The sequence below is a fragment of the Typha latifolia genome, chromosome 4 (genome assembly GCF_019914945.1).
Source record: "Typha latifolia isolate L0001 chromosome 4, TyphaL0001v2, whole genome shotgun sequence".
Classification (NCBI taxonomy): Eukaryota; Viridiplantae; Streptophyta; class Magnoliopsida; order Poales; family Typhaceae; genus Typha; species Typha latifolia.
Window position 1 is genome coordinate 5,851,370 of NC_133089.1, and position 52,402 is coordinate 5,903,771.

Consider the following 52,402-nt stretch of genomic DNA (forward strand, 5'->3'; position numbering starts at 1 on the left):
AATTATTTTGATGCCGACCATATTTTTCACATCTTTGGGCTTTGATCGATATATAGGCAGGGATACGCAATAGACACCTTATAAATTATAATATAAAATTGTGATGGACTTCAACGTAGCCAATATAAACAAGTTGGTTTCCTTCTTGGACCGGGTTCTGTAAACCAACAAATTAACTATATATATATATATATATATAGATTATTAATCACTTGACCCGGTTCTTATTTTTGACTTTTATACATGTCATAACTTCCAGGAAACTTTAGCCTAGCAAAGAAACACTCAAAATAAATGCAGCTGACAAATTTGATGATGACCACTCTCTTCTTATGGATAAGTAACATCACTCGTTTATTAAAAAAAATATTAAATACAAATATGACCTTCCTATTGTGCTGAATGCTAAAATGGATGATGGAAGCGGAATCAAAACATTTATCCCCAATAAAATAATAATGGCAAAATTCAACAAATTTGGGGGAAAACTCAAATATAGTGCTAATAGTAGAGTAATAGTAATCAACAACTTCTAATCACATATTAGACACCCTAATGCAAGTAACCTCAAACAATAAAAGCAATAGAGACAATAAAGAGAGAGAGAGAGATAAGATTTACGTGGTTTGACAATGTCGCTACATTTACGAGCAAAGCAATCTAATTCGAACCGAGTCAAATCGAATCGCATCATGAGGACATTAGGCTCGATGGAACAAGCTTATTTATTTTTTAATTTATTCATACATTAAATAATCTTTTAAGACAAGTCTAATATTAAGTCATGTAAGCCACTAAGATAAGTTCAATTAAATTATATAAGCTACTAAGGTAAATTTAATTAAGTCATGTAAGCCTTTAAGGCAAGTCCTAGTTCGAGTCATATAAGCTTTCAGAGTTAAGTCCGAGTATGACTCATTATACCCGACATCTATATATAGAAGGGATGATCATTTTTGTCCAATAATCTAAGTATCTAAGTATTAAGACTTAATTGAGTTTGATTATTTTCTTATTATCGCATTTATTATTTTTATCATAGTCGTTAAATTGTATTTATCTTCATAAGAATATATATCGTAATCATAGAACCCTTTTAAGTATTCAAATCCTAGCCACCATCTTCGTCACGCAGTCACCCTACTTTATGACCATCCACCACCACCCTTGGCCGTTTTCCACCATTCGATGACTACTGCAATGTCGGATATTTACTGTTCTACCCTATTTTAACCTTGCTTCACTATTTTAATTATATATTTTTCATTTAGATATCCGATAACGTGAAACTAGAGTCATTAAAACCCTATCTCGTGATGTTACCAGCACCTAAATCTTCATAATCCAAATCAGTCGAGATCTGATTCGTAACACAATCTTTCTTCACTATGCAAATCTCTAATTACAAAGAGTTTCTCAACTCTAATATCCCTCAATACAATGGTGGCTAACTATTTTGATTTTTCTCTTAAGCATAAAAGTTCTAAAATCTCAGTTTTATTATTGATAAGGTTGACTTAAGCTGAAAAATCTTGTGGGGCGTTCAAATACCCGCAGGCCTGTTCAAACGCTCCTGAAATTCAAATCCAAAACATAAAATGGCGATCAAATGCTTGTAGAGTGCACATCTAGTTAGATTTTTGCATTCGAACGCCTCCACGGTTGAACACATCTGGCACAACAAGATGTAATGTTTGATTTGAGCCAAACTTTAACATTTCTATCTTTTAGCACATTGAAGAGAGTCTATGTATGTGCATTAGGGTCATATGCTAGAGATTCTTATCAGTAGTGTCAGCAATTTTACTAACTTAATAAGAAGGATGCTTCAAATAACTAGCTATAAAATGTGAGAGATTCTTGTTGTTAGAGTTTGTAATTAGCAATTCATATACAAAATCTTAATTGATGGATATTATTATGTATGGGCATGATATAAGAAAAATCAAGGAATTTATTCTTGGCACAATTTAGTCAGGGTTAACATTCTAATAATACTGTTTGAATATTTCTAGAACAATTTCAGCAGTAAGTAAATGATTCTTGAACCGTTGGACACACATACATCATTCTGGAAGTGCCTGAACAGTTTTCAGAAGTGAAGGCTGCTAAAGTTTCTAAAAAAATCTAGAGCGTTCCAAAGCTCGAGGATCAATTCTAATGCTCCGAGAAATTCATGAATAGTTACATCACCATTTCAGATGGACTTCTAGTTTCTATGGAAACACACAGACAAACCATATTTATTAAAGAATTTTGGGTGGTCAAAGAAGCAACGAGTGGCAAAATTATTCATCGGAAATCTTTGATCGCCATTTCTCTGAGGTCGCTGAGATCGCTTGATTAACAATTAAAGTTTAGAAATGGTTGTGAGATTTATTGGTCAATATGTAAATAGTTCTTGTATTTAGAGTATTATTAGTGGTTGATTTGATGTTAGGAAAATGATCTATGGGGGTTTAAATTACTTGTGGGTTTAATGAGGTTTTCCGCGTTATAATTTATGTGTGTTTGCTTTGCTTATTTTTATTCTCTAGGATTAATTCTATTGAATTACAGATTCTTGATTATTCCAGGAAGGTGACTTGTCATAATAAATTTTTCGGGATTTTTATGAAAAACATCCTACATTTTATCTATTTTGTTATTTACAGATTTTTATGTCTCTGAGGATTTTGTTATTTAACTCCTCATTTTTTTCTAATAATTTGTATTTAACACTCTGGATCAATTTAGACGGTAGTACAAAAATAGTATTCCATTATAATATATAAAATAATTTATAAATACCTAAATTACTCATGTATTCTTTATCATTTTTTCTCTTCCCAAAGAAGAAGAAGAAAAAAAAGAAAAAAAGAGAAGGACGAAGAAGAGAGAGGCGGCAACGGCAGCGACGATGGTGGAGGAAGTAGGTGCCGAAGATGGTTGAGAGATTATAAAATATGAGATAAAACAGTAGAGGTATTTTAGTAACTTAGTTGATATTAATTAGTCAAAATAATGTCAAAGTGTTAAACGAGAGGAAAAAAAATTAGGGGAGGGATCGGATTATAAAATTTGCAAAGAGGAAATGTAAATCATAAAATAAATTAAATACAGTAAAAATCTCCGAATTTTCAATCGGTACTACGACTGTGACAAGTAGCATGAAGTCTATCCAAGTGAGAAAATTCACAAACCGGAGAAAAGATACTTTGTATAAGCAAAACAAGAAAGCAAATAGGATAGTTAGCTTGAGTGCTTGGCTTTGTTCTATATAGAATAGCATTTAATTATTAAGCTACTCTTATTCCTATTGTACGGTTTCATGGCTTTGGTTTCTAGCACTGTAAATTACTCGTAACATCATTATGGATCCGACTAAAGGATTCTAGGCACCAAAAGCCACCTAACAATCAAGAAAGGAACTCTTACCTGCAATTCAAGGATTAAGCTTTCAGCTGTGTACCGTAACAATCTTAATCTAACAAGTACTCCTTTGACGAGCAGTCATCATCCTTGTGCGTGCGCGTGCGTATATATACATATTATGTGCGTAATGGTGGCTAGTTCGTTGCATTTTAAGTAATAATATAGGTTCGTGTTGTTCTTTAAGATCATGCTGTGCTTGAGAAACTTACTCATTGCTGATATTAATATTCTCTTATTGTATGTAACCCAGATTGATTTGAAGAGATGGAAAGAGCAAAATCTATCAGTCAGATCCAGGCACCAACTTATGGAAATCTAATCACTATTCTAAGTATAGATGGGGGAGGAATCAAAGGAATCATTCCTGCAATTGTTCTCACCTTTCTGGAATCAGAATTGCAGGTAATAAACTCTATATGGCTGCGGTAGTTGTTTCTTTTTTACTTTTTACTTCTTTCTTTTCAAAATTATCTCTCTATCTTGTAAGCATATGCATTCTGTTTTCCTTGATAGAAATTGGGGGTGAGACGCCAGCTCCCACAGTTAATTATTGCATTTAACTATGTTAGTTTAATTATGATCATTCATGGAAGGTCTCCGCTATTATTGTTTTTCTCTTCAATAATTGCCACAGAATACTGATCAAAGAAAATAGGTAAAAAATGCCCGAGAACAAATTGTAAGTATGATCTGACCACTGTAGCCGGTTTTACTTATCCGGTTCCAACCCGTGAAAAAGGGCATATTAGTCCTTTTAGCATATCTCCATCTCGCTTTACTCTTCCCCTCCTTCACCGACCTCCGATCTATTCTCGCTCTTTCCTTTTCTCCTCCCATTGATCTTGATCCATGCTCCGGGGAGGAAGCTGATCTAGGCATCGCGATCTCGGCTCCAGCGAGGAAGCCGATCTAGGTATCCGCGTGCTTGATTTGGAGAGAAAATTGAAAACAGAGCATGAGGTAAAGAATACATAGCATGACATCTAAACAACTATCTCTCCTTATCAGATTTACCATGTGAAAGCCAACGAGATGATGGCTAACACAGAATCAAAAGTTCTAATCTCAAATAATCGTCGGTGATTTTCAGAAGTCTAAAAACACAAAAAAAAGAAGTAAACTTACCATAATATTGTGGGATCCGCTTCGACGACGCACCGACGGCATGGCTTCAGTTGAGATCGAAAGAAAATGGGAGAGAAAACGACGTGGGAAGAGAGGATTTCGAAAGCAGAGAGAGCGAAGAGAGAGAGATACCTATTGAATCGGTCATCCTTTTTAATTCTTCTATATTCCCATTATACCCTCATAAATTCTAACAGCTGGATCTCCAATTAAGTTACCTACTCCTGGGGGCATGGAAGAAATGCTCAAGAAAATAATATTTGGAACCAGCTAGTGATTACATGTCTTACAAGTACGATGTTCTCCAATTGCATTTGTAAAAAGATTTCCCTCTGTTTTATTGAATAAGTGTCCCATTTATGTTGTCATTCTTAAGCTCGCTCGTGTTGAGCTTTTTGAGCTGATCGGGTTTAAATATTTATTCACGGTCCGACTCACCAATCAGTTGTATCGAATTGGACTAGAATACTATAGCTCATTACAGCTCACTAACCCATGAGATATTATATCTTATCGGGCTGAGCATAATGAGCCTCCACAAATATATTTTAGTTCTTTTTCATTAGAATATATTATTTTATTAATATACAGATTACTAAATATTAGATGTGAGACTAAAAAATAATGAAAATAGATATGTATAATGAGCTGAGATATGGGGGGGCATAGTAGGGTGGAGCTTTAGGGCTAGACTGTGTGGGCAAAGGCCTAGCCTATGTCACTCATTACGATCTCAAACTCAAAATTGGGTTTAACTTAGCCTAGTTAAAATCAGACGAGCTCGAGCTGAACTTAGGCGGCTCGAGCCCAATGATTACCATTTACCAAATGTCACCCTCAACTTGACTCAAGTTTCTCGGGCCAAAGTTTGGGTCGAATTTGAGCCGAGTCTAACCTGATCTCAACCCAACTATTATTTAAGCAAGATAATAACCCATATTTCTTTCTTGTCATCTTAGTCTCACGGACTAAGTCTTTGCGGTAGACAAAGACCGCGCGGCACTCAACTTTCAAGTAGCAAAGTTAAGTCAGCCGTTCGCTTCACAAGCGATGCACCTGTTTTGGATTGCGACAAAGCAAAGACAAGCAAAATACAATGTATGGCAAACAAGTTTGCGATTCTCTATTAATTGGAAAAAAAGTTACAAGACATGCCAACAACAAGAATTTAAAGGGGCAGGATAGCCATCGAGGGCAAAATGAACACCATTGAACTAGTGGCACTTCGGTTACGAAGCTGGCTCACTTAATGCTTCTCGATAGGTCTTTCGTTCTTCTCCATCCTCTTTTACGCTCACAAAAATCTATGCAACAATTCTCTAATACCCCACCCCCCTTGTCAAGCCACCAAATTAGTTGCACCAAAGTGCTTCATATAAATTTTCCAAAATTATCGATCCATTGACTCGTGATACTAATTATTGAGAGTGAAAAGGACCTGGCAGAAACTTTTAATTGAGTTTGGATTCAAAATTTTAGTTATTTTCAATTTTTTTATACTTTGAATAAGGTACCTTAAAAGAATTAAAAAAATTAAATATCCACAGCAGTGATATTATTATTACTTTTAATATGATATTAAAAAATAGTAGATTTTTAGTTATTTTATATTAAATAACTAAAATAATTTCTATAGTGGACGAAGGAGAGAGATGAGCGAGGAGAGGGAAAATGACGGGATAATAGAAATAATAGTTGACTTAAACAATGTGAGAAAATCGGAAATGAACTTTGATTAATAATTGGATGAACTACGAGGTAGAGCAAAATGAGTTGAAGTAGATTGTTTCTAAAACCATTTTATCTTAATCTAATGATTGGATGACCTTTAATTTATGTATAAGATGTATTTATTTATAAATTAAGTCTCTTTTAAATATATTTTATAATTAACTATTTACTTATGTCAAATCTTATATAAGGAAGTCAAGTAAAATTTCTAAAATAGTTAGCATACTTATTTACATTTTAATAAGACTTATTCAAACTAATTATTATACTTTATAACTAAATAATAAAATATAAGTAAAATTAAGAGTTAAATATAAAATTATTCTTAAAAAATCTTTTCCACTAATCAAACAAGGCTTTAGTTACTACACTAGTTTAGTATCCAATAAATTAATTTAAGAAAAAATTTCCCCAATTCAATTGCCATCTTTTTCAACTCAATAGGGTCCAGAAAAAATCAAAAAAAAAAAATTCAATAGGGTCTATAAAATTATTTTATTTTTAAGTAAATTTATAAATTATACCCTACATTTTACTTATATTGTGATTCACACCTCATATTTGAGGATTTTATAAACCGACCTCTCATTTTCTCCTATAATTCTCATTTAATACTTTGAATTAATTTAGACGGTACTAGAAAAAAAAATTCTATTATAATATATAAAATAATTTATAAATACTTAAATTACTCCCATCTTCTTCTTCCTTTTTTTGTTTTCAAAGAAAGAATAAGAAGAAGGAGAAGAAGAAGAAGGAGAAGAAGAAGAAAAAGGGGGAGAGGAGAAGATGAGGAAAGGTAGAGGTGGTGGCGACGACGACGATGATGACGGTGGAGGAGGTAGGTGGGAAAGATGGTGGGGGATATAAAAAATGAGAGAGAATAGTGGGGGTATTTTAATAATTTAGTTAATATTAGTTATTCAAAATAACATCATGATGTTTAATGAGAATTATAGGAAAAAAATGAGAGGCCGAGTTATAAAATCCTCGTGTGAATCACAAAACAAATAAAATGTAAGATGTGATATATAAAAATCGTTATTTTTAATTCACATGTAACACTCAATAGGGTCTATTAAAATCTTGTTATTTAATTCCTAATTATTAGTGTCAGCAGAAAGTAACAACATAATATTATATCTAATTAATTTATTATAGATTAATTATAAATTCTTTAATTGTGGTTTTGCCTAAATGCTTTCATTTATATGATTTCACCTCTTAAACTTAACAGAAAAGTACAAAATGAATTAAAAATTTTATTACTAGGAATTTTCTCACCACAAAGAATTACTAAAATATCAGCATTATTACTATTCTCCTTCTATCAAACTTACTCACTAATCATATTTTTTAAATCTAAAATAAAATATATGCTCAGTTCTTTCTATTTTATCTTATCTAAAAACTATAAGCATTAAATCTGAGTTATTATTGCACTATCACAATATTAATTCCTTTAAATATATAATCAAAAACTTTAATCATCTTAAAAATATGGGCAGTTGATTAATATTTACTTAAACAAGGAGTTTATTAATATTATAACGGCACTACGGCAATTTATACATTCTTTGCTAATTGTAAGCCTAACAACATGGAAGTAATTTGAAATTCTTTTAACTTCTACGCGAAAGAAACTTGACGGGGAGGATGCTCGACTTGCCGACTACTTCGACGTCATCGCCGGAACAAGCACCGGTGGTCTGGTGACGGCCATGTTAGCCGCGCCGGACGAAGAAAACCGGCCGCTATTCGCTGCTGCGGACATCAAGACCTTCTACCTGGAGAACTCTCCAAAGATATTTCCGCAATTCAGGTTGGTATAGTTAGCAAACTTTGAAGGTATAGATCGAGATGAAGAAAAGAAAAAGAAGGTTAATTTAAAATTGTTTGGATATATCTCAGGGGGGCGTTAGGGAGGGTTGCAAAGATACTGCGAGCAATATGGGGGCCGAGGTACGATGGGAAGTACCTGCATGAGCTTGTGAGGAGATATTTGGGGAAGACGAAGCTTCATCAGACGCTAACTAAGGTGGTCATACCGACGTTTGATATCAAGCGTCTACAACCAATCATCTTCTCTTCTTATGAGGTCTCTCTATCTCTTATTTCTAGCTACATGACTTCTTTTTTCTTTTTTTTATTTTGAAGAAATATTAACACATTTTTTTGTCATTGGGGTGAATTTTAGTGCATCCCTGTGCTTTAGCTTGAATTTTAACTTATATCGACCTATTTGGTAGAGTGGAATAATAAAAATAACTCGTCTTCTTTTTTTTTAATTTTTTATTATTAGTTTACATGAGCATTTGCAGTTTTTGAGAGACTTAATTAAAATGGATTTTCAAATAGGTGTTTGAACAGTACGTAAGTATATGATGCATAATATAATTAAGACAGGACAGATTATTACGTACGTATTTCTGAGCCTTTGAGATTTGTGATCATGACAGCAAAATATACTATCCATAGTGTAGATAAGTAATTGCCTGTTAAATCACACAACCAGCAAAATTTACTATTATTTACTATCCAAGTGTAGATAAGTAGATTGTATATTAACCCAAGACAACTCAAAATATTAGAAAATAATATTTATTTTATATTTTAATATTTTTTTCACTTTGATGACTCAAGAAATGGGCTTGAATTAAATAGATAGATATTTTATAATTTTAAATAATGGATGGGACTAGCATGTTTTGAATTTAGGTATATACTCAAATATCATCAACTACTCTAAAAACTAAACTCTAATAATATATATTATATAGTAAATATGCCCTTTCATCTGCGGCTTTTATATTGTATTAGATAAATAACATCTCGGAGGTTCAATAAGTGGACCTAAATTAAATGAATAGATTATTATATTTTAAACTTAGAATATCTGTTCTGATATTATATTAACTTATCAACTACTCTAAAAATTTAAGCCGATCTAACAGTATAATTTTTCATTTTATATTCTAATATTGTCATTGATTTAATTTACTAATTTGACATTGGCAAGCATTGAAGTTTTTTCTTTCGTTACAGGTAACGAAAAATAGCACCAGGGATGCTCTACTCTCAGATATCTGCATTGGCACGTCAGCAGCTCCAACTTACCTCCCAGCATATTACTTCCAAACAGAAGACATTCATGGAAATGTGAAGGAATTCAATCTCATCGATGGAGGCGTAGCTGCCAATAATCCGGTATAAAAACATAATACTCATAACTTTTGAGTTGTTTGATCTAAAAATTAAGCTATTAGTAATATTGAACTAATCTTAGTTGCTCCTGATGCACTGCGTGTTAGTTTTGAGAGAGTAATCTCTAAGATAAATATGCTCCTATTAGTTGACTAAAAGATTTGAGTTGTTAGGCAATAAAATATAAAAATATTTATTCTAGTGTATTTTAAATATAAACACTTTATCTCTTGTGGTTCAGACTAAATTATAATAGTTAATCTTAATAGAGAATGTGAAAAAACTTAAACTAACTGATGATAGAGGTAGTTTGGCCAATTGTAAACGGTACTTTTGGATTAAAAATATAACTCTTTAGATTAGTTCAGGTCCTTTTTCCAATAAGCCTACAAATTTTTAGGTGGTGAACTGCAAATTAAAAATTAAAAAAGGAGAAGAAATCATGAAAAAGTAGCGTTGAGGTAAGAAAAATCCAGTTCTCTTTGATCTTTTGTCATTTTCAGGCATTGGTTGCCATGGGAGAAGTAACAAAGGAGGTGTTCAAAGAGAACCCGGACTTCTTCCCCATAAAACCCATGGATTACCATCGCTTCTTGGTCATCTCCCTCGGCACTGGATCATCCAAGGGCGAGGAGAGGTACAACGCACGTCTCGCTAAACGATGGGGAATTTTGGATTGGCTTCTCAATCAAGGATCAACTCCTCTCGTGGATGTCTTCACCCAAGCCAGTGCTGATATGGTGGATATCCACATTTCTGTTGCTTTCCAAGCTCTGCGTTCTGGACGTAATTACCTTCGAATACAGGTACAGGCGATCTAGAGATACTATATATCTGTGCGAGTAATTAAGTAATTTGTTGACAAAAGATTGCAAATTTTTGCTGGTTTAAATCTTGTCCCCTTGATGGATTGACTGGAAGAGTAGGATGATATGCTAAGTGGGACGAAAGCGTCGGTCGACATCGCTACTGAGGGAAACTTGGAAGAACTCGTCAAGGTCGGCGAGATGCTGCTGAAGAAGCCAGTCTCAAGGGTGAACCTGGATACTGGCCATGTCGATCCTGTGGGCGGAGGAGAAGGAACTAATGAAGAAGCTCTCATAAGGTCATTAATTTAAAGGAAATCTTCTCTTTTATAATGACTCTTTTGCTCTATCATTTAATTCTCTTGATATAATTCTATGTCTGCATTTTTTATTTTTTTTATTTTTTGTGTGGAATTGTTGATGAATTCAGATACATTAAATTTCAGGTTCGCTAAGATACTATCAGAGGAAAGACGATTGCGTGAGATGAGATCACGGCACACTAAAACAGGCCGGCGGCGCAATCTATGTTAGATTAACTGTCTTAAGAAACTAAGCCGTCTTTTAATTTGTAGTTATGTCTGCTAATGAATAAATTTGGTACTAATTAATACTGATTGATAATAATATTTTCAGGTATTAGATGACAATCTGTGTGTCTTTTATGTCATTTTGTCTTACAAAATATTTGTACTTATTATCTATCTTAAAAAAAAAAGTAAAAAAAATATCTCTTCCTCCCTCTCTTCTTTTCTATTCCTCTAATTGTTAGTTTGAAGTATCTATTCTCTTCGGCATTTTTTCTTTCTTTCTATCTTTTTCTTTCTCTCTCTGTTTTTTTATCTTTCCCTCTCTTTTCCTTTTTCTCTCTCTCTCCCTTTCTCTCTCTCTCACTCTCTCTTCCTCTTTTCTTCTCTCTCTAGTTGTTGATAGCAGTAGTTGCTTGATGTAGCCGCCTGTACGGCCGATCTTACTCGAGATCGATCGAAACTGGAAACTATGATCATCACACTGTTCTTTTCCATTCTTCTTCGTTCAAAAATCTGCACAGAGTTTTCCTAAATTGAGAAGAAGATCCTCTTTCTTTTATTTTTGGTGTGAATTAATATGAAGTTCTAATTGCTCATGGAATACTCTCTCTCTCTCTCTCTCTCTCTCTCTCTCTCTTGTTCTTCACTATATTATAAGAGTATGAAACTAAATACTTTATAGACAAAGAGATACACTAAAAAGAACCAGAATTTTTTGTAATTAACTGCTTGGTCATTAGAGTGTGAATCTGAAAAAAAAAAAAGGATGTATAGTTTATGGGTTGAACTTTAAGTGCCAACCCTATCCATTGTTACTAGGAATTGGCATAGATGAAAAAAATAGTTTCATTGTGAAGACATTGTACCAGCGTGGCATAATTAGGACTGTTCTTATTCATTTCTATGGAAAAATTGGCCCAGTTGTCCACTGTCTAAACCTAATTCTAAATAAAAATTCAATTGATTTCATTTTGGAGAGAATTCAATTGAGTTTATTTGGAAACAATGAAATTGAAACGAAATTTATCTTTATCATTTTTTCTAATTTAATCATAAGCTTCAATAAAAGATGTAACTGATTAATAGTTAGTTTTAATATTTGAAAAAGTTTACTAAGTGACAAATGAATTTCTTCCAAACCCAACATTAAATCATTGGATTTCACTATAACACCGAAATCCATCATAATCCTTTCAAGAAAGCGAAAAATGAAAAATAAATAAAGGGTCTATATAAAAAAAATTTATTGATAGATGTAAAAAAGAACCCAATTATATTATAAAACGAAACCCTAGCAAATTCTTAACAGGCTCGACCGCTTAGGACGAAGAGCTGGGTCCCAAACGTGGATTCGGTCATCCTCATTACTCCAGAGCCTCAAACCATCCATCAGCCACCGTCAAATCCTCCAATCTATCAAACCAACGGTATGCGTTCCACCTCCTTCTCGAGCCGCCTCCCTATTAAATCTCCATCTCGACCTATTCCACTCCCTCCTCTCTTCGCCCATCTCAGCGTACTTATCTCATTCAGCACGAATCTCAATGCAGCAGGCAACGGCTCCTACGACGGCTGGCGGAGCTGATTCCCATCCGCCGCCCCCGCCGCAGTGGGTGGCGATGCAGTACCCGGCGGCGGCGATGGTGATGCCACATCAGATGGTGGCGGCGCCGCCGCCGCCACATTTTCCGCAGCAATTCGTGCCCTTCCACCACCGGCCGCCACCTCCGCAGCCACAGCAGGCTGCGGGCGGAGGCGGCAGCGGTGGGGAGGAGAACAAGACGATCTGGGTGGGGGATCTCCAGTACTGGATGGATGAGAGCTACCTCCACAGCTGCTTCGCCCAAACCGGCGAGGTTAGGATTTCCCCTATTTTTCGCAATGCTCTTGAATAGATCTCGGGGAAGGTTCGTATTTCGTAAATTTAACTGAGGAATATATTAGAAGGTTTTTGTTTATGGATGATTGTGAAAGAATTAGTGAAAAATGATGGATCCTTTTTCATTCGCTGTGGTAAGGGAGAAAAGGTCGCAATTATTGCATTCGGAGATGGAAGGTCACAACTTTAACTGGTAGGTCAGGAAAGTAGCAACATTGCTAGTTGCTAATAGAGTGTAAAGAAAAAAAAAATTGTTGCTTGTATGGACCAATGGCTGTTATGGCTTGGTTGTTGGCAAAGATCTAGGGAATCAGCTTTAACTTACCGAATGAAACTTGTGATTGCAAACAATAGATGGATCTAAACCATGTAGAGTGAAAAGAAGGAAATAATTATTGTATTCTTACTTCCAATGCTTTGATAAGAGAAACATTGAGGGAAAGAGAAATAAGAATATAGAAGAGATTGTGTCTGTTTCTATGTTTCTACCTATATGTTTTTTTTTTCCAAAGAGTTGTCGTACTTGTGTACAATGTTCAGAACCATCATGAAGAGATTATGTCTGTTTCTTTCACATGGATTATCCTGTTTCTCTAATACTGTGATATATTAATCCAAATTAAAGTTGTTTTTCCACACGAAGATGTGCATTTTTTGTTACCAACACAAGTCTCCGTTAGTTCCAGATAAAAAAGACCCTCCTGTGAGATAAAAGCATGTTAATTTGTTGCAATACAGATGTCTGAAATTTGACATGGCAATGGTTGCATTATGTATAGACATGCTTGTTGTTGGTTGCTAATCTTACAATGGCATATTGTACATATAAACTATGCAATGAATTGATAATCATTTACTACATCATCATACTGTACATGCTTTTAAGATTTCCAATTAACTTCTCTTTTGAACCCTCTAACTTCTTTAAGCCTTTTGTAGGTTGTATTAATAAAAGTAATTCGCAATAAGCAAACTGGACAGTCTGAAGGATATGGTTTTGTGGAGTTCTATTCACATGCAGCAGCTGAAAAAGTGCTTCAAAACTTTTCTGGTCATGTAATGCCTAACACTGATCAGCCTTTTAGGTTAAATTGGGCATCGTTTAGCATGGGAGACAGACGCTCCGATGTTGCTTCTGATCACTCCATATTTGTTGGTGATCTAGCTTCTGACGTCACTGATGAGACATTGCAAGAATTATTTGCTAGCAGATATCCATCTGTAAAAGGTGCAAAAGTTGTTATTGATGCAAATACAGGTCGTTCAAAAGGTTATGGATTTGTAAGATTTGGAAATGATAATGAGAAGAAACTTGCCATGACCGAAATGAATGGTATATATTGCTCTAGCAGGCCCATGCGTATTGGCCCTGCAACTCCCAGAAAGTCTTCAGGTAATACTGTTATAATATGTCAGTTTTAAGCTTTTAGTTATAAATGGTTTATCATATTCTGCTTTTTACATAGAAATTATCCTAATATTTCTTGCCTTTAGAATTTGAATTATTACTTGTCTGTCCAACTGTGGATGTTGATCCAAAGAAACACATGCAGATGGCATAAATAAGTTAGAAATAATTTGATTGTACCTATAATCATTTCTACACTATATTGTAGGCATGTGATTCTGCTATGTCTTTAGCAGTGCAGACAGATCTGTCAGCATGTATTCATCTGCTTAATAGAGGTGTATGGATGCTTGGGGCTTTGTCTTAACTTGTGCTAACTTTGGATAAATAGGATAGTGCTCAAATGGTTAAAAGTGGATTATGTTGTATGAGTATTCTTATGTTCGAATTCCGGACGACATTGATTTGACTAGGATACCATTAAGTTCTCGTTGCTCTCGAAATAAATTGGACGAAGGAGAAAGGAAGAGAGCAATATGCCAATTAAGTGTTGTAAAATTAGAAGCTGATGTACTTAAGAATAAAAAATTTAAAAGACAAATAAAAAGTAGAGATATTTTGTAAGGCACAGCGGAATATTTTCTAGGCTGATTCTAGATGGGAAGAATAATGAAGATAATATTCTTCCTTGGAGATTGTTTGCTTCATCAAAATTGCCATCTATAAGATAGATTTTTCTTACACTTGCTCAACCACATTTATTGAATCCTTTTGAAGCATAATGAAGTGGAACCATCTAGATGGTAATACAAGGACTGCTAAATATCTCACCTTGGTGAAGTCACAAACTGTTGCTACTTGCCACACCATTGTATGATGTTGCCCTTTTTCCTTCTCTAGCATTTTCTTGTAAATTATACTTGCTTTATGATCAAGCTGTGCTCTAGATTGATGCCGAACCTTAAGTTCATAAAACTTGTGAGATATTTAGTTCTTTAAACCAGCGGCACAATACCTTAGGTACTTCTGGATCTAATGGTGCATCAATGCAATCAGATGGTGATTCGACCAACACAACAGTGAGTGCAGGTTCCTCATTTGCAGCTTTTCTCTTCTTTATATTTTATCCGTTATTCATTGATCTTGTTGCTATTATAGGTATTTGTTGGAGGACTTGACCCAAATGTCAGTGAAGATGATCTCAGGCAAGCCTTTTCTCAGTATGGTGACATTGCTTCTGTAAAAATTCCAGTCGGGAAACAATGTGGGTTTGTGCAATTTGTCCAGAGGTAATCCATGACAAACATTCTTTATCCATTTTATGGGATATAAGTATGAAATTTTAGTTTTTATCCTTTTTCCTGATTGCTACAGCTAGTTCTCAGTTTCTTCTGAGTAATAAATCTTATGTTTATTCTGGTAGAAACAATGCTGAGGAAGCATTGCAAGGGTTGAATGGAACACTTATCGGGAAGCAGACTGTTCGTCTCTCTTGGGGTCGCAATCCAGCAAACAAACAAGTATGACTTGTTTAGCATTCATGTTGCATGATTAGTTGCAGTTCCTTGGGCTATTAAGATGATTGTAGGTCATTGAATTCGGTCACTCAATTATGGATTGAATAATAGTACATAATATTGCATACAAAATTATAGAGCAGGCTTGATACACCAACCCAACTTCAATTAACTCTACACTATTAAAGCATTTCCCACCTGTGATAGGCTGTGTTGCACTCTTGGAAAAAAAAACAGTCGTGCAACCCATAAATTTTCTCGTGCTTCTAGCTTTTCTTTTTGCCTTTTCTTTTCTGCTCGCTCTCCCTTTAATTGTACCTTCCTTTCAAATTTTCGTTTGTTGTTACTGGTGTACTATGTGGTTTTCATCCAATTTGTCCAGACCATCTTAATCGCAACTCAATTGGTGCTACTCCCACCTTGTGGCGTGTATCTTCATGTTCTATTGAAGCTTTTGTAGTAGCACCATTCTTGGGTCTTAACATCCTTATTTCATCTAACTTGCCGACAGAAATGTGAATCATCTAACACATAATTATTATTTGTCTAAGTATATAGCCCATGTTTCCTCCTGGTAGATTAGCTATGCATTGTGAAAATCTGTAAGTTTGGAAGGACAGTTACCCAACTTTAAAGTAAATACTTCTTCCATCTTTTTCACATTCTCGTTTTGTCCAACTTGCAGACAGCATTCTGAATTCATCTCCACAATATATGCCTATTAGCCCAACTATGGCCAATTGTTTCCTTCTGGTAGATTATCTATACTATGTTACATATCTAGAACTTTGGATTCATGGCAGTCGCCCAAATTTAATATAAATATTACTTACTAGTATCGCTTGGGGGCTGACTAGGAAATCATACCTATTGATAATTTGGGCACTTCGAGGGAATCACTGTATTTTTTAGGTGAATTAAATTTTGACTGAAACAGATTATTTGCAATATAAGAGTAATCTGTACATTCTTAGTCTTTCCTGAAGACCACTTGATTTATTGTTTTCTTCTTCCAACTTAATTTGTTTTCTGTTTCACTACTTGCAGTTTAGGGCTGACGGAGGCAACCAATGGAATGGTATGTACTATGGAGCTCCGTATTACAACGGATATGGTTATACTGCAGCATTCCCAGATCCAAGCATGTACGCTACTCCGTATGGGGCTTATTCCTTCTACGGGAATCAACAACAAGTGAACTGAAGAGAAACTTTAGTCGAGCCAAATCCAATGAAAATTAGATGGTCTTAGATGAATTAGATCTAGTGACTGTTTATGTAAACTAGCACTTTAACGGTCAGTCCTAAGTTTTCTGTCAAATTCTTTTAAAAATTTTGACTTGCTGGTGGAAGTTAAACTGATTTATTCCGTTTACATGCCTAAGATATGATTTATTGTCACATGATGCTTTCATAAATTAGATCATGTAACCTTAGTGTCTAAGATTTGAGGGGATATTACCCTATATGGGAGATACATGCAGGCTCTATATCAATAAAGTTGAATATAGTGCCTCTTGCCATTCGTTTTATCCTCGCTATATATCTTCCACTTCATTTTTAAGAGCATTATTAGAAGCTTAGTGAGAAATGTTACATTTTTTTCAATTTTATCTACAGTAATAAGATATAGGTTTGTTATACCCTATCTATGCCTGAAGTTAAGCAATGTTGGAAGTGAGCCATCAGTCATCATCATCAGTGGTATTGATGAACGACCAGAAGGTCAACAAAACATCTGTAAATATTTATTACAATATTATTGATGATATCCTATATACCCTTGTACAAGTATACTATAATCTTACTCTAGCCTAACTTCTCTCACTGGTGTGTGATGTGTGTTAGGCTAACTATCATACATTTATTAAAAATATGCTTTATTTTTTATTCTGTAGTAAGACTTTGGTTTTTTACATTTTATGGAAAACTTTTTTTTTTCCTTCCCAAGTACTCAATTGTGCAATATTATATTTATTATCTGTGCACTAAACGTACTTTAATTATAATCTCTTGTAAAACTAAAATAGAAACATAATAACTGTGGACTAGGAATAATACTATGTATTATACCATATTATCATATCAATTTACTTTATGTTAAATCAAAAACATGTATCCTAATCTATAAAAAGATAATATATATTTTTTCTATCTTTTTCTATTTTATATCACATCAAAATATAAGTAAATTTAGGAACAATTATTTCTAAAATAAATTCTTTATTTTAATAATAAAAAATAAGAATTATTATTCTTGTTTCAACTCTATTCTATATTTGAACAAGTTCTAAGAAAGAGAAATATATAACTATGGACCAAAAATAAATAAATAAAAACTACATAATACCTAACATAATTAATTGCCGAGTATTTTCAAATAACAACATATTAGGTTCTAATTATTATGGATACTTTCTATTTGGGAATTACGAAGTATGATATATAAAGAAATTTTGTACAATGTAGGTAAGTAATATATGAATGTGGATAAGAAAAATTCTATGTAATATGTTATAGAAAAGATAATATTGGAAGATGTATCTTTTATGCATTGTATTATAAAATTTCTTTACACATCATGCTATTTAATTTACCCAAATATAAAGTATTATGTGATTATTAGAAGATATTTTACTTTTATAATTTTACAGTAGTCTTCTGTAGTTTCTCTCATTTAGTTGTTACTTTTTTGGTAATTATTTTACCTACTATATACGTAGTTTTTCTAGTTTTTATTTCCTCATACATAGTTTTATGTATGTATGTATTATGTACGTAATTTCTCTTTTAATCTTTTTTTTTCCTGATATGCAGTAATTTTTACGTAACAAATAATTTCTCTCTTATAGTTGTACAATAAAATGTAAAGTATTTTACTAAAAGAGCATGTCAGATGGATTATATAGATACATATAAAATAAAAAATAAAAAAAGTATATATTTTTTTGGTGCAAATCACCCTTGAAACTTTGTCTAAAAAAGTGACACTATATTTTGAGACTGTGGTTTACTCTCAAAAATCATATGATGCATTTTATAATCATTTGATTTTTTTTTGTTGAGAAAATTAAAAACTTAATGATGTCTCAGTTAAATTATCAACAAAAAAAAAAAAAATCTTATACAATATAATATAAGTCATTTCAATAATCCGAGAACTATCTCATTAGCTTGGTATTTGACAAAGCTCTAATTAATTAGTTTTCTGACCAAAAGCTAATTAAGGGTGAAACTAAGCCAAATCATATTTTTCTTTCTACCTTATACTTAGCTTTTCAAATCTCAATGTGCCATTAAACAGTTTATATATATATATAATTTCTTACATTATTTTTTATCTATTTCTAATTTGGTCAATTTGAGTGCTCATAGGCCCAGTTGCACCTGTGACCATGAAAGGTGTATCATGTAGGTCATCTTTAGGGCATTATAAACCACCGAGATTAATTATTAAGTCATATTTCTTATTGGTGCATTTCATCATTGATCAATAACTAGGACTATATTAAATTACTTGTTGTAATTTAATCAGATATTATTACATTCGTTTTCCAACATTTAACTCGTGCCCTCAAACTTAATTTCACTTTTGGTAATCCAAATCCAATAATCAAATGTCTTATACCGCCAGTGTCGGCAAACAAAAACTAATCCTATTCCTCATAATATCTTAAACTAAACAGCACTTATTTTTCATCTTAAATACAATATTAATAAATTAATAACGTGAACACCACCATTTTGATGCCTATTATTCCTTCCCCAAGTCACTTACTTATATACATATATATATATATATATATATATATATATATACAAATATATATAGTTGCTGGTTGTAGCAATTGATACCATGCATCCATTATGTGGTCAAATCCACATGCCTAAAGTTTTAATCACACGGTCGCACTTATTGGGTCGCACGAACTCAACGATACATGATTAGAAAATAAATCATATAGTTTTTATGTATCAAAATATTTGGCGAATATGGTCAAGAAAGTGGACTAAGGATTTCGTATTAGACCGTCGAATCGAATTTCTGGAAATTTAAATAATTGAGGGCAATATTCGACGTGCAGAACATTCAAATGACATTAAATGTCATAATTAAACCAGAAAAATGTACAAAGCTTTTAATGGTCCTTTTTTCACACATTTACAACATTTTTGTGTTCAATAAGCAAGTTAGAATTTAGTAGCGTTGAAAATTAGTATCTCACTCGTTTATCATGCTATGTTTATAGTATCTAATTGGTGCATTACTGTTAAGGATATTCTAGAGTTCTCATGCTTATTAGAGGCACTTTAAGAATAACTCAGTAATTCTTTTTGTAAGGGTAGAGAATAGTTTTCTATTTCATTCGTAAAGACTTAATATTTTGGGTTAATATATTGATTGTTGTTTCATGAGGTGAAAATTATCATAACTACGCATTAAATTTATTTCTGCGCTTTGTTGTAAAATAATTTTCTTCGTTCTTACTTTTATTTAGAGTTATGTGATTTAGAATATGTCCGATATCTTAGGATTTTACTTAAAAGGGAAAGAGGTGCTCATTTAAAATGGTGTTAGTGTCACTAGAATTTGATACAATGTGAACTTTTTTAATCATGTGAACATTGTCTTATTAATTTATACATATATATATATATATATATATATATAATTTTATAAAACATCTTATTATTATTTTGACTAACTAGACTTATTGCTAATTAAACTACTGTTTATTTAAATCTATGGATGAATGCACAAAAACTGCATTTGAGACACTATAACCTACTCCTACATAGCCAAATTTACTAAAATACCCTTGAAAGAAACATCTCAAAATTTGGCTTTTGTAATGATATTTTTGGCAAATGTATTTTTTAAAATAGGGAAATAGAGAATGGCAGATGAAGGTATGAAGTATTTTATAATCGAATATTTTTGTTCCACTTTATTATTAGTTTAGATCAGCATAAAAATATAAATAATAACAATAATAATAATAATAATAATAATAATAATAATAATAATAATAATAATAATAATAATTTGAAATTTCTTATTCTCATGTAATAGTACCGTCAGCATTACGAGAGAACACCAGTCCTCCACGTGCAACTTTGGATTGAAATTTTCCACTTTGCAATTATAACCATCCATTTGCAAAGACGGTCCAAAGTTCAAATTCCTTGAATAGTGAAGTTGTGGGGCTAACGAATTAATGCAAAGAAATTTTCACTGCGTCCACCAATTAGCCAAGAAAAATTAAGTACGAATAATTAATAATCTTGATAGCAAGAGCAACACCCCAGTACTTACAGGGTAAAAAAATTGACAAAATTTATATGTTATTGACCTAATATTGGGCAAACCCTTGTCCTTATCTCTAATGAGATCTAATGATTAAGATTCTTAAGGATATATTAAATAATAATAAGAGTATTAGTTTCTTTTTATAACTAAAAAGTTCAATTAAATTCTATCTCTTTGATTATATTTTAATTATTTATATATATATTTTATTAATTTAAGATTGATTTAAACTAAAATTTTATAACATATAGAGAAAAAAGATTAAATTTAAATTGAAGTATATCTCTGATAAATTTTTTTTAATATAATTAAAGCATAATACTATTTATCACAATTATATCTAAAAGAAAAAAGAACGTGTAATGCGCTAGTTAGGCACACTTAGCTTCTTGACTAATGTACCATTTTTTTACCTAATGTGATTTGGAATTGGTATCGGATATGAAAACTAGTTATTATAGCCGTGAGATAGAATTAAAAATTTTAGAGGAGTATTAAAGTATTATATATTTTAGGCATTTGATGTTTTTATCTTAAGGTGTTTTCCTCTCTAAGATTAGTGATATAATGTGGTTCGAAAACTTATATTTTACGAGAGAGAAAAAATAATAATTTGAAATACACTAAAACTGGTGATTATGACGATACAATATTTATATTTTTTATCGCTACCACTATCTATATTATGTGAATATATTTACAACAATTTAAAAATAAAGGATATAAAATATTTCGGTAAATACTTGTAAGTGATTAAAATAAGCTCTCTCTTGCAACTGGCTGATTCTATTTAAGACATCTATCCTTCCACCTAATCTCCATTCCAATCCATCGAAAGAGAAAATATCCAGCCATGCATATGGAGGTGGTGGCTCCGGCGAAAGACTTCAACTTCGACAGCGCAAACACCAGCCCCTATGTCACAGCTCCGACCACCCCAGCCCGCGCCGCTGCCATGTACGCTCTTATCAACGACGACGTGTACGGATCCCGGCCGTCGTTCTCCGTCCACTCTACCGTCCCATTCGACTGGGAAGAGAAGCCCGGCACTCCCAAGTCCCGCTTCTCCCCCGCCGCCGGGGACAACAACAGCTGCAACGACGACGACCTCGACTTCGCGTTCGCACACGGCGGGCATCTTAAGAGTTCCGACGAGCTCGCCCCCGCTGACGAGCTCTTCAAGGAGGGGAGGATACGGCCGCTCAAGCCACCCCCGCGCCTCCAAGGGATGGAGGATTGGAGCAGCGTTTGCTCGTCGCCGCGGTCTCCGAGGGTCATTAAGGGGATGTGGTCACCGCGGCGGAGGGAGAGGGAGGACGAGATCGATCCTTTCGTGGCGGCGATGGTGGAGGCGACGAGAGATAGCACGGAATTGGGTAGTCGTAGTAGTAGGATTAGTAAAGGTTGCATGATTTTCTTAGAGAGAGATCACAAACATTGCTGTTCTTCTAATAATAATAAAAGGAAATGGAAGCTGAGGGATTTGCTCTTGTTTCGAAGCGCGTCGGAAGGCCGAGCCAACTTGCTCAAGGAGAGGGAGACGGAGAGGGAGAGGTCAACGAGGGGAGAGAGGAATGGGTCAACGAGGAGAGGGAGAGGTGATCACGGCGAAGACGCGGGGAAGAAGACTTCGCTGTCGTACGTGCAGAGCCTCTTCGGCCGGCTACGATCCGGCGGATACTCCCGGCAATCCGTGTGATCATTTACGAGTCACGACACGTACGGTTTCCGGATAGGAATAATATTTTCTCCTTTTCTTTTTCTTTTCTTTATCGGTAGAGTGATTTTTCTTGTTCTTATTTTCTTCTTTATAACTTTTTTTTTTCTCTTTCCTTTGATGGACATGTACGGGATCATAAAATGAACAGGTTTGATCGAGTTAGAAAGATTGGTCGCATAAGTTATCATTTGTAAAGAAGGACGATTAGTTAGTATATATATATATATATAATCATCATCCATTTACTTAATTAGCATCATAGAAGTAAAACCTTTTCTTTGCCAACGAACTAATTCTTTTCTACACGGCAAGGATCCAGGATGGTGGATATTATTTAAAGGCAAAAAGTGATCATCATGTTTTCCTGCCACTTATAGGATGCACAGCAGGGTATACATGCAAGTTTGCAAGGATCGTGTGGTCCAAATCCAATTAGCATATAAATGTATATTTACTGTTACGCGTGAACTAAGGATAACAACAGATAAATCCTTCTAATTTCATCTATCCAACTATAACAGTGATTAAAAATAGTGACTGACATCATCTCACAGTTTCCTTTTGATTTCTTGGTCAGACCAAATGAAGCCAGACTCTCTCAATGGAAAGATGCAAAGCTTATCCAATACTTTCGGCAACAATGGACGTCATCTCTTTCTATGTTTCCCTTCATAAAACTATCAAAGAATTCCTCAACTTGGGTTAACAGCATAGTTGGCAAACAAAAAGAAGGTAGAGAAGCATTTTGCAGATGTCCAGTCTCCCAAATTGTAACACATTTCTTCCTATGATTTACTGTTGATACCAATAGGAAGTAGAGTTGGTCAATTAGTGCTAAACTGTGGCAGAAATGTAGATCTGCAGAAAGAAAGAAAAAAAGTACATACAAGAGGAGATTTTGTATTGGAGATGTTTCTTGGATGTCTCCCAAAACTAGTAAAGTAAATGCGGTCAATGCCCTCTCAAACATCTCTAATATTACCCGTAAAACTCCCATCAAAGAAAACTGTCCTTTAGATAATAGCACCCCTGGCCCAAACCAAGTTCCTTCCTACATTTTTTTGACTTGTGAGCATAATATAAATGATGAAAACTAGTAAAGTAATGACTAGTTTATTTAGCAATGGCTTTGCTTAAATGGTACAGAAAAACAACGGATGAAACCAAGCATCAAAGAACAATAAATTTTAAAGCACTCACAAGGTAATTAATTAGAATTTCAGTCCTCAAGCCAAAACCATGATGTGATAACAATAAAATCAACACAGGAGAAGAACAAGAAAAATAAGGACCAAATTAAATTTGTCTAAATCAATGAAAAGAAGGAAAGGCAACAGCAGTTGGTTGATGTAAGAATGATATTTTCTGATCCAAAAATGTTATACAACTTCTGAAATATAATAAACTAAATCACAGACACCATTAAGTTCCCACTTCTCTCACCGAAAAAAAATCCACCACATCACAATATGTATACAAATAAAGCCTAGGTCTTGATTTCTTCCTAATGACAACACATCCATTCCAATATTTTAATCTAAGTAATGTTCAATTTTCTTTTTTCCTTTCCAATAATTCTTTCCTATCTGACAATAATAAGAACAAAAATTTGGCAATCTTATAATTGTCATATAAAAATGATAACTAAAGCACTTCTACACTTTTAACCTATGAAACACGGACACTTCAAATAGCATGCCGTGTCCGTGTCCGACACTCGTCGGACACTCATTGGACACGTGTCGGATACTTCTACGACATACCTCATATTTAAAAAATTATAGAATAAATTCGGACACTCCTTAGACACCTTTGGAAAACTTTTTGGACATAAGATTTATCATATACTATAAAAGTTGATAACATAAATTATCAATTTTAGAAATTCCTACATATGCTATGTAAATATAATGCAACAATCACAAGTTAGTACATTCAAGAAAATTAATATTAATGCAAATTATTGTAAAATCACAGATTCGCCTATGCCATCCACTGTAGTTAAATAATGGTAGTTAGTTATTTATTCTTAGATAGTTAGATATTTATTTTTATAATATAGAATTGTCTTATCACATATTAGCATTATTATTTTTGGCTTTGTAGTATTGTATACATTTTGTTTTTCTCTCATGAATAATTTATGCATGCTTGTGTATTTTTACTATAAGTTTAGAAAAATATTTCTTTAAACATATCGATAATATATATGATGCTTTTATTTATTTATTTTGCCGTGTCCTAAACGTATCGTATCCTTTTTTTAAAAATTTGTCGCATCCCCGTGTCCGTATCGTGTCGTATTCGTGTCCCGTATCTGTGTATGTGCTTCTTAGCTTTTAACACTCCTACTTTCTTCATTTCTGAACAATAATAAAAAACAGAAGCAATTACATACAAATGTCTATTGTTCATCAAAATTCACTTTTCTCCACCTTGTTGTATATCAAACAATTTTAGAAACACTTAAGTCTTAGAATAGTGAGATGTTTATTTCATCCATGAAGATGGCTTAGTATTTATTTCCGGTTCAACATTTAAAATTTGCTTATAATTTATTTCCAGTTCAACATTTAAAATTTGCTTATAATTTATTTCTGGTTCAACATTTAAAATTTCAATGACAAATAATAAACACCAGCATTCTCATATTGAATATGCCAATAAGTTCGTTCGTCAGTAATCATTATAAAGAAACACATCTCCTTTACTCTCTCTCTCTAACCCTCTTTAGACTCGGTGCCACAGCGCAGGACCTCGTGTCAAGCAGCAATGGTCATGCTGCTTTGTATGTATTGCCACAACACTGTTGGCACATCCCTGTGCCACAACATGTAAATTCTTCCTCAAGAATAACTACTTGGTCCCTCTCTTCTCTTTGTTTCTTTTTTCTTTCTTGCTTATTCTCATGTAGAAGACAACAAGCAATACATGTGGAATCACATTAATTCTTATCACAATGGTGTTAGTCAAAACTTTTCACAGCAGAATGTTCCACTGAACTTAAACTTACAAAGCCAAATTCCATTAACCAAAGTGATAAGTTCTTTCTACATTCCCTGGTTGCAGCACTTTCCTAAACCTTATGAGTTATGACTATGTAGAACCAGAACAGGCCCACATATCAGTTAAGCAGGAACTGATACTAATGGGACAACATTCATGAAGGACCATGCAATAGGAAATCTATCTGAAAATGTTGATATTTCCTTTGGATGATCAGGCTAATAGTCTATACTCTATAGTTAGAACTTACAAGGCAAGCCTATCATCAGAAACCTCAGTAATACTAGAAGTAATTTAATACCTCATTATAAAACACTCTATCAAGCAAACAAATGTGAATTATTTCCTTCTAAAGATATAGACCTGTTCTTAAAGAAGTCCTTTAGATACAATTTATCAATAGTCTCCATTTCACCCGTCATATTAGGTATTTGTAACTTCATTTCAACAAGAGTCAAGGAGATATCAAACATCTAGGATAACATGAAATTGATGCTCTTTCTTATGAAGAAAGGAAGAAGTCTTTATAAAGCCAGTAATGATGAAATGATGCTTGAAAGCTACCAGCAGGACAGACAATTCTGAACCAGATGAAACAAGATAAACTCTCGAATAGTTCCACAAGCAGTAAGTAGAAACAGAAAATTTTGCAACGTAAAATAATTAAAGGGAATAATTGCTTCAAATCACATGCTCAAATCCTACTACTTGATGCCACTAAATTGTTACTAAAGCCCATTTTGACTATATCATACTGCATTTTCAAGAGATAGATATAACACTTCAGTAGCATTAAAATGATCATATCAAAGCATTGATTTACAACAAATAATTGTCTCCACTTATAGAACAGAAGATAGCAACACAATGAACCAACAAGGATCACACCTACAACTAATTGCAAATAAAAAAGGTCAGCTTTGGGTTAATCTGCTCACCTCCGGATTTGTCATCTCCCACCCGAGATCTTCTGCTGCCTCTCGTACAGATCCTCTGCCAAAGCCTGCCTCACGCTCTCTCCGGCGTAGTACACAGATCTCTCACTTTCCACCGGGCGTGCCATCTGCGGGGATTCTGGTGGATCTCGCCAAAAGTACTTCCCCTCGTCCTCCGGCTCCCCAGCGATCTGACAAATGTTATGCAACACAACACAAGCCACCACTGTCTGCGCCGCATGATCAAGACCCACATTAAGCTTCCTCAGTATCTTCCACCGTCCCTTGAGTAGAGCAACGGCTGGCTCCACTGACGCGGCCCTCGCCCTTGCGAGCGCTGCGTCAAACGCCTCATGCGCAGGGTTGGAGTTAGCGGATGAAGAAGAGAACGGGGTGAGGAGGAAGGGGAGAAGGGGGAACGATTCGTCGCCCGCGAGGTAAGGGCGAACGTGGTGGCCCTTGACAGTGACGACGGAATCGCGGAGGAAGTCGGACGACGAGAGGCGGTGGTAGAGGCGACTATCGCGGAAGTGGGAAGCAGCGTCGGCGGAGCCAGCGGCGCGAACGCAGGCGTCCCAGAAGATCTTCCTGCCGTCGGCGACGATCTGAAGGAGAATTGAGGGGAAAGGTCGACTCTTGGAGGAGAGGAGGGGGAAGAGGGAGGCGGCGGCCGCAGTGGAGGCGGACGGGGGAGGAGGCAATAGCGCCGCAGAGGTTGGGGAGAGCGGAGATGTCGCGGAAGGAGTGAGTGGTGCGGATAAGGCGGTGGGAGACGGGGGGCTTTACGTAGTCGGGGTAGAGGCGGGTGGCGAGAAGACGGGTGAGGGCGTGGGTGGAGCGGGAGATGAGGGAAGGGGGGAGGTGGAGGAGGCGGGAGAGGCGGCGGGAGGATAAGCCGCGGGAGAGACGGGCAAGGGCGAGCGAGAGGGCATGGTCGAGGGGGAGGGAGAGGGGGAGGGGGAAGGGGCGGAGGTGGTCAAGGAGGGTGGCGAAGACAGGGTAGGAGAGGCCAAAGAGGGCGCGGCAACGGGCGTCGCGGGAGGAAGGGGGCAAGGACCAGAGGTTGGAGGAGGAGAAGGAGGAGAAGAAGGAGGAGGGGGAAGACGACGGAGGTGGACGAGGAGGAGGGGGAGAGGAGGAGGAAGAGGAAGTTGAAGAGAGGGAAGAGGAAGCGTAGGAGAGGACGGAGGCGAGGGCGAAGAAGAGGAGAGGGGCGGCGGAGGAGGAAAGAGGAGAGGAGGAAGAAGAGGAAGAGGTGGAGGAGGAGGAGGAGAGAAGAGAGGAGGAGGGATCTAGGTAATTGTGGAGATGGAGGAGGTTGGAGAGCATTAGGAGGAAGGAGGGATCCATGTTTTGGTAGGGGTCTCAGCGTCGGCGAGATGCTCGACGAATTGACGGAAGAGGGGGGGGCAACGGAAGGCAGCAGAGCAAGGCCACTGAAACAACTAAGTGCGCCAAGCGAGAAGTGGAAAGGACACTAGGCTATTTGACAACTGCTTTCTATTTTCCATAAGGCGTTTGGACGGTCTCCTTCACTTTACTCTCCTTTCTAATATTTTAGAAGTGGAAAGATCTATATTTGTACATTAATTAAATAGCTGCTCATCTTAATACAGTTTATTAATACATATTTCTCTTTTCTTTTCTTTTCCATCTCATATTTATATTTATCAATAAAATCTAATTACTATTTTCCCCTCTCTATCATCTCTCTCTCCAATCCAGCTATCCTCTCTCCCCATTTGTCTACCATAAAGCTTAATTTATTATCATACCTGCTTCTTACATAAGTAATACCCATAAGAAAGAATTAGATCTCTTGTACCATTAGAGATTGTTTTAATCTGTACAAATATATGTTTAGCTTGCATGCCAATTTTTTTTTTTACCTTGCTCATTGAATCCTTCATATTGCTCCATATATATGTCCTTTTCAAGCTTACTGTCAAGACATGCAATCTTGACATCCAGTTAATTAAGCTCCATATCATGCATCACTACCATAACCAATATAAATGTCAATTATCATATGCTTTACCACAGGAGCATGGGAGAATATATTTCTTTGTAACTAATATCTTCTTTCTATTTGCACTCTTTAGTTATAAGCTGAGCTTTGTACTTTAGTCTTTTATTATCTAATGTGAAGTCATTTCACCCTGTAGATTCACCTACAACCAATTATCTTCTATTTTTTTAGGTTTTTCATAAGTTTCAAGTGTGGTTCTTATGTGGACACTTCAATTCTTCTTTCATTGCAATTGTCTACTTATTATAATTTGTACTTTGTAGAGCATCCTCTAACGAGAATGGGAGAATGGTATTCATCGCCAATGAGTGCGAAAACAAAATATCCTCAAAACCATATTTAACTGCTGCTTGTGAAGATAGTATACCTCATCTTTCTCTATAGCCTAATCTATTTTATCTGATCATTTGAACTAATAATATATCCGTCCGAAGATTAGATATGGGCTGGACAAAGAGCCAACATTCTTTTAATACATAGGCATTATAGGCCTCACCGACATTTTAGTTGTCTAGTCTAGACTTCAAGCCATATGAGTATTTATAGATTATGATTTGTTAACAATATAGTGTGTCATATTAACAACCTCGGCCTATAAATTCTTTGACAAATCTGCATAAATCCTTATACACTTTGCCTATCCCACAGCTTATAAATGAAGCTCTACAGTATTTCTCGTACAAGCAATATTTTAAAATTATAAATCACGATACCTAACCTCATTAAGCAGTTTGCATTATGAAGCTCCCGCAAACCTCGCTTATCAATATGGCCAAAGGTATAAATGCCATAAGGTGGTCGCATTAGTACCTGCCTTTATGTGAGTAGACACAAGTGCTCCACCTGTAAGTGTACTCCCTATTAATATGTAAAGATTTCTATAATATATTGCTTTAATGATCATAATTACCTCTTTGGCAACTTTAAGAATGCCATCTAATATTGAAAAAAAGAATCCATTCATCTCAAGATCACCTAAAGAAATCAAAATTTTCTTTAGATTTGTAACATATCTTACAACTTTAAGAGTTCTTACTTATCTCGTCAAACATAGTATGTTTGATTATTTGGATTCTAACAGTCTCATAAGTTATATTATTTCTTATCAAAATCATTTCTCCTCATCAGGTTTATAAGTTTTAAATCAATCCCTACGTCGGCATCGATAGGAGTACGTAGAATCTAGATTCTGCTCATCCCTAAAGTGGCTCATACTCAAGTCACCATCTCCATTTGACACATCTTCTAGCACTATATTTTGCCTAGAACTTAAAAATACGTGCCTTTTGTTCTTCTCCTCTTGATCATTTTTCCTTTGTAAGTAGTTTCACTTAATATTCTTTTACTTTTTTACGGTAGTTACAACTTGAATTATTCATTGCTCTTCCCTAATGTCCTCTCTTGCGATATTCTCTATTATCAGACCTCCTCTGCTTACTTCTTCCTCACTGCTTAGGTCCTCCTAAAACAATTAATCCTTCAGCTTGAGAGTTGTTACTTGCGTCACCCTTCTAGTAGTCCCCAAGTCTACTGAAAGAAAACCTAGTAAGAACAAAATCACTTTGTTCCATCTCTTGATTCCTTCAACTTTTTTACACAATCTGTAGAATTATTATGCACTACTTAGCCGATGCACCCCTCTCTCTCTCTCTCTCTCTAAATCATCTTCTTAACTTGCCTGACTCATGAATGCACCCATTTATAGGCATGAAGTGGATCGGCTATTGCCTGGTCCTGAGAGGGCACTTATTCCATGTCCCACTAGGCATTTACCTCCAAGTCCAACTGTATTAGGAGATAAACACAAAAAAGGACTGCAACTCCATGAAAGATTTGTTCCACTGTAGCAGAACCCACACAAGTAGGAAACATTTTTCCTAATCCTTTTTGGATTCAAGCATCACTTATGATACCCATCCATATTGATTTTGATTTAGCCCACCCTTGCCAGGATCTGGTTGTTCCTGTTGCAAGGTTTAGCCAAAACATCAACAGACTCTGTAGCCATTGCAATGGCTTTTTAGAATAAGCAAGTTGGCCTTAGCCTGAAAGATCCAAAGCCACTTGCTTTTCAATGCTCAATATACTCCCAGCACATAGTTTTCTGCTCAGTTGTGTTTGATCCTAGTAAATACACTTACTTCTTTTACTTTCAAGCTTCTCATCCAGACTTATATTGATTAAGATTTAGACTGTAATATATTTTATGTTGCATCATCTAAGGTAGAAACTATATAGTATATTTGGTCAACAAAGAAAACTCTCTTTACTGGACATTTTCCCCTTAATTAGTGTTCTTATTAACATACCACATAGGATGTAAAAAATAACTTTATGGAATATTTTTGTTTTGGTTTAAGAAAAAATTTAGAATAATTATTTTACTTCTTAGTCTTAAAATTGTACCTCTAATTTAGAGTAGAGAAATGCGATGTTAACTTGTAAACTAGGTTGATGGTGTTATAATTATTTTTAATATGATATAAAATTAAGAAAAAAATATAAATAAAATTCTAAAAATTGATTCAAATACTTTTAGTTTGACATATAAATTCAAATTAAAGAGCTCTTATTTGTTTTAGATATGTGAACATGCCATACGTCCTTGAGTAAAAAATAAAATAGATAAATAGTAAAAGAGAGGAGATAAGTGAAACTTTTGGCTAGTAAAATGAGATAAGTAGACACTAACAGAGAGAAGATATAATATTTAATATGATATGAAATAACTTTAACCAAATTAAGGTAAAATTATATTAGGCATATGTGTGGAATAAATTGAATAGTATTTCTAATATAGGTAAGAATAATTTAATGTTTGGCCAAAAATCTGGAATAATGTTCCTCAAACTAAAACAGGAAATTCTAAAGCCAAGAGGCAAACAGTGGCTAAAAGTTTATTTCTCATAGCTAACAAGCAATCCTATGGTTTTCTAGCCAAAGATAAGAAAGAAAAGAAAAGAAAGAATGCCATGTTGCTGGCCATTTCCTCCGAGCATAAGCTGCATATGCGTACAAGTAATAGCTGTATCACCATACTCGAAGTTAGCATTGCATAACAAGCCAATTGTGCACTAAATTTTTCCATGTTCATGGTTAGAAGGTCACAGGAATGGAAATAAAAGTTGCCTACTACGTGCGTTGGCTACAAAAAGCATTTTGGCGAAGTCATTTGATACAAGACATAGCAAATATGAACTGCATCGAAACAACAAACAAGAACTAATTAAGAGGTATCATTTTTTTTTCACACATTGATGCCGCAGGTCAGCAGTAAAACATAAGCTTCTTGACGCCATCTCTGAGCTTCGGCAGTGGTGCAGTCTGCAAAGGAGCAGATCTACACAGCGTTGGCCGCGGCGTTGAGTCTGACCTCTCAAGATACAACCTCCCTCTATAAGCAGCGAGGTGCGCGTAGTATGCAGGGGGAACAAGTGAAACTGGTTTGGTGCATCTGGCAAAAGTATAGCATAGATTGTGTATCAATTTCTGCAGTTCGTCAGACTTGAAATGGTTGTCATCCCATAGAACATGGTAATGAGTTGGCCTACTGGTTCCCTTCATTCCCCAGTGACTGCATAAGTAGAAATCGAATTCTCTTGGATGCGTAATCACAGTATCCACTACCGTTCCTGGCGGTATGTTCTCATCTGAATAGGAATTCTTCTCGTTTCGGAAGAGCCTTGTATGATGCCTCTTCTGGACTACGACGAAAGTTATTGAAGGCTTGTAACCCGGGAATCGCAAACATGCTGCCTGGATAGACTGCAGCTCTTGCTTCAGCACCTTGTAAAACTGAGTCTCGCTGACGCCATCTCTGAAGAATATTATTCTACCAGGAAGTCTGTGAAGCTCTGAGTAGAACTCCTCAAGTAGCTCTCCGACCATCTCGTCCAGCTTTTCGATAATTTCTTGCCGATGTGTTTGCGAGCTTATCCTGCAAATGTACTTATTTGCCGCTGGCCAGTTCGCGGTGCCGACTACAGCAACAACTGACGGACTGAAGTCATCAAGTGGATGTGGGTGAGTCACGTCTGCGCCCATGAAGATCACGGGGTCGTCTTCGGAGAAAATTCTAGGAATTTGGCATGGCAATGTGTTATAGAATGCCACATTGCAACCACCAAGCTTTGCGTTGATTTTGAGGGCTAAATTGGCGAGGAATTGTGAAGTAAGTTTGGTAAGATTGGAGTATAAGCAGCACTGAGTCACAACGCCGATGCAAGTCTCAGCAATTCGCTTCAAATCAGCATAACCCCGGTGTCTTCTCTCCATTATGCACATAAGCAATTGCAGATTCCCGGATGCAGCTTCATGGATCTTTCTAAGCTCGCATTCCAATGTATTCACATTGTTAAGCAGTTGAATTTGGTGGAACAATGGGCTAATGATCGTGTTCTTGTTCAGTGCAATACCAAGCTGCTCGCACCTGCTAGATAACTGGTTTATAAACTTGGGAATGCAGGAGCGCTGCTCAGGGGTGCCACCGAAGCTTATCAGAGCCCACCTTCTGATTTTGGAGCCTTCAGCAACATGGCTATTGATCAAGTTCCATTGCCGATCATGTCGGTTTGGAGTTATGTCTCTAACATGCCCACCATCGCCGAGTTTTAGTTTTGGCGGTTGAAGGACTCTCCCACAAAGTCTGGTCATGTCTCTTGAGATTTGGAGCTTGAACTGATTAGCATAGCATCCACTGCAATGATAGTAATGATAAAATAAGCTTTTGATGCATTGTAGCAAACAATTGTAAGCAAGATCGAGCAGTATTGTTCTAAATAATGTATATGGATCAATACCTTGTTGGGCCAAATTCTCCTTCTACAACACCCTTGATGATATCTTTCCTTTCTCCAGGCCTTTGGCATCCCATCTTAAGAAGCCTAGCAGTCTGCTCATCAGAAAGTTTTCCCAGGAATTTTTGCCCTTCGCACACCATGCAGAGTTCCATTGGTAGATAGCATGGCTTGCTTCTACTTATCTGCAAGCAGGGGAGGTTCCTGAATTGTATATCATGGTTATAATTATCCCTGAAGTAATCCACCAACATCAGATCCTTCCCCTTCCTGTCTCTAAACTTGAGATTCTCCGTTACGTCGTCGGTCAAGCTATAAACGCGGTATCTCTGATCCGTTTCGCGATGGCAGACGGAGACTTTGATGTTCTTCAAGGCCTTCTCCACTTCTCTTCTCTCTTCTTCCATCAATCCCCGGTTTTTTCTCCGAGAAAGGTCTCTTAAGAAAAGGCAACTCTTCTGCAAGTAAGGGATGATGCCAATGCTTTCATGGAAGGCTGTGACACAGAAATCTACATTGAGAGATAGGCCTTGTTTGGTAGGTCTAAGACTCTGGAAGAATCCTCTCAATCCAACAGCTCCATCACCAACATCTTTAACTTCTCCCATAGAGCTTGTATACAACGACCTCCCTACCGGAATGCAGCTCTCCGTCGGGCTTTCGCGCAAAACAACATCTAATGCATGAAGATAATCTTGAGGAAGAGGTTTGCCGTCCTCCTCTTCCTTCAAATACGTATGCAAATCCTCTCCACTTAACTTGGAGGCTAATCTGATGTTCACCTTGAAAATCTTATTCTTCTGCTTCTCAAGCACACTGACAACATCTTCACCTGGCAAGCATTTCCTCGCGGCGATCGGTAGACTTACGAAGAATTCAAGCTTATCATCTTGGAACTCAGTTGGACTGTAGAGATTCTTGCGGCCGTCGAAAACCGGCAGGGCGCCGGAGAGGATGTCGGAGTTATCCTCCACTAGTTTTCTCTTGATCATCCTTGCAATTTCCTTTGACGGCCGCGGAGATATATTCACATCATAATGGTAAATTTTTTGAGAGGGGTCAAACTGAACAAGGAAGTGGTTAGCAAGGAGAGGGATTGCAGCCCCCTCAACGCCACCGGAATCCAGCCTTCGGGCTATAACCATTGCTTGTGCGCTAGCAGAAGGTTTACTTTCACAACTTAAGTAATCTGCATTCAATTCATAGCTTTTCTTCTCTTGGATTACTTCAGTACCTGGTCTCCAATTGCAAAGTTTGAGGATATATGAGAAATGCAGTAATGAAACAGAAAATATTGCCAAACATGGCAGGAAATTCAATTGGAATGAAGGTAAATCATCAAGCACCTTGCGAAAGAGGTACTGCCGCAACTCCGGTGTTTGACGAGGCGGTGAGCAGTGGCTTTTGCATCCACATGCTTTTCTTCACATAAGTTGTTGATTTGGGGTAGTATGTCTTAGTGAAAGGTGAAGTAGAAGGAATATAGAAGAGAAGAGGAGGCAGAGGTAAAGGAAGAGGGAGAAGAGCTGGGTAATCCTGGTACAAATGCTGCCTAGATTTGCACATCTCCACTAGAGAATTTTGATCACGCCTACCATCCACCGGGCTGCACTTTTCATTATTATTCTTCTTCACATCCTTGGGTTCTTCCATGGCTATGCTATCCTTCACCTCTTCCTCCTTTCTTTGTATCTCTGTTCAGCTTAGTTTGATATAACTTTGTTCACTGGATAAAGGAAGAAGGGACGGAGACAAAGAGTATGTGGGCAGAGATGGTGAGGACAAACTGAGTTACTACGGCAGAGGAGGATGTGAGGGGAACGGGGATACGTTGGGGGTTTAAACACTTCCCTTTCTCTCTGTGCTAATGTACTATTTATTCTAAATTCTCAAAGTGAAGGGTGTTGGGTTTTATGACAGCAGTAAATACCTGGAGGCATTAATGGAAATAGATCTATGGACATGACTGTTGTTTCAAATTTCTTTGGATTAAAGACAGCTGAGAGATCGGCTAATATTATTATTAGAGGGTTTCTTCCTATTCAATTGAATTAATTCTTTATCAATCAATTTAATGAAGATCTAACTGTTAAAATCTTTAACGGTATAATAGGAATGAAAGATATTACCGGTTCAGCAGGTAATTTTTTTTAGATATATAATCTTGCACATTATTTTTTAACAATTATATTATCTTAATATTTTATTAAATAAAAGATATATATATCATTAACTGAGAGTAATGTATATATATCAAAATAAGGGTATTGATGTCTTTTATAATTAACTTGATAAAAATTTAATTACATTTTATCTTTTTTATTATTTTTTATTATTTATATATATCTTCCATTAGTTTAAGATTGATTTAAATTAAATTTTAATAGATAGAGATAGAGAATTATATTTAAATTGAAATTTATCTCCAATTAATCAAATTTAAATTATTTAATATTAAATGATATCTCCTATAATTAAGGCATAATTATATTTCAGAGAGAAATCTTAACGGAAGAAAAAAAAACGTGTAGAGCGCTTCTTCCGTAAAGTTAATTGTTTATCAATTACTTTGATAAAGATCTAATGGTAAGATCTTCAAGGGTATAACAAGAAAATTGGGAAGTTAGGCACACGTAATTAATCTTCTTAACTAATATACTCTTTTCTTACGTAATGTGGTTTTGGAACCGATACCGGGAAACCGGTACCAGGTATGAAAACTGGTTATTATAGCCGTTAGATTAAGATTATAATTTTTAAAGGTGCATTGAAGTATTTGCCTTATTATTAACATACTCGGCGTGAGAAGTTCTCTTAAGCATCAAAAGAGATGCAATTCGAAAGCTCACTAGGTAGGGTTCAAATCCCTCAAAATAGAATGGCTGCCAAGATCTGCCCATCCTACTCTGTAGCAAGGTTGCACTTTTATGAAGGAGTGCTAAAGAAGACATTCCATAAAACGCGTTTTTAGCAAGAGACAATTATGAACGATGGATCGAATCGATCAAGGGGTTTTGACCAAACCTTGAGCACAAGAGATGACTAGTTTAGAATCACCTTCAACGAACATGTTGGGCAACTGTTGATTAGAGGCAAGAAGGAGCCCCTCCTTCAGAGTAAGGGCCTCGGCTTCGAGAGGCTAGGAGGCACTGACCGACTTTTTTGCACCAAGGAATTTGCATGTATGACATGTTTCAATTTATTTTTATTTTAATGTAAAATTTTAAGAATAGTCACTCTTAAATATGCTTTGCTTTTATACATATGCGGGTTTTATCTCTCATTATTATTTGTCACTACATCATCTTCCTCACCTCTCCCCCCTTATAACACTTGTTCCTTTCCTCCATTTTATCACATCTAATCAAACTATCTCTAATTGCCCACCCAAACCATATCTTTGTAGGGGTGATATAAGTTGACCCGACTAGATAACTCTACACGATTATTTGGCTTTTAAATAGATTTAGGTTTAATTTTTATCAAGTTCGGATCGTAAATAAGTTAACCTATCTAATTTGATTATTAAACATATTGTGTTTATGTTTATTGCCTCAATTCGATTAACATGCTTATGACTCAACCCATCAACTCATTTATTTATGACATGACTAACCTATTTATAATCTCATTAATTCATTTATAACCCGATTAACTCATGTATAACACAAAAACTTATTTATAATTCAAATAAACTCATTCACAATCTCAATAAACCTGTTTATAATCTGTATAATTTATGCCATCTAATAACTCTTTTATGACCTGTATAATCCGACTAATAAATAGACATATTTTTATTTAAAAATTTTAACTTATTTAATAAATAGGTCGAGTTCGTGTTTATATTATTATGACCCCACTTGAACTCGATCTTATTACCACCCCGGACCTCTTCATCTCCTCCTCTATTCTCTAAACTCACCTAGATATCTTCCCCCTCTAATCCCATGTTGGCTATTGTCACCGTAGAGGTAACGACAGTGCAAGAGAATGGAGGAGGAACGCCAGTGCCGGAATGGCACGATATAGGAGGAGGGTGGTGATGGTGGTATAGAATGGGAAAGAAAAGGAAGAGGACAGGAGAGAAGTAGATATGGTTTTGGAGGGGAAAACGAGAGAGAGAGAGAGAGAGAGAGAGAGAGAGAGAGAGAGAGTTGGATGTGGTTCAGAGAAGAGTGGTTTTGATTGGATGAGGAAGAGTAGGAGAAATGAAAGAGGAGAGATGAAAACGTAAGATGATGATGTGGCAAAAACAAGTAAAGCGCCAAATGATAAGAAGAAAAAACCTAGATTTGTATATAGTTCGATAGTGCTACTAATTTTTTTTAAAAATTATTAAAAATAATGTTAAATCTACAAAAGGCGACTAATTTTATATGTAATATTATTTTATATAAATTTTATATGCCACTTTATCCATTTTTGTCATGTCAACGTCTTCTCCACCTTTTTATCTTTTTCCTTGTTTCATCCGAGAGTGTAAAATGTAATAGGCTTTATAAAAATATTTTTGTTATTTTTTTATAGGAACATAACTTATATATTAATATTTAGTTTACTAAATATTCGATGTTGAACTAACAATATGAGAATAAGCATACATAACGGGTCGAGCTACGAGTGGCGTGGCGGGTTGGGTTTTCACGCTAGGCTGGGCGGGCAAAAACTTAGCTCATGCTGCTTATTATCATCTCGAGCTTAGATCGGATCAAACTTAGCCCGATTAAAACCAAGCAAGTTCAAGTCAAACCTGAGCAAATTAGGCTCAATGATCATCTCTACTCCTGCCCAACAAAACCATCCCAGAGATGAATGAGATAGTAAATGATAAGTAGGAAGAAATTTATATGTAAGTAGTTTGAACTTTGAAAATAGTAACAATTTTAAAAAAAATAAAATAATACTAAATCTTTAAAAAAACAATAAAAAAGAGTCTATGGGGACACTGGTTCCTCGTAATGGAAAAGGTATCAGTTTTCAATATATTTACAGGCTAACCTTCTTATTTGTTTGCCCGATTTTAATTTACCACTTGCACTTTATACTTAAGAATTTAATTATCCTGAGGTCAACGTTAAATTGTAATTATTAGTCAATCATTAATAATGATGCAAAAGAAACACAATTACTTTCACAAAATATATGACTTAATGATAAGAAAGATAATTTGGCTGGTTAACAACTCATTGATGACCAAAAAAATAAAGTATTAGTCCAATAATAATAGGCTCAGTTTGGTTATTTATACTATTAATTTTGTATGAAAATTTTGACTGATAAAATTTAGCCCATAGAAGGATTAAATGCTCAAATTTTGTAAATCAAAATCAGACCAAAAGGTTGTAATCTGATCCTTCTTTTTATATATATAATTTTCACGACAAATCTACAATTATTTTGGCCAACTACCTTAACTTTAGACTGTGAATTATCTAATTTTTGCCTATACTAGCCAAATTTACTTTAGAGATTTTAAAATATAAGCTTAGCATCGATAGTGAAATATTTCTATTTAGATATCTTCCCGTAGGTATTGGTTAGTTTAAATTAACTCAGAAGCTTATAATTTTAGAACTAACTAAATATTATATTGCAACCTTGTTAAATTTGCCAATATGAATAAGCCTGTGGATGTCTCCCTACCTTAGTATGATATTTTGATATCCCTATCTTGTAAATATCATTAATGATATGATAATATTTCCCTCCAACCCCACAATTTGGCCAACCTTCTTCACCCATCATTCATCATTCATCATTATTGCTTAGCTTCCATCATTTCTTTGCCTCATTTTGTGCCTACAAGGCTTAGAGTGATGGGACTTGAAAGATGGAAAGTATCCAAGCCATAAGTGGACTAATTTGTTTGAGCACAGAGAGCTTTGGACTGCAGCACTGCAGTCTAATTCCAAGTGTTCCAGTATATTATTTGTAACCGGTACTAAAAACGGACAAGTTTGTTTGAGGAGCATTGCGGACAAAAGAAAAGAAGCCGATTAGATAGGACTCTGAGAAATGAATACATTTTCTCTGTATCAACTTCTATTTAGGATCTGTTTCTTATCTGGGCTTTGTGCTTCTCTGAATTTTATCCTAAAAATTTAGGGCCATCATGCTCCCAAATTAGACCGTGTGAAAATTAATAAGAAGCTTTGAACACCTTGCTCTTATATCTATGACACTCATAATATTTTAGTCTTTTAAACTTTTGAAAGTGAATAATATGAATAAATAATTTTATTTGGAGGCTTAGATGCTTACTAAATAATTTTAACACACTACAAATATATACAAACTAAGAGTAATATTTCCATTCGGATGATAATTGTGTTTTATTTTTCAGAATAAATCGTTGAACTCTGCTAAGATTATTTTTTTATATGATAAAAGTATAAGGCAACAGGGGAACAATGTTTCGTTTAGGTGGAGCAAAACTGTGGATAAGATGGCCATTGCTATCAGCCAAGTTTTCTTGGTAGAGATTTCTTGGCACAAGCTGCCCAGCAAACCCTATATTTCTTTTCAACAAAAAAATTATTTGAGGATTGAGGGCTCCTAACATTGGTGTTTTTATATTTTTCATAGAGGTATGAATGGAGAACATAGTGAAAGGTATGTTCTTTTCCTTGTTTGTGTAGGTCCTCTATTTACAAACTAATTTTCCATAAACCAACAATTGGGATCTTGAAAATAATAATAATTGGTAAAATATCAAATAGTATTTAACTTGTTATAATATAAAATATAAACATTACTACTTTCTAAACTTCTTAAACTTTTATAATAGTCGACAAATTAAGAGTTGACCAGAGATCATATATTTAAAAACAATTATGCTCATTTTTGTCTTAAAAATATTAAAGTCCACCCATTTAAATTAAATCTAGTTTTTGGGTCTATAAAACTATCTCACCACAGAAATTTCTGAAGAAAAGTGTTAGAATACAAATATAAATATTATTATTTTTTAATAACTTAAGTTTTTAAAATAATTAGTGAGTCAATATGGATTACCTTCAAGTAGACCTAGCTTAAGTTTTTGCCCTTTTGCTTTAGTTCTGAGGAATGGCAAACAGCCAAACAACTGACACAGAGCATCAGCACCAATGGACAATAGTTTTGCTGGTGAATAGTTAACTCATCACTAGGTAGATCAGGAAGTTTGATGCTTTTCTCATCTAAAGCTAAGAGACTGGCAGAGTTTGGTCAGCAAACAATGAGAAAAACATTATCTTTCAGCAGTGTGGTAATGATGTACCATAATGGCAGAAGGCTGGATGCTTTACTTGTAGAGGTGCAGTATTTTGAATGAAGGTTAAGACATAAAATATGACATAAAGAATCGATTTTTTTTTTCTTTCTATTAAGATATAACATTCATCAGTTCTTTAAAGCGAAAGATCTAATACTAGAACTTGTAGGAAATTAATGAGGTAGATTACAAAGAAGAACAGAGTGCTTCTTAAATATGTTGATGTTACCTAAATGCTCATCACTTGTTGTCATAGGTTATAGATAGGGATGTAACCGAGCAGAGATTGATCAATCCAGCGTCCATTCAAGTTTGGATTAAAAGAAAAAAAGGAATACTAAGTCTGAGCCTAAGCCAAAGGATCAACCTTGAGTCAATTAATTTGATCCTATCTCGAGCTCGAGTCTATTTCTAGCCGCTTATCAAGCAGATTCAAGCCTATTTCAAATCAAGCTCAAACATTCCTTGAATTAATTCTCCGGTGGCCTATATTTTATAAAATCAAATCAAATATATAACCAAATTAAATCTTATATATTATATATCTATAAAATTATTTATTTATAATTTATATTTATATATTAATCGAGCCTCATCGAGTTGATTTATGCTCAAGCCAGGCTTGAAATTAAATTTGAGCTTGAAAGCCTTAGTTATAGATGAATTAACTAAATATTTTAAAGAAAATTAGGATGGTGCATATATTTATTGATGATATTGTTATAATTGATGAAGCTAGATATGGTTCAGCAATAACTTAAAACTATATAAAAGAAACTTGAACCACAGGAGATATTTCTAGGACTAATTATAGGAAATGTAATCTAGAAGTTTTAGTAATCAAGATAGGAAGAGAATTGTCTACGAAGGACAAGAAGCATAGGAATTTATTCTTATCAGTCCATAACAGAGGTTATGGGTTAAAATGCCCTTGTGAATGTGGGGTTAGTATTTGGTAGATTTGAATCAGAGTATTATATATACACATACTTTGGATACGGCGTGACATATTTCTTGAAAGAGTTGACTCAGTTGTCTAACCTATTTATTAAGACGGGTTAGTTTTTCCTTTTTCTAACCAATACTAGCTACGGGTCAGTTTTTCTTTTTTCTAACCTATACTAGCTACGGGCTCATGATCAACATTATAAAAGAGCTTGATGTGATTATAACGTAAAAAGAATGGTTAAAATGGACTTGTAAAGATATTTATCCAAAATTTGTGAAGATTTTAGAGAAAGGCAATAAGACCAAAACATAGTATGATGCTTTTCCAATTTGAATTACTGATGCTTATGAGAAAAATTCTTAATGTAGAATGAGGATCATCTATGATTAATAATTGTCAAGCTTCAAAATTGTATTTCCAAAACACAGCTATTTTATGAAGAAGAAGTCTAGGAAAAAGGACGAGCAAAAGAACATTAGACTTACTTAAATTGCTTGGGGTCTAGGAATCACATTGCTAATATACAAAAAGACAAAGAAAAAGGACATACGATCAACATAAATTCAATTGCTATCAATCCATCATCTCATGGGCTTACATCCTTGCACCTTTCGCTTTATTCCATACATCAAAAGAAGAAAGTACTATCAACCTTGCCTTCTTTTACAAAGATGCAACTCTGCTTTAGGATGCTTCCTTTATAGGCTCTCCCTGATACTTTGAATCTTCTTACTAACTAAATCAAATCACCTTTTTATCATCAACATCTTCTTGTTTATATCCAACAATTTCCTAGAAAATAAATCAATAGAAACCTCAAATTTGCACTAGTTGAGACAAGAATTAGTCTTCTACATCCTAAACTATAGAATCAAAACTCTTTTTTTCTTTTTTTTTGTCTTTCTTTCTTCTTGATCTCTTCCATCATACATGCTATGAAATTATTCATTTTTCTGATACCTGTGGTTTTTTTTTTTTTGCAGCATTAGCATAAATAAACTATTATCAATTCAGATACAATTAAATAAGAAAATTGAGGAAATTCAGAAGTCGAAAGTCATCAGACCGAAAGAACAGATGTTACTCGAAGAAAATGTTCTTATTGTAATTAACTGTGTTATGCTCCAATCACAATACAAGCAAAGATGACATCCATCAAAAACTAGTCATCGTAAATTTGATGGACGAAAAGAATACATCATGTCAATGTGACAATAAGTTTGCCTATGTATATGATGCTCAAGAAGTAACAAATATAGCTGACGTACATTCTTGTTATTGGACTCGGCAGCCTTGTTCTTCAGTTCTAAGCAAGATAAGACCACGAGATATTCTCTACAATTGAACAGAAGGAACAAAAGTCATCAAAAGTAGAACAAAAGAAGGTACAGTACAAGAAGGAATTTGACCTAAAGTAACACCTCTTTAGTATTTCTCAAACGCAAGAGATCCAACCTCTCTGATGGCCTCAAATTTAACAGGTTCAGAAGCTGAAAAATCATGTAACAGAATGAGATAGTGAACATTTTACAACCTTTGAAAAAGAAAGCAAACAAATAATGTATATACCCAGAAACTGAATCTTTCAGGATCCTGTTGTCCAGGCATGCCCTCAGCTTCAAGAAGTTCCAAATGCCTTAATCTCCTACCTGGATGTACTCTCGAGTTAATTACAACACTACCTGGTAAAAATGCCTTATCTCCTGACCTTGCATGTTGAGCTAGCAAACTCATAAACAAGTCCAGGAAATTGACGAATATAGGTACTAACTGGTAAATTAGGAACTGAAAAAAAGAAAAGGGGAAAAGGATGCATCTGGACTGATGTCCTATCAATCATTTTAATACCAGTTCTAGCAGCTTCTCTAGCATGCCTGATCCACGTTCTAGCTAGTTCTGCTGCTCGATTAGTGATTTCCATTATCTGTTCAAAGAAAAGCCAATCAACATAAAAACATGATATTTTAAGCAAAAGAATAGTCATCTGCTCGTGGAGAGTATCCATCTGCTCGTGGAGAGTATCCCATCTAGTGTTATACTAATAAACTTTCCTGTAGAGATATAATCACAAAATTGTTGCTTCTACTGACACTAACATATCGCTAAACAGAAAAGCAACATGACCAATAAAGTGGAGGCATCAAAACCAGAGCCAGGGACATGATGTTAGATAAAGAACTCCTTCAAAGGATAAAACACCTAGTGTGCGCTGGAGATATTTCCACAGACTAAAGATTGTTCCTTGTGTCGACTAAAAGCAAGCAGGAATGAAACATCCAATATATATATATATATATATATATATATGCCAAATACAGTATTGAAACATACAATTCAAGAAAACAAGCCTTTACACCCAACTTACTGGGATATGACAGCATTTAAGCATTCTTTCCACATGGAAACACCAAGATACATACATGGGATGGGCTAGACAAGTTTAAATATATGTGATACTAACTATTTTCATTGTCCGTTTCTTTTTCTCTTTTCTTTGTAAGTAAGGTTATTTTCTCCTTTTCTGGAAGAAAGGCAGATGCACTGTTTTGTTAAGAAACTCTTTGTAAGTTTAGTGATAAGCTATAAGCAAATAGTCCATGAAAATAAATCAAGCATATGATGGACAACACTTATTTGAAGCACTTTTGGTCAGGTCAAATGCTAAAAATTGACACAGGCCAAGGAAAAGAGTATTTATGTACTTTCACTTTCTAGGACAAACCTCTCAATTACAACTTGTTATGAAAGATATAACTGTATGCAAAAAAGGGACTAAAATAATAGTAAGGCAGCATAAATAATTAAAAGAAGATCATGATTGAGAATCATTGGAGCAAATTTCTGTGCATTCTCATAATTCTGTTGTAAGCAATATTAATTAATGTCTCACTTAGAGTGTTGTAATATTCAAACAAACACACTTACATCTTCTTTGTCGGCTGACCCTTCTGGTGGTTGTATATCTTGAACCCACTCAATTTCAGCAACCCGATAGCTACAACAAGAGAATCATAAACACCCATCAATTTATATAAGCCATATAAACCATATCTCATGAGTTTATACCGCTCCTAACAATTTGCGACATATAATGTGACAAATTGACTAGAAAATAGAATAGCTTACCCATCTTGATCCCAAGATCGTAAGATATGAAACCGCCTGCGACCTTCTACCTACATGGAGTAAGCCATTACTGCATTTTGGATAAATTATTGATGAATAATCAAGCAATATATGTATATGCTTATAGCTTATGAGAAGTCAATCGTTTCTTTACAAGGATGCTGAAGTTGGTAGAGAGAGAAGAAAAACGAATGATCTTATGATAAGTGAACAAAAGACAGTGAAATGAACTTGTAAAGAGCAAGTGATGTTGGCAAAATAGAAACCACTGTACAGCAACTCCATATCCAAAAAGCAAAATGATAGTAGCCAAAATAGCATTCATAATTTATCTAAATCAACATCAAAATATACAATAAAATCACTAGCAAATAAAGCAAGATTACCGAGGTACTATATAGTAATAATATTGAAATATGAGAGCTCCAGACAAGAAATCTAACAGTTTACCTCTAAATAAAACCGTCCATCTGGAAGTGGCTCACACCTGTATATTCATAGAAAAACAAATAAAGGTAAGGTTGCAAGAATTAAAAGGCAGAAGAAGAAAGAGGGCCACACTCACTCGAGAATTTCCACTTCACAAGCAAAATCAGCTGTCGTACCAGTTGCAGGATCAATGACAACCTGTAATATTTGACTAACATTAGACAATTTAATGATGAGTATCTAGCTGCTATAAATTAGATAGGCAATGCTCTTATACAACCATTCCCATCCGATGATTCCCTTCCATTACTCTTCTCACCTGTTTTAAATGGAAAAAATAATATCAAGAGAGAGATTGACAAAATTGTACAACAAACATTTACTCCGGATATTTCATCCTTTCAAGAAGTGAACCTACCGAACAATAGAATAAAAGTGAAGTTCTGCTTCTGGAGCTTATAATGTTTCTTTGACCATGAAATTGATTTTTTATTCAAGATAGTTAATATCTATCAATCGAGATCATGATTTGGATTCAGGTTGATCCAACTTATGACCCGACCAGCATTAAAAGTATTCAGTAGTTTATTCTACAACTGAAACTGCACCAGATACAGCCATACCATATATATATGTGTATATGAATATGTATATATACCTATATTAAATACAGCAATATTCTCTACATAGGTTTTTAAGAATATTTATACATATTTTAAGTTCCAATATATGTATTAAAGCCAACATTAAATTTTTTTGCCCCCTAGATAATGTTGTAAAAGACTTACTATAGCAATAGTCAAGTATGATTCAACACATAGTATCAAATAATTATCTAATAAATTCCCTTTCCCTTTGGTTCTTATGTTCGGAAGAGTATATATATATATATATATATATATAGCACAAAATTATATATCTATGTAGAATGACTCTTACAAATGATAGATCTAATTTTATTTTGCAACATCTAAGATGATTAATCACCAATCTGATCTCTAATCCAAATAAATTAGGAAGAGATAATAAGAAAAGCACATTTTTTTATGGGATTTGAAGTTCTCCTAGATCTAGCTTTCTCATTTTCTTTTTCTTTTATTTGGGAAATAAGCCTATTAAGTACTAGCAAAGGGACCTCAAAATAATGTCTCTTTGAATAAGCTAAATAGGTATCAGGTGACATTCAAGACATATCACTTGATGCCATATCATATCAAGCGATATGGGCAATACAAGAAACGAGACACATCGACACGAGGCAGCAAGCCTCAGTAGAGAGGATCGCCATCGGCATGCCCTGTGCTAGGTGTCAACACACCACTGGCACATGACAGCACAACAATCCTTGATGTATATATCTATATATTTGTCAAGAAGGCCAAGGGTTAACTCTTGATAGGAGAACAGAAGGAACCAGTGGAAATGAACCTTTTTAGCCGCATGGATAAAATACTATAATAGTTGAATCAAATGTTAGAAATATACAGACTACATGTCAAGCTAACAAGCATTACAATATTTAACATTATTTTTCCAATTATCTTTGTTTTAGTACTACATCCAATGAAAAAGCATAGTACATAAAGTATGCATTTTAGTACATAAAGTATGCTGAAATGCACTAAGCAGACTGTATTGGAGATTTCCGCTCTTTAATATGATAAAGTTATGAAACAACCCAACAAAAAAATAACAAGAGAGAGTAGACTAAAAAAGCCACACGATATGATCATCATACCATAAGCCTGTAGCGAGGTTCAAATATATTAAGAGATAACTTTTGGCAGGGAAGGACTACATCCATGACAAAAAGAGGCATTAAATCAACGCCTAAGTACGTCATAGTTTCATGCTCCAACTTCCTCTCAGCATGCTCCTCAGGGAAACTTTTCTGAATAATGTTGTTCAATGTCACACTGAAGCATGTTAAACATAACACTGCCATCAGAAAGGCCAGTAAGAACATCGCGGATAAGGACTTCAAACAATCATCTAGGCCACATAAAGCCACAATAGGGGGAAAACTTGTTATAGAAAAGACTACTTCACCTGACAGCATATGTTCTAGGACTGATAAACAAGACAGTTCTGCACATAGGGCACTTATTACCTGTCATTGATTTCATATATTAGGTGAACGGGACTTAATAAAGAAAGACCAGAGATTGCCAGAAGTTATTCAGAGACTCACCATGATCCATAGACTGATGCAGACAAGAGCGACAAAAAGAATGCCCACATGGGGTAGTAACTGGTTCATACAATAATTTCAGGCATAATGTACATTCAAAATCATCAGTTCGTTCTAACTTCCGACATTTGACTCTTTCAGCTGAAATAGTTGTTGTTTTATCCAACTTCTGGAGATAGGTTTGCAGGAGATGGCTGGATCACAAGAGCAGGAACGCCATAGGATGTCAGGGAGTATCATTACAAATTGTAAACACATATGCAAGTACGAGGAACATAAAAGCTTCATGCACAAACACCAAAGGACAGATTTATTAACTGATTCGTATAGACAAGCAATCATACCTAAGAGGATCAATTTGAAGGCCAGCAAGAAGGGCCTCCCTTGCCTCCTCATATCGCTCAAGCTGCAAAGAAAGAGGATATGTAACAATGGAAAAGAAAAAGAAAAAAGTGCAAAACTGTAATGAGAAAAATAGCAAAGTTTTGAAAGAGCCATCGTATGTATATTTGCAATACTACATGCAAGTTCGAAAGACTAATGCAGTCCAAAAGAAACTGTTATATTCCTCAATGTTAACCTGCATTAGAATGCTCAGGACTTCCCAGCATGAACAGTATGAGCAAGAGTAGCACTGTAACTATTTGTTATTTGCTAATCAGTGAATATAATGGAAAAGAAGAATGCTAGCCAACTCTAGGCCATAAGAAGAATATGGAATACATCTAGATTCACCAAAAATCAACTTCCTCAAGCTATAGTGGGCTCCCATATCAAGCAATAAACCTTGTCTAAAATAAATGGTTCACCATCTGGATTCTGGACCAAAAATTTATGGTATTTACCTGTGGAAATTTTCAAACATCATAAGATCGAATATAAGAGCTCCATGACTTGAGCAGGTCAAACCAAACTTGGGCTACAAATGGGATCTTATGGAAAGAAGAAAATGTTCATAGGGCACAGCCCAGGAAGTTCAAAAATTTGAAAAGAATTTAAACACACAAAAAGGAGGCCGCCCACCAAAATCCCTGAACTTCAGAGGGTTCTAGAAAAGGGGAAAACAATATGTTGGAGTCAGTATCTGGGTATAAGATCATCTGAGCCCTACTGATAAGCAAGGGCCAACTAGGATTAGAAGGGGGATAAATCCTGCCTAAAATAAAATAGCAAAGGTACTTTCAGTATGCAAAAGTTGAGCACATAGCCCTAGTCCCATAATAACAGAATCAGGTATTACCTACATGAGAATTTCTATGGTATAAAACATGCCCCAGGCTGATTAGTCCTTTTCCTTTTTCCAATTTTAGATATTAGCATTTTATGAAGGAGATATGATTTTTGTCCAACAATGATGATCACTGAATTACACCTCTGAACCCAGCTCATGCAAGATAGATATTGGGTCAGCCAAAACGTGTAACATCAACATAGCATTTTTCATTATGATGCATAAAAGTGTATATTTAAAGGAAGATGAGATGGTTAGTATTAGTATATTCCAAATAAAAGTTGTTTCGTCCTTATGGGACTCTCAGGAAATCATCAGAGGAAAATTCAGATAGTCAACTTAAACACTGAAGAAGTTATCATATGCTTGACATCATAATCCTAACTTTCCTCTCAACACAACGATTTGCATATACACATCAAACAGGACTCCTATACAGTTGGACTCACTTTAGGGTCAAGGCCTGTTTAAATGCTCTGAATTTAGGATCCAAAATCCCATAATTTGGACAACCGTGCAAATGATTGGTATTGAAATAATTCATAAAGTAATTGTCTGAGTTTAGCTGTTTTGCAATTTTAGTAATCAACCCTATTGCAAGAGAGAGAGGTGTTAATTGGGCTTCATTATCTTTCTCTGTGTTGCTAAGTTGCCGCAAGTTGTTTTCTCATATATAGTCTAGTTACAATTTTACATGATAACAAAGATATGAGAGCGCACAACCAACAAGATGGATACCAGAGGCAGTGTCCTATAAAAGCCAGATATTAGTGAAGTGGATAGCAACATGGAAGGCAGGCATATTGCCATGACATGTATTATTTGAACATGTGAACATTGAATGTAAATTCTATACAGGTAAAACTTTTAACAACACAACTTAGTTTGCAATGGTAACAAATGCTTCTTCATGGCAATACTTGTAATCAACTACCTGACATAATATAACTCCCCACCAATCAAAAGGACCATAAAAGCTAAAAGATTACCAGGATGAGAGCATTGCTCTTTAGAAGATATGATCTGGGTGAAGTGCTACAGAAGTTAATAACTTTCTCAGCATCCTTCAGTGCTAGCTGTACCAGTAGATTAAAGCATTAAAATATGAAAATAAGATATTAAAGGTTGGAATCTTGGTTACGTTTGCTTTATTCTCATGTAAACTACTTAGGGAACAAATGTAGGTCATACCTCAGCATGTGTTGTAGGATCTAGCCCATTTAATGGCTGATTCTCAGACTCAGTTGCAGATCGCTCTCTCAATAGTCGACTAATACTGTCACAGTACTAGTTACATAAACAGGCAAATTTTGATGCAATGATGAAGCTTACATACAGATAGATATAAAGGTAGAACATGGATAAAGAACGCAAATGATATGATTTGTCATTGAGAAACTCACGTGCAGAAAGTAGTACTTCGATTGTTTAAAATGATGTGATCTCCTGGTTTTAGAAGTTGAGCTTTGGAATACAAGGAAATTGCCTGCATCAAATTCAAATTTAGCATTGTGTACAAAAAAAAAAAAAAAAAATATATATATATATATATATAACATGAATAATATTTAATCATTTTGCCAGTCGAGGTAGAATATCTGAACAGCTAGAGAGATAAAATATTGAAAAAGAAAAGAGTACTTGTTGAAAATAAAAGTAAGCCCTATAAGAGAGGTCCAAAGTAGCTTTCACGTGAACAGTAGTGAGGTCTTCTTACAATATATACCCAATGATGTAATGTTATTTACCATTTGATAGACCTCATTTGAGTAACTAGAAAGTGATAACCATATCCTTACTGCTCCTGACAACACATTTTAAACTATAAGACCACAGAGTGTGCAATGGAGGAATCATGGTCTGCAGCATCAATTTCAATTTCAAGTCTAGAATTGTGGAATTCCACTTTTGACATTACCTTTTTAGTTGCTATATGTATAATATCATTTAATAATGAATTAGGTATGTAGAATATCATTGAATAAGGAGCTAGTGATGTAAAATACACCACATAACAAATCTACAACTCTTGAAAGTGCTACATTTCCCGATCTTATAAATAAATTTAATAGAAAATGCTTATTGACTCTGATGTCCATAATTTCATTTATGATATAGGAATGTCCAATTAAACAAAGAATTAGTTCTTTAGTCTCAATTGGATCTAATCGTGGTTCAATTGGCTAAATGGGACTCCAATATAGCCCAAATGGTTTCTTCAGGTTCAGTTGATTTAATTTCGGTTCAATTATCATTCAAGATTATTTTTTGTTTTGAGTTGTCCGAGTAAACCCAAGCAACTTTGATGGATTATCTAATAGTATTCCAAGTTTCTTCTATACAACACTGAAACCCCAAGTCCAATTTCGAATGAAGGCTATCAGTTTCAAGCAAAACAAATTAATTCCAACCAACTCTTAAAACCATGGTCTCGTGCATCCCAAAGTTCCATGCGTATCAAGAAGAGCATATTAGATAAGCTAGTTCTTTTTTATAAATTGTGTCATTGGAAATATTTCTAGTGATACTCAATTTATCAATATAGTAACAGAAATTCGGTATTGATCAAGAATTTAATAAAGGACTAATAAGAACATTAGAGCAGATCTTTATGAAATCAAAATTATGTCTTTAAGTTAATGTTAGACTACAATTTCAAACTCCCAAAAGACATTATACAACCAAAAGAAAGGGAATAAAGATCCAAGGAGAGGACTAATTGACAAAAGGATTGCTTACCTCCTCAAACCTCTTCTCCCGGAAGGCTCGATTTCCGCGCTGCACCAAATCAAACACCTTGGAGAACTTCTCCGCCAAAGTCCCCATCTCCGCCTCCTCCACCTGCATTTGTCAATCCCACTCCAGAATAAAAATCGAGTAGGATTTGGAGAAGGGCAGAAGAGAGCACAAGGAGGCAAACCCATGGGAAATCCTCCACGTCTGGGGAGTCGTCTCCGAGCAGCGAGAAGGTGGGCTCGGCCATTGCAGAGGATTGGCTGGAAGAAGGGATCAAGGATGGGGAGAGAAATGGAGAATGAAAAGGAGAAGGAGAGGTTTTTGGTGAGGAATAGGGGTTCAGAGGCGCGTGTTCTTGCGTGGATCCTCCATTAATACGCGGCCAAGATTAGAGAGACGTGTTCCCGTCGCTTCTCCTCCACCCGCCCTTCCGGTTCCTATTTGGGAGTTTTGCACAAATACCCTTCTAAATACCTAAATTGGTTTTTGCACAAATACCCTCCTCAATATAATGAATACAGGAACCCCCCCTTTAAACACTTATTTTTATAGAAATACGTCTCAAAAACTTTGTTTTATTAATTGGATAGATATCCTTACGTCAAAGCTAACTGATAACAAAATACTGGCTAAAATAAATGAAACATCCGTCTCAGTTAAGCCATACTTTTTGTTAAACTGTAAAATGTTTCTCTGGAAACAAAATGCCAAAAGATTTTAAGGGGCGTATGTGTAAATATGCGATAAAGAATAGATCAAATTCAAATATTAAGTACATGATAGAATAACCTCCCTACACTTCGTTCGATTGTCTGTATCTCGTCGCTGTTGAGTATGAAGTAGACTGGATCAATATCCGTGGCGTTCTCGTGAAGTTTCTCTTGGATAAAAAACATGATTTTTTTTTCAAAAAGAAAATGTTAGATAATTCTCTCTTATTTATCAAAATCGCATAATTTCTCTTCTTTTATTTTCGATTCTAAATAGAAAGTTAGCACCTTTTTTTTTTAATCAAATACCACAAATTTGTTCCCCGTTTCTCATCAACAAAACTTGCCCTTGGATGTGTTTGGTTAACATGACGTATTAGTATAAAATGACAATTATTAAAAATCTACTCAGTTATAGTATTTAG

The 52,402-nt window shown here is 35.1% G+C and overlaps 6 protein-coding genes across 7 annotated transcripts; 3 read left to right on the forward strand and 3 right to left on the reverse strand.

Moving 5' to 3' along the window:
• Nucleotides 1-3,463: 3,463 nt before the first annotated feature.
• LOC140786651 (patatin-like protein 2) lies at nt 3,464-10,930 on the forward strand. Its single transcript, XM_073135251.1, has 8 exons — nt 3,464-3,579; nt 3,665-3,816; nt 7,911-8,092; nt 8,182-8,368; nt 9,316-9,477; nt 9,978-10,280; nt 10,401-10,579; nt 10,727-10,930. The coding sequence occupies exons 2-8, from the start codon at nt 3,679-3,681 to the stop codon at nt 10,812-10,814; spliced, it is 1,239 nt and encodes a 412-aa protein (XP_072991352.1). The 5' UTR covers nt 3,464-3,579; nt 3,665-3,678; the 3' UTR covers nt 10,815-10,930.
• A 1,277-nt stretch (nt 10,931-12,207) lies between these two features.
• On the forward strand, nt 12,208-17,085 carry LOC140786652 (polyadenylate-binding protein RBP47-like). Its single transcript, XM_073135252.1, has 6 exons — nt 12,208-12,666; nt 13,629-14,082; nt 15,058-15,116; nt 15,196-15,326; nt 15,461-15,557; nt 16,602-17,085. Exons 1-6 carry the CDS (start codon nt 12,355-12,357, stop codon nt 16,755-16,757), a joined length of 1,209 nt encoding a protein of 402 aa, XP_072991353.1. The 5' UTR covers nt 12,208-12,354; the 3' UTR covers nt 16,758-17,085.
• Nucleotides 17,086-21,709: 4,624 nt separating this feature from the next.
• Nucleotides 21,710-22,654, forward strand: LOC140786656 (uncharacterized). Its single transcript, XM_073135255.1, has one exon. The coding sequence runs from the start codon at nt 21,718-21,720 to the stop codon at nt 22,561-22,563; it is 846 nt and encodes a 281-aa protein (XP_072991356.1). The 5' UTR covers nt 21,710-21,717; the 3' UTR covers nt 22,564-22,654.
• Nucleotides 22,655-23,002: 348 nt separating this feature from the next.
• Nucleotides 23,003-28,030, reverse strand: LOC140786657 (uncharacterized). Of its 2 annotated transcripts, none has more exons than XM_073135257.1 (2): nt 26,529-28,030; nt 23,003-23,379 (listed from the first exon to the last, which is right to left on the reverse strand). In XM_073135257.1, exon 1 carries the CDS (start codon nt 27,873-27,875, stop codon nt 27,045-27,047), a length of 831 nt encoding a protein of 276 aa, XP_072991358.1. In that variant the 5' UTR covers nt 27,876-28,030; the 3' UTR covers nt 23,003-23,379; nt 26,529-27,044. The 2 variants fall into 2 exon arrangements, 1 of the variants encoding a protein (XP_072991358.1); XR_012108684.1 differs by lacking the exon at nt 26,529-28,030 and adding an exon at nt 23,472-23,591 and having other exon boundaries at nt 23,251-23,379.
• Nucleotides 28,031-31,624: 3,594 nt separating this feature from the next.
• On the reverse strand, nt 31,625-35,341 carry LOC140787008 (protein argonaute 7-like). Its single transcript, XM_073135744.1, has 3 exons — nt 34,697-35,341; nt 33,354-34,584; nt 31,625-33,250 (listed from the first exon to the last, which is right to left on the reverse strand). Exons 1-3 carry the CDS (start codon nt 35,001-35,003, stop codon nt 31,822-31,824), a joined length of 2,967 nt encoding a protein of 988 aa, XP_072991845.1. The 5' UTR covers nt 35,004-35,341; the 3' UTR covers nt 31,625-31,821.
• A 7,293-nt stretch (nt 35,342-42,634) lies between these two features.
• On the reverse strand, nt 42,635-51,676 carry LOC140787605 (uncharacterized). The gene is made up of 18 exons (XM_073136612.1): nt 51,452-51,676; nt 51,271-51,372; nt 49,935-50,017; nt 49,723-49,807; nt 49,521-49,607; nt 47,645-47,706; nt 47,301-47,494; nt 47,159-47,219; nt 46,848-47,025; nt 45,390-45,428; nt 45,246-45,307; nt 45,131-45,167; nt 44,681-44,730; nt 44,480-44,549; nt 43,403-43,478; nt 43,124-43,203; nt 42,976-43,044; nt 42,635-42,889 (listed from the first exon to the last, which is right to left on the reverse strand). Exons 1-18 carry the CDS (start codon nt 51,512-51,514, stop codon nt 42,830-42,832), a joined length of 1,458 nt encoding a protein of 485 aa, XP_072992713.1. The 5' UTR covers nt 51,515-51,676; the 3' UTR covers nt 42,635-42,829.
• Nucleotides 51,677-52,402: the final 726 nt, after the last annotated feature.

What these genes read in the sequence shown, in the direction of transcription:
- LOC140787008 (XM_073135744.1), bottom strand. Translation starts at nt 35,003, where the DNA reads ATGGAAGAACCCAAGGATGTGAAGAAGAATAATAATGAAAAGTGCAGC. An exon ending in GGCAGTACCTCTTTCGCAAG is followed by an intron (nt 34,585 to 34,696) that starts GTGCTTGATGAT and finishes ATTGGAGACCAG; the next exon opens with GTACTGAAGTAATCCAAGAG. An exon ending in GGAGAATTTGGCCCAACAAG is followed by an intron (nt 33,251 to 33,353) that starts GTATTGATCCAT and finishes CTATCATTGCAG; the next exon opens with TGGATGCTATGCTAATCAGT.
- LOC140786656 (XM_073135255.1), top strand. Translation starts at nt 21,718, where the DNA reads ATGCATATGGAGGTGGTGGCTCCGGCGAAAGACTTCAACTTCGACAGC.
- LOC140787605 (XM_073136612.1), bottom strand. Translation starts at nt 51,514, where the DNA reads ATGGCCGAGCCCACCTTCTCGCTGCTCGGAGACGACTCCCCAGACGTG. An exon ending in GCATCAGTCTATGGATCATG is followed by an intron (nt 47,220 to 47,300) that starts GTGAGTCTCTGA and finishes AATCAATGACAG; the next exon opens with GTAATAAGTGCCCTATGTGC. An exon ending in CGATCTTGGGATCAAGATGG is followed by an intron (nt 44,550 to 44,680) that starts GTAAGCTATTCT and finishes CTCTTGTTGTAG; the next exon opens with CTATCGGGTTGCTGAAATTG.
- LOC140786652 (XM_073135252.1), top strand. Translation starts at nt 12,355, where the DNA reads ATGCAGCAGGCAACGGCTCCTACGACGGCTGGCGGAGCTGATTCCCAT. An exon ending in GCTTCGCCCAAACCGGCGAG is followed by an intron (nt 12,667 to 13,628) that starts GTTAGGATTTCC and finishes AGCCTTTTGTAG; the next exon opens with GTTGTATTAATAAAAGTAAT. An exon ending in GCAATCCAGCAAACAAACAA is followed by an intron (nt 15,558 to 16,601) that starts GTATGACTTGTT and finishes CACTACTTGCAG; the next exon opens with TTTAGGGCTGACGGAGGCAA.
- LOC140786657 (XM_073135257.1), bottom strand. Translation starts at nt 27,875, where the DNA reads ATGGATCCCTCCTTCCTCCTAATGCTCTCCAACCTCCTCCATCTCCAC.
- LOC140786651 (XM_073135251.1), top strand. Translation starts at nt 3,679, where the DNA reads ATGGAAAGAGCAAAATCTATCAGTCAGATCCAGGCACCAACTTATGGA. An exon ending in TTCTGGAATCAGAATTGCAG is followed by an intron (nt 3,817 to 7,910) that starts GTAATAAACTCT and finishes TCTACGCGAAAG; the next exon opens with AAACTTGACGGGGAGGATGC. An exon ending in AATGAAGAAGCTCTCATAAG is followed by an intron (nt 10,580 to 10,726) that starts GTCATTAATTTA and finishes ATTAAATTTCAG; the next exon opens with GTTCGCTAAGATACTATCAG.